The sequence below is a fragment of the Dendrobium catenatum genome, unplaced genomic scaffold (genome assembly GCF_001605985.2).
Source record: "Dendrobium catenatum unplaced genomic scaffold, ASM160598v2 fragScaff_scaffold_1595, whole genome shotgun sequence".
NCBI lineage: Eukaryota > Viridiplantae > Streptophyta > Magnoliopsida > Asparagales > Orchidaceae > Dendrobium > Dendrobium catenatum.
Window position 1 is genome coordinate 334817 of NW_021320057.1, and position 64721 is coordinate 399537.

The following is a 64721-nucleotide window of genomic DNA, read 5'->3' on the forward strand; positions in this document are numbered from 1 at the left end:
GCCTCCCTCTACTAATTTCACTCCACTTCAGAGGTAGTATTCCTTTATGGCCTTAATTTTGTCAATACTCTTCCTATAGCCGTAGGCGGTAGGCCTGTCTAGGGTTTGCTTTTCATCTTCTCCAATTGTTCGACTTTGCGTGCTTCATGGTTCAGTTTCGTGATAGATCTATCGTTTGATTAATATTCTTATTTATTTTCATTTTTTAAAGCGTTATTTGGAAGATGAATGTGTCATTAAGTTTATTTATTGAAATATTTTTTTAGTTTGCAATACTCACTGTAACTTAGCTTTTCAGAAAAAACCTATCATTATCTGTATGAGCGAAGTGCATGGTACTAACTTTCAGAACGAGCAAACATCAAGTTTGATTGTTGGGTTTTATACAAAGAAACCTGCAAGTTGCTATTCAGTAGTTATCTGATGAGAAATTTGACATAATATCTAAAATTGGAGAAATATGCAATCTTTTTTTATTTTTCTGGGAGAAATTTGCCTTCAACTTAGTTTCAAAGGAAATACGCCTTCTTTGTTAAAATCTTCTGGTTCCCTAACAGCTCTAGCAGTTTTGGACATCAGCTATGGTGTATGGAACACAAACCTGCAATAAATAATAAGAACAGGAAAATAGAAGAAGGACGGATACGAAGAAGAAGGAGAAGAGAAACAGGGATTTCAGGGGAAGTAGGTAATACCCAGTATTGCATATATCGTCTATTGCCCTTCTACAGCCAAAATATCAGTATTATACTAAGTGTTTGTCTAGGGAAAAGAACTAATACTTAAAATACAGTAATTTGTAAAAAGAGAAAATCAGAAGTAATGATAGCTAAATAACGGAAAAGGGAAAGTGGTGCCAGTAGTTCGTTATGGAGCAGGCGGTGTAGCGTTCACGGGTGCAGTATATCCCCTATCCTGTACCACATCAGGCTCCCCGGCTGTAGAAATTTCCTTGTCACAAGGAATGGATTGAACTTGATCTGAATCAGGTGGTGCGTAAGTGAAGATATCGGTCACGTTGAACGTGGACGGTGTTGCGAATTGTGGTGGGAGATCAACAACATAAGCATTGTCGTTGATTCGTCGAAGAATTGGTACAGGACCAATTTTGCGCGGGCTCAATTTTGAAAAAGTACCTGGCGGTAATCTTTCCTTGCGGATGCGGGCCATCACTAGATCTCCTGGATTGTATACTTTCAAGCGGCGTTTGGCGTCGGCAGTGTGTTTATAATCCTCATTAGCAGCTTCCAATTTTAGTCTAATGTCAGCCAATAGCTTCGTATATTCTTCAGACGTCTTGACAGCTGATTTACTGCGGCATTGATGTAGAACTGTGATGTCTACCACATGATTTGGTGTCTTTGTGTATACAATACTGAAGGGGCATTGGTCGGTAGAGCGATTGGCCATGGAGTTATATGCAAACTCAGCCTGCCTAAGATAGTCGTCCCACTGTTTTGGGTGTTCGTGAGCTAAACACCGAAGCATACTGCCGAGTGTCCGGTTGACCACTTCTGTTTGACCATCGGATTGGGGATGATAAGCTGAACTCAGTTTAATTTCAGTTTGTAGCCGTTTCCACAATTCTTTCCAAAAATGACTGATAAATTTGACGTCGCGGTAAGACGTTATGCTGCGAGGTATCCCGTGTAAACGCACGATCTCTTTGAAGAAGAGAATGGCGACGTTTAAAGCATCGAATGTCTTCTTGCAGGGAAGGAAGTGAGCCATTTTCGAGAATCGATCTATACCATCATGATCAAATCAGCTCCCCATTTTGTACGAGGTAATCCCAATACAAAATCCATACTCAGGTCTTCCCATATGGATTGTGGCACGGGTAAGGGAGTGTACAGTCCAGTTTTTTGTGCATTACCCTTGCAGCGTTGACAAACCGGACAACGTTCTACAAAACGAATGACGTCGCGGCGAAGGTGAGGCCAGTAAAACGATGCTGCACCTGCTCTAAAGTCTTCGTTTGCCCCACATGTGCTGCCAGACCGCCGCTGTGAAGTTCTTTAATCAGGTGTTTATATCAATATCATCGGTATTATGATATTATCATTACATACATGCATCAATGTATGATTTAACAAGGCAGGGCATCCAACTTTAATGTGATATTTTAATTTTTTTTTACCCCAACTAGGAATATCCCAACTAATTCCTAGTTGGCCATCAGTCATATATATTATCATTTATTCAATATATATATATATATATATATATCAATATCATCGGTATTATGATATTATCATTACATACATGCATCAATGTATGATTTAACAAGGCAGGGCATCCAACTTTAATGTGATATTTTAATTTTTTTTTACCCCAACTAGGAATATCCCAACTAATTCCTAGTTGGCCATCAGTCATATATATTATCATTTATTCAATTAATTACTTATCATTACAGGTGACTTCATTAAATCAATAAAGAGTCATCACTCTCTGCCCGTCGGTATAATCGATCATTCGTTACATGTTACAATCGGTATAACATCACATACCATCTTTAAAGAAAAGTTCATTGGCCCACTCACCTATGAAGGATATTTGTTTTAACAGCTAACTCATTTTGTAGTGTTAACATTAAGCTTTTATTGTTTATACAAATGTCACAATCAAAATACAGTGAAAAATAATCAATTATGTTTAATACAAGAAAATCTATATAATAATTAAAATCATTGAAAACTAAATGAAAAAACTCCCTTGAATAATCAATTGTTTCTATTTGGAATAATTTTTAGGTGCTTACAATAAATAGAAGAAATCTCTGAACAAAATTGATAAATGAAAAAGCCTCAAATAATCTTATCTCTTCCCTCTCTTCTCTTTAAGTCACGATGTTGAAATTCATATTTTTAATATAAAAAAATTTGTATTATTACAAGGGGGACAATTTTTGAGAGAGTGTGAAGGATTGTGAGAGATCAAGAGAAGGAGAAGCAACTGCATAAGGAAGAAAGAACAAGAAAGAGTTTGCAATGGTTGATTTGAGCTAGAAGAGAAGTGGAGCAGCTAGACAACAATGGGAGCTCATGCTTGATAGGCTCATTAAAAAAATACTAATTTTTTAATGTTGTTAACAAAGAGATTAGGGGCTATGACAATTAATTTGATTGTGCTACTAATTTTGAGAGAGTGTGAAGGACTGAGAGAGATCCAAAGAAAGAAAAACAACTACGTAAGGAAGAAAGATCAAGAAATAGATTGCAATGGTTGATTTGAGTTGGAAGAAAAGTGGAGCAACTAGACAACAATAGGAGCTCATGCTTGATAGGCTCGTTAAAAGAGACTAATTTTTGAATGTTGTTGATGACAAATAAATCAGGGGCTCTATGACGATTAATTTAAGTGTGCTACTAATCTTGAGAGAGTGTGAAGGATTGAGAGAGATAGAGAGAGAGAGAGAGAGAGAGAGAGAGAGAGAGATACGCAATTGTATAAGGAAGAAAGATCAAGAAAGAGGTTGCAATGATTGATTTGAGCTGGAAGAGAGGCGAATATGCTAGACAACAATGGAAGCTCATGCTCGATAGGCTTATTAAAATAGACTAATTTTTGAATGTTGTTGACGAAAAGATCAGGGGCTTTATGGTGGTTGAATTAAGAAAGGAAATAAAAGCTTCTTGTCCGCTTTCTCTTTTTTTTTTTTTTTTCTTGATTTATGTTGTTCAAAGAAAAGTATGTCATAAACTTTTATTTATTTCAATAAATTTGTTATGTTTTATGGATATGAAGTAAGATAGTTTAAGGTCGAGCTAAATTGAGATTGTAATTTTTGTTAATAGATGATACTTGAATTTAAACCTTAAGCCTAAACTTAATAAGTCCCATGATTCTTATGATCATATAATATCTTATTTATTAGGTATTAAATGGTTGAAATTTTGGACAAGCAATTGCATGTCAAGCTTAATCTAAGAATGATTAATAAATAATCATATAGTATTTATGTGCAATTCATACAACTAACATTACCATTATTAATCAAGGCATACATACTTGAAACCTAAAAAGAAACCAAAAGAATAAATTATAAAATGTAAATTAAAAGAAATTCATAGGAATCATTAATTATAAGAATATCTTTAAAAGGTTTTTTATTTAGCCATTGATGTAAAATGTTATTGAGTGCATATTTGAAGATAAATATTTTTTAACCTAGGGCGTCTGAAGCATTATACAATGGAGCAAAGTAATAAATAACACATTAACTTACATTTAGCCTACTTAAATGAATCTTACTTGAAGAGGGATAGATATAACCATTCTCATTAAGGATGGTTTCCTTGACTTTGTAAGATGCAATTATGAATTGTAGAATTCAACCCATGTGTAATTCATTATTTGATAATAATTGACACCTTTGACATTATTGTGAGTATATATCAATTGATCATATTCGTAATTGTGTAAGAATATTATTGTCATCATTAATGATACATTTCATATGATTTTAAGATCATTGTGAGGTTATTACTCTTATTAATTAAACACAATGGGATTATGATGATGGATTATACATTTAAACATTAATAATATACCTTTGTTTGCACCATACTCAGGACATCCCATGTATATGTAATTATGTTGTGTTGTTTGATGGTAAAGACTAGTAGTACCCCATTGAGTGAGACAATATAGGTTAACTTGGTTTACAAGCCTAATAAAAATAGAGTACAACTCTATTGTTAGGGATCGACATACTCAATCAAATTGGCAACGTCCTTATTGCACCAAATTTATTGTAAGAGACTGGCACGATGTTATATAATATCATTGATGCAACAAAATTCTTTATGGCACCTTAATATAAAACATTCATCTATATATTAGTATGACATGAACAATCATTATTATTTTAATATTAAACTTCATTAATCATCATTATACATATTTTCATGAGCCCCATATTGCTTTCACTTTTAATAAATGTCTAATTTAGAAGCTATTTTATATGTTTTAATTATAACACTATACAATAGTTTGATATGGTAAACCTAGTCAACTTTGACAAGTTATTTATCATGTTATATCTTATTTATTATCATTTATACCACAATCAATAGACTTTACACCTCCCAAGTTCATTTCATTTAAGCGCACACATATTAATTTTGTCATTTTTAAATTATTAGTTGTGCATCATGAAAAGAGAGTTTCTAGATATGTGCTTCATGCATTATGATGAGGTGTTTAAGATTATCAAGTTATTTATAAACTATATTTCTCTTATTAGATTAATTATTATAATAGTTAGATTTCAAATAAATTTTTAGTGGATAACTTATTAGAATGTCATGAATTTTAGAAATTTTGATCTCATTGTCGGTGGATAGTTATTATTTTGAACATATTTTATTTATTGGATTAATTTTAAAATAGTAAACTAACATTGTCTTGTTGAGTTATTGCTGATATCTTCCCTACCCAATGTGCAACAATGACATTCCACTTTTTTTGAAAATTAGAATACAATTTTTTTTTAATAAAAAATATTAATAAAGTCATACAGGCAATAATCTCTACCAATATGAAAAAAATGCAAGAAGTTAAATATTACAAGTCACATCTTTGAATTTCACAACCACGTTGAAGCACATGAAAGGAAATCTTAGTTGAAGCCATTTATATCATAAGGTTAACATTCTGTATGAAGGATGCTATACTTAATATTCTGAATTTATAGAGTAAGGAACATTATGCTTTAAGGAATTTTATCTCATTGAGCCCACTATCACTTGCGTTAACTCATCAAGCTTTATCCCAACTAGACCTATTTATCTTGTTTAGCCTTGATATGTCATGCAAAAATTATCTTGATCGGGCACGAATCTCGAGGCCAAAATCAAGTTGGAATCTTAAAAAATTAAATCCGGGAGCACCTGAACTCCGATTTCAGTAAACTTACAGTCAAACTGAGCGTCTCGGAAATACGAACCCAACGACACCAAATTTGACTAAATCAGAGCCCAAATGAGTCCAAATCAAGGACCCAAAGCGCTGTTGGAAGGTTCGAACCACAATTTGAGTTACCAAACGGTTTCCAAACATAACGAGCTTATAGTCGAATCGAGTGGCTTGACGAGACGAATACAACGAGCCCAAGATTGCCAAATTCTGACATCATTAAGGCCTTCAAATATCTGACGAACGGTCTATGATCAAGGGATTAAATATCGGTTGTCCATTCGAACCACTCCCGATTCGCCCATGATCTATCACCTATTTACGAGCTATATGTCACTCAAGAAAATCTATAAATAGACCCCTCATTTCTCATGAAAGGGGACCGGAGCAAAGAGAAGAGAAGAAACCTATTTGCTTTGCTTTCATGATCTATCACCTATTTGCTTTGCTTTCATGGTATCAATTATTATATCGATTTCTTAAATTTTCAAAACTAGGTTGCATAACTTTAAACAATATCAAGTTTTCGAAACTAGGTACATTTTCAAATAGAGTTTCACTGTTGTGTCCTTTCACATTTGCTGTTGCGTTTTTTTTGCACCTTCGATGTGATTTCATTGTATTTTTTTCTAAAAAAAAAAAAAAAAACTCATCTATAATGAATACAAAGAAAAGAGAATCCAATGAGAAGTGAAAGTGAAGTCAAAGCGAAGTTGCAAAATGCACAATAAACTGTGAATTAACAAATAACAAAGCGCAATCAAAGAACACAAATAATACAATAAAAGAACAGTTAAATACTTAAATCACATTTAAATATAGTCAAATCTCAATTAAAGCAAAGTTAAATTACAAAAGCACAACTAAAATTAGTTAAATCATATTTCCAACTAATTTATTTTCAATTCCTGAACGTTTTCATAGCTCATTCAACGGTGAGCATTCCATCTTCTTAAATTTTTTCTTTTTAAGCAGTGTGAAGTCTTAAATATTTATGTTTCGGAGGTTTTGCAATTTTTTTTTTTTCATAAAATGGAATGACAACCCTAAACCCCTAAATCAATTAAAAAATACAAGTTTCTCATTTCGCTCCGCACAAAAAGTTTCTCTCATTCTGCACCCGTGAGAACCCTTTCTCATCTGTCTTCTCTCTCTGAAGGAGCGAAGGTTCCTCCTCTATCTTCAGTATCAGTCAGCCATGGGGACTTCAGTCCAGCTGACGCCGCTCTGCGGCGTGTACAGCGAGAACCCTCTTTGCTATTTGCTTTCAATTGATGGGTTCAACTTTCTCATGGATTGTGGATGGAACGACCTTTGCGATACAAACCTCCTACAACCCCTCTCTAAGTTCGTCATATCATTTCGTTTTCTCACTTATTATGCCATTTTTACTGCATTGGCTTGTTTTTTTTGGCTTTTTGAGTTTGAGATTAACTAAAAGTGGGCAAATTGGTTCCCTCCTTCTGGGTTATGAAGTTTTTTGAGTTACTGATTAACTAAAAGAATGGGAAATTGGCTTGTCATCCCTGCTCTGGTTATAGTTTCATCAGTTTTGAAGGACGGTTTTTCTATGGAGAAATGTTGGTTCGGCTTTGTGATGTTTTTGTTAAATAGCATCAAACACACTGGCTCTGTATCATGCATGCTGGTTTTGTGTTTTTATGCTACATTGCAGAATTGTGAAGCGATCATGAATAAGGTGAACGACTCTAGGTGAACAAATAGGTCTTGTTTTTTAGGTTTACCCTACTGGATTTAAGTTGAAATGGAAACGACCGCACTTTTCATCATTCCCCACTCCGCAGTTTCTGAAAAAAGAAAAAGTTGTCGCCATAATGATTTATCCGAGCTAAACTCCGTGCATGTCAAAAAAATTATTGTCTTGAGGTTGTGGTGGGATGCCCCCTAGTAAGAGGATAGGTTAATCTATCCAAAATGCTGCAGTCCTAATTGCAATTTTTTTTTCCTGGAATTCAGCAAAATTAATTAACATAAGTCATAAGATATATCTGTTTAGAGTATAGCTGTATAACTAATGTCACATGGTCTGATTTCAAGGCTACTCGGCCATCTAGGGTTATCAACATATTGAATTCGACAAAGCCATCATGACAAGAATGCTTGACCAAAGGTCAATTCGGAGAAGACGTCATGAACTAAGGGTATTTGATTGAGCTCAGCTGAATTCTGACGCATTCACCCTCAAGTTTGACTCGACCAAGTCATTTGAGCCATTTAGTGTATCTTTTTTGCTTTTAGTTGGCCACATTTGCTAAATTTGGCAAATGATTGCATGGATCGGCTTTTTATTTGTAAATCCGCACGCCTTAAACCCTACCTATAAAAAGAGGACTAGGGGAAGCACCTATGACATTTTTAGTTATATATTAGCTCGAAGTCTCATACTTTTGGGTAATATAATGAAATCCCATAACTTTCTAGACCCTCTTCTACTCTCTTATTATTTAGCCTTTATTGTGAGTAGGGTTATGGTGTTGCCTATGAATGAACTTGGATCCAACAAAAACAGTGATTTTCTGTGATGGGAAATTTTTAAAGCTATCTAGTACATCCACAATATGACCTTTTTGAAGAGAGAAGACTTGGACTGACAATGGTGAGTAGTGATGAAAGTGTGATAAACATGTAATGCTCCTATTAACTCTAAGAGAACCATGCCTTTTGCAATAACAATGTTGCTTAATTGTTTTATAACTTCAATTATATGCTGCATATTGTTGATTGTATTTATCTAATCATTTTATAAAGTCTTCATTTTTTCCATCTGAGTTGGACACCTTAATTTGGATATAATGCCAATCTCTTATGAACGTTGTGCACAATGAATTATTAGTTTACCATGCATTAACACTAGTTTATAAGATAACTGGCTTTTCATTGGCAACAACACATGAATCTTTTGTGATGTTATGTAGTTACTTGAACAACTTATGATTTAAGAAAAAAAGAATGAACTATCAGTTAGCAGGCAGTGAATAAACTTTATTTCATCATTTGAGGTTGCATTGCTTGTGATTAATTTGTTGTTAAATTTTTTATTCAACATCAAAGATCCACAAATATATTTTAATGTGTGTGCGTGTGTTGACTTAATTGAATAGCTTGATGCATTGTATAATTGGTTGAATTTCTATGTTAGGCTACCACAGAAAAAAAATTTATGGCTCCCTCATAAGGGGTGTAAACAAGCCGAATAAAAATGAATAGCAGCCAAGTTCGACTCGATTAACTAAATATTGAGCCGAAACAAATGGGCCAAAAATTGTTAAAAATCTTTTTTTAAAATTGAATTTTTTATTATCAAACCGAACACAAACAATTAGGTAAGTTGATAACCAACATGACAATTTTTCAATTGGTGGCTTTGTTAATATGTAAAAGTTTATAATTTTGTTAAATTACAATGGCTTTTATGTATCATAGAATATAAAATATGTATTTTATAAGATTTTAATGGCATATTTGATGGTTTCCAATAAAAAGTACTAAAATACATGAGAAAAATATGAATTTATGCATATATATACATACACACACACACACTCATATACGCTCATATACACACACAAATACATATGTACGCATATACACACATAAATACACACACAAATACATATGTACGCATATACACACATAAAGACACACACAAATACATATGTACGCATATACACACATAAAGACACACACATACACACACACACACATTGAGAGGAGACGCGCGCGCACTCACACACACACACACACATATATATATACACACATCGTTGATTTAATATATCCAACAAACCCATGCTATCATCCATTCTTCAAGGAACTACATCATGGAATATTTTTTTTCTCTAACACACACGTGTAGCCAAATCCAACAATCCCATACAATTGTCCATCCTTTTAGCTACTGCAGCCTGGATTCATTTTCTCTAATCTACCAGACTCATTGTCTATCCAGTGGCAATGCAAGAACAAGCTTCAATGCAGGTGGACCAAGTGAATTTATAGCAAAGGTCAACCACCAATTTGATATCAATTTGAAATTCTTCAATTAGCATCCTCATCGTTGTGCTCCATTTTTCATTCTATAATTTCATTAGGAATTATCAATGGATATCATCTGAATTCTTGCAACTTCTTTGGAATATCTTTATGTTTTTCTCTTTTTAGATATGCCAAGTTGCAATGGCAACACTTAAATTATATGATATAAATTTTGCCTTTCCCTCTTTATTCCCTTTCATTTCCATGATTACTTTAACAATTTGTTCATCTATATATCCACTGAGATGTTAGTGTTGTAATCTTTTTTTTTTTTCAAATTTTAAATCATCATCATCAACATCCTTTGTGAGTTCCCTGTTTCCCTTTACTTAAACTCTTTAAGAAATGTTGCTTTCACCATCTTTTTAATATGATAGTTCCTCATTCTTTCATTTCTAATTTTTCTATACGAAACTACTAGTATAATTGCAAATTTATAAAAATTTTAAGTTTTCATAATATTTTCTTAGTGTATGATACTTCTGAAGCCCATTTCCGTTTTAATATCCCAATTTTAAGTTTAGAGTATATTTTCTTGTTCATAATTATACCCATTCTTCTATATAGATTCAATATTCTTATACATATCATTACCTTAGATTAAAAAAAAAAAAACATATTTAGGAATGCATTTTTTAGGTAAAAATTTAGTTTAGGGAACCTCTGCATCTTACAAACCAAAATCATTTTCTTGTAGAGGTTAATGTAAATTCTCCCATAGTTGTTAGCTTCCAACATAGCCATCATACCTTTCACTTTCAACACTTGTACTTTTGGGCCAAATTTGTAACATAATAAGAGATCTTGGGATAAGCAAGTAGCAACTTTTCGTGCATGTAAGTTTGGGATTTTGACACCTTTGCATCTTAGAACTTGCCTAGATAATGCTTTAGAGCTGTAGCCACACTTAACATGAGTTTGACTAATAAACCAAATTTGAGTTGACTCATGAGATTTATGTTTTCTTATGAAAATAGAAAATATACAAATCATAAGAGTTATGGAAATAAAATCATGAAATGAGTGGGGAAATGGAGGAGAAAGAAAGCAAAATCAGGTGAGAAAAAGTGCAAAAATACAATTTTTAGATTGTATTATCACCCTTTTGCCTGAATATTTTTCAGCATGTTCTGTGCTAATAATTTTTGAAAGAGTTGACTTATGAGCTCAATAGTTGAGTCGTAATTGGCTTGAACTTGACTGATTGTCTTATCAAGGTTAGCTCACGAGAAATTTTTTGATCCGGCTTATGAGTTTACTTGGCTGCTTAGAAGTTTCAAACTATCGAAACCAATAAGTCATATAATAAAGTTATTGGAGAGGGTGATGGAACATTGATTAGGAAAACTGTGCTAATATTGTAGAATCAATTTGGATTTATGCTAGGAATGTCTATCAACACGATAACTTTTTGTGCTTAGGCAATTAACGAAAAAGTATAAATAATAAATAAATTACATGTTAATGGTTTTTATTGATCTTGAGAAGATATATGAGTGAATACTTTGAGAATTAGTGGAGGGTTTTTCCAATGAATGCGAGCCTCTCCCTAAGTTATGTGATCAATGTAATTCAACTAGACAATAAAAAAATTTGATTAATCAAGTCACCTTACCTATAAAGTATGATCATTACTAAGCTTACCATGCCCTCGAGTTTGTAAGTCCCATTTATAGGCCATCTAATGGCCATAAGCCCCTTATTAATTTAGTCGATCAAAAATCTAATGAACATTCCAACTTATGCTTAATTATTTGTCGACAATTAATAGTCATGCCATACTTTTGAGCTTTTGTTGATGATGTCTAGTAACTTTAAACTGCAAGCGGCAATGCCATGTATCTCAAATTTATTCAGTGAAATGTGTACGATAATCCCTTTGCCAATATATGAGTCGAATCTAACCTTAAAAGAACATTCTTTACATGCATACATTTCCACCTTGTTCTATTCGAAATACCTAGGAGGAGGTGACCTGACCCATGATTACTAATTAGATTGGATTCACTGTTACACTTAGATGATGAAACTATAAGATCTTTTTCAGTTTTACCTCCATTCTCAAGCGCATTTCCTATTGACTTAATCCAAACATAAATTGTAAATCTAAGCCTAAAATTTCAGCTCAAGCAACCTCCTTAATTTAGGGAGCTTCCCATAAGTGGATGCGCTTGTAAGAAATCTCGACATCAGATCTAATTAAACGGTGCTATGGGATCTTTGCAAGTTTGGTTAAAACAAAACTTAGTTCATCTTAAGAAAGTTTTCTCCTGAGTTCTCTTTCTCATCTAGGAAGCTCGAGAGAGTGGTTGGCTTTTTCAGAGCGATCATAGATAGTTATTAAATTATGATTGTAATGGTTTTTTTTTTTTTAAGTTAAAAAGAATGAAAGTGCTTGCTTTAATTGTTGGTATTTGAAACTGCAATTTTTTTATCTGATTTGTGTGACTTTCATTTTTTTCATTGTTTAGTTGCAAGATTCCTGGACCCTAAATTGTTCAGCATTCTTCCCAAGCATTGTTCAACATCTCAATACATTTTGGAACTCTTTATTAGAAATGATAACACCATCAAAATATTCTTCTGATTAAATTAAAATGTTTGCTTTCACTTGTCCTACCTAGAATGGCTAGCCAATTGATTTTGTTTTTAGTTCTGCTTTATTGCAGCGGTTGCTTTCTTCATGTCTTGTTTGAAACCTCAACACATTGCATAGAGCAAAGCGAGCAACATTTACCAACCAAAGAATGCAGATCCTTTAGTTTCTCCAGTTTGTTAGACCCCAGTGTTCCTGTATTTTTTTTGGTTTTCGTTAAAACCGGGAGCTAGATTTAGTGCCATTAACCATTTCAGCAAGTTACATAGAACAGATCCACGAACAATGCCAATGAGAGTGTAACCTCCCCCCCTCTCTCTCTCTCTAAATCTCCCTCTCTCTCTCTCTCTCTCTCTCTCTCTCGTGAATATTAAAAAATTGTTGAATCCACTGTTTTTTTGGGTCTTCTATTGTGATTAATTATACATAGTTTAAAAAATAAGATTATGATATTGGGTGAATTGCATTCAAAAGGTAGAAATATAAAAAGTCGATTCATTGTTCCCAAAAGTAAATTTTAGAGCTTTAAGTGTCTAGTTTACTTATTCGAATGAAGTAAGAAAATGTTTTATGGAGCATCTTTCATTTTCTTTGAAGTGCTTGAATTAAAATATCTTTCCTTTTGTTTCTATGAATGGTTTGTTGATCTGTATTCCTGTGCCTTATTTATTAGCTCAAAACTACCTTGTTTTGCAGGGTATCCTCAACAGTTGATGCTGTATTATTATCTCATCCAGACATGCTCCATATTGGTGCTTTACCATATGCCATAAAACACCTCGGACTCTCTGCTCCAGTTTATGCCACTGAACCTGTTTATAGGCTTGGTCTTTTGACTATGTATGATTACTATCTCTCCCGAAGGGTAAGCATAGTTGATCCATGCTTTCTTACTGTTTGTTTAGGTTAACCTTTATTTCATTCTTCTAGTTATACTTTGGATCATTAGTCGCATTTATTACTTTTTTATTCTAGAAAAGGCATTCCGGTGTAGCACTCTGGTCCACTAGGAATGTTTTGACATAAATGGTTTGTAAAGTTTTATCAGAGCATTCAGGTCACAAAATAAACTTGCTTCTTTATACTGCGAATTGTGGTAATAGAGTTTCATAGACGACCCCACTATTATTGCTTGATAGAATAAAACATCATAGTGCAGCTATCAAACACCTATTGAAGCTCTCGAGGCACTGAATGCTAGTGTTGTCAAATTAAGTGTGGGTATGAGGCGTGCTAGTATAGTGGCAACACTTTATATGGATAAATACTGGTAATAGATTTAACTAATGGCAGACAAAGACTCAGCAGGGTATTGGTATCAATAGCTAGTTGTAAATTGTTACAGATAGTCTACCCACATATTTTTGAAGCAAAAGGTTTCTTAGAAACTAATCTCTTCTAATCTAATAAAAAATTATTAGCACAGCAATGTAATATTGATTAACATATGCTGATGAAATATCTTTGAACCGAAAGTAGTATATTGCTGCCAAATATGAAGCAGAGAGAAGCTTTCTCTTCTTCGCTTTCTCCACACAAAATAGGACCAACAGTACCTTGTTGATTCAAATCTCTAAAGTCTACTGTTGTTGAAAAGCCAAAATGTTTTGTGCTATTAACATCAATTTGTAATTTGAATATTTACAAATTTGAATTTTAAAATTTGAATTTTAGTTTGGCTGCAGTCTTTATTCACATGCTTATGATGTTGCCCTATTAAAGAGGGAATTTTAGTTGGTATATATTGGTTTTTTTTTTTTAACAGAAACAATCTAACAGCAATGTATGGCTAAGGTCAACAACTTCTAGTCATACACTGAAATGTGACACTGGACTGTGGGAAGTCCATTCCTAGTTTTACCTTTTTTATATCCTTGTTCTATTTCTTTCCAACAAATGTTTTGTTTCTATCCAACAAGACTTTCTTGGGACTGTAGCTTGTGATTGAGCTTCTGTTGGCAGTTTCTAAAGCAGCCGGACTGTAGTTATGCTTCTATTGGAGACTCCTAAAGGTGCATGACTATAGTGGTATATGATGACGCTTTTATTGGCATTTTTTTTGGCTTTCTTGCATTTATTTATGTTGGAGACTTATATGGCTTCTTTGCGAATCCTTCTGTTGGCAGTTCCTATGTGGCTTCCTTGAATGTTTTGTTTGAATCTTGATGCTTGATGGCTGCTTTCGAAGAGGTGTAATGTGGGTTTGTTTTGTGATTGTAAATTGGGGCATGCGAAATGTAAATAAGCCATTCTATGCCAAGTAAATTTGGATGCTTAAGTCCTTGCGGGATTCTACTCCTCTATCAATTGTAAAACTTAAAATTTCAAGAGAGGATATCTCCTTGTACAAACATGAAGGTTGCTTTTTGGTGACCTTTTTTCTCGTTAATTTTTTTTTTCCTTTTTTTCTACTTTTTTTTTATGAGTTGAAAATGTATGTGTTTAAGTTCGCTACAATATACTTTTTAAGTGGCATAAAATATTATACACTTGTGTTTAGTTTATGCTCCTTAATTTCCTAATCATAGTTTCGAGGAGAAAATCATGTCTTTTATTTTAATTGGATTCTCTTGTTTTTTTCCTCTTCAAAGAGGGCTTTATAGTTTGTTTTCTATGATTTTTTGCATGTTTGTTGCACATGTGTTATACATTTAATGTTAGATTTGTATTAGAAACTATAAAACTGATGGGGACATCAGCTCGTGGAAGGTTTATCAGAGGTGTGGCCGCCGATCTATGGCCACGATCGAGTCCTTATATTTCTGAGTATTTATGTTATCCATGTATTTTTCTATTTGCATGTGTCATGTATTTGTTTTTATTATTTTTCTAGTTGTACCCTTTTAGTGGGGAATGTCGTATGTAAGCCCAAAGGGCAAGATTGTCTTTTTCTTTTCTTGAGTCCGTGTACTTGTCAATTTATAGCCTCATGCCTTGTGTTTTGAAATTAATGAATGATTGATTTAAAAAAAAAAATTTCTTCTTGCATGAGTTCTTGTGAGAGCTTGAGTATTCTAATGGAGAGAGATCCCTAGGAGAGGGAGACTCACGCAATACCCACCAACCTAGATAAGTCGGGTTCGTGGTCCCAACCTTGTATCTCATTCTCCTTCCTTCTTCCCTCACCCTCACATAACCACCGGATCCCCATCATACCCGAGCCCACTTCCCCTCCCTCCTAACCCCACGGCCAAAACCCCCAACCCGAGCCCCCATGCCGCCGATCCCACCCCCATAGCCGCTGACCAAGTCCAACCCCACCCCTTTCCTCTTGTGTTTCCTAATTGGGCCTTGAGTTAATTGGGATTGGTTTTGAAATTAAAAAAAATTCTGAATTGATTTCAAAATCTTTCATAAATTAACTTTTCTATTTTAGGAAAGTATTTATTAAAGGTCTAATTTGAATTTTAAATTCAAGTGGATCTTAAAGAAATATTTCCTAATCTTAGAAATCAATTTTGGAAGCCTTAAATCCTTTCCATTAATTGCCTCCCTTGCCCTCATTGCCGCCAGCCCCCCTATTGGAGTCAATTAGGATTTGTTTCCTAATTCTCCAACCTCCACTTGGCCGAAATTTTTCAACTACCATAAGTCCTCAAATTATTCCCTAACCTAAGGAATTGATTTGGGAAATCAATCCATCACCCCTCATCAACCCGCCACCCCTCCCCCCTCTCTCTCTCTCACTTCACTTTCCTCTCTCTCTCTCAATTAACTCTCCACCTTGGCAAAATTTGAAACTTATTTCAGATTTTAGTTTGTGGTTCCTTTCCCTCCCACTAGCATTCTCTTTGTCCACACCCAAGGGCCCTAGCTAGGAGAAAGAAGATTAGTTGTCTGACACCCATGAATGGCGGATCCAACTACTGAATACGGCTTGACTTGGGACGAGGACGGTTTCACCGATATCCTACGATCAACTTTCTTCGACGTGAACCCAAGGATTGATCACACCGTCGAGGACTATTTGGAACGCGTTCTGGACACCTTAGTAGAAGCCATTGACGAGCACTTCGAGGGCATCGAGTGGAGGATCTCCACTTTCCGTTGACAAGAGGTTATCCTTCCTCCTCTTCATTTTATTTCTTAGTCTAACTAGATCTTGTGCTTGATTGTAGTCTCAAAGGATGACTCTCTCTGCTACTGCTAAGCTTAGTAAACATAGGATTTTGAGTGTGTTTTTATGCTTGCTAATTTTCATTGTTAGATTAGGGATTGTGTTGAAGCTACTACTACGGCATTAGATAATTTACTATTTGTCTTGAAAGCTTTTCCAACTCTTTGGTATGTAATTTAGCCTAAGTGGGTGTGATCCCTCACTCGTTTTATTTCGTCGACGTTTTGAACTACTACTACTTTTCTTTTATTTTATTCCAATCAAAGAGTTGTGCAAATTCCTAATGACTTGATCGCATTCATTTAGTAGTCATGCATCAAAAACCCATGAAATCCTTTATCAGGTTTAGTTTCGGTTAACATTATATCATATTATTAACTGGAAGTGGTGTTCAACATTAGTTTCATTTAAAAGATTAACAAATGGACGTTATCTTAGAATATTCTCAAATACAATTCATATGCTAATTTAGGCCCTTAGGTGAGGTGAGACAAGATTATAAAGCCTCGGCACACCTTTTAAACACGCACCATTACTATGATGTGTCATTGGCAAGTGCCTTTCATTATGGCACGATACATTGAAATGCTGAATGATTGTTTGCCATGATTGAAGAAATAGATTATGGCAATTCAAACATGATACTTGGTTAAATATTGATGATGATAATTTTGCTTGAGGCGATGCTGAAAGTGCATAACTAAGATGCAGACTAATAAATAAGTTTGATCAAATGTTTGTGCAAGAGCTTCAAGTTCCCGAGTGTTAAATATTGAAGATGATGTTGATGAGCTAAGGAAATTGAGATAAGTGATGAAGAGTTGTATAAATCTGGTGAAAGGGATGAGTGCATGGAAAATAATGAGGATCAAACAATCAATAGCGAAGATTAGGTGATTATCAATATTGTAAATAGCGAAGATTAGATGAGTATCGATATGAAAAATTTAAGACCTTAAGCTATTAATCATGTTTTTAATTTTGGGTACTTTGTTTACTATAATCTATTACAAGTTTTTAGAGCTTAGGGCAGAATGAGGCTTTAAAATTTATTAATTTACTAATGACATTTCAATGTGATGATGATTTAATTCTTTTAGAAAGTATTACTCCTAATTATAATAGACTTATGGAGTGCCATAGCTTTTTTAGTCTCTTTACTCAGGCGAGGGCATTGGGTGGCACCTAATGCCTTGGGAGTTGAGTACTAACATTGCCTTGTGAATGCTCAATATTTTATGATAACTTAGGTAGCCTGTGATGGATTGTGTTGGGTTTTTAATTGATTAAAGGGACGCCTAAAATTCATAACAATAGTAATATACTAAGGCTTTATGAGCTTTTTTTATGTTTAACAAACCAAAACTGTCTTCATTAGACCCAGAAGTTTATTGCTTGATTTTCGATGGGCAATTAAAATATCCAGTTGAAAATCTATCTAAACCTATCAAAGTTCATACGTCAGCAGGTTGTTCGTTTTGATCACCTGGCCATGTCATGAATAATGGAACAAAGCATGCCAGTAATGGATTCTTTTATAGAATTGTTAGAAAACTATATTCTCTTTCGTTTTATTTCCTTTAGACAACCTCTGTTTATTTTTGCCCTTGAAATTTTTATACTTGCTAATGAGACAATTGCTAGGTATTGATTTTATTTCTTCCTTAAACCTTATATGCATCCATACTATTTTCTTGCAGCAAGTCTCAGATTTTGACTTATACACTCTGGATGATATTGATTCTGCTTTCCAGAATGTTACCAGATTGACATACTCTCAGAACTATCATCTTTCTGGTTTGTTTATTCCTAATTATTCTTTTGATCACAAATTTTAAGCTGACTCCTAATAATTGGGATCACCTAATGATGATGATATTGATGATCCAGCCTAATAAATGTTTATGGTGTCATTAATATGCATTAGATAAAGGAGAGGGTATAGTAATAGCTCCTCATGTGGCTGGCCATCTTCTTGGGGGTACTGTCTGGAAGATAACAAAAGATGGCGAGGATGTTGTATATGCTGTTGACTTTAATCATCGCAAAGAACGGTTATATACTAGAGCACTTAATATTATTTTTTTTTTCTGAGAAGGATGATGCTAGGTCTGTGAAATGGTTTTGCAGGCACCTAAATGGAACTGTTCTAGAATCTTTTGTACGACCGGCTGTTCTCATTACAGATGCTTACAATGCACTGAATAATCAACTATACAAGCGTCAAAGGGATCAGGAATTCCTTGGTAGTTATCTGCAGCAACGTTTTTGCCATTAATTTTTGTTCCATTTTCAAAACCTTTCTCTGGAAGGAATCTGCATTGTAATTCTGGCTTAAAATTTTTCCAGTCAGCTAGCATATGCTAGTTTATTTTTTGTTCTTCCTTTGCATGATCTACTTCAACTCTTTTGATTTTCTTTTCCTTTTACTGTGAACTGTGGCAGTATTTTCGGCCCTAGAGCCTTTCAATGAAATATCTTCCTAAAATTCTCTCTTTTAATTGCAAATTTCTGGGCTTTTGGCAGTCAGTTTATACCGAAAAAACAATTTGGCTTCAACCTCTTCTGTTAACCTGGCTTTATGATATGGTTTGAGTGAATCTTGGGCTATCAGAAGAAGAAGATTTAACTCCTTAGAGTAAATGGTCTTTAAAAGTTTTATGTACACGTGATTTTAGTAATGATGTTGTTATTCACTAGTATCGGCGGCATATTATAACCCATGATTTTTTGGGTGCATAATAGATAGACTTTCCATTATTGATTGTTCCTTTTTCAATCTTTTATAATTTGTTTTGCTTTAATGTATTTGCAATATTTTCTTCTAGAGGCAATCCTAAAGGTTCTTCGGGCAAATGGAAATGTGTTGCTTCCTGTTGATACCGCTGGAAGAGCTCTAGAGCTCCTTCTGATACTTGAACAGGTTTACATTACTAACTTGTATCGTGCATCTCTTTACATGCCAAGTTTCGGAGTGTATGAGCTAACCATCATGTTGTATTGCAGTATTGGAGTCAGCAACATCTGACTTTCCCCATTTTCTTTCTAACAAATGTTGCTACGAGCACCATTGATTATGTCAAGAGTTTCCTCGAGTGGATGAGTGACTCTATTGCAAAATCTTTTGAGCATACACGAGACAATGCTTTTCTTCTGAAGTAAGTTCATCTGCCATTGTTGTTGTCCCACTTCCCTATCTTGGATTTTTCTTGAGCTTCCTTGTGAATAAAATAAAAGATAGCTAATTGACTGGTAACCTCATTTGTTGTGCACACAAAATTTTGTATCAATTGTAAAAAGATCTTGCATGTGAACTTGACAAATGGATTTCATAATTCTGATTACAGACATATAAACCTTATAATTAACAAGAGCGAGCTTGAAAATATAGCAGATGTTCCAAAGGTTAGTATTTCTTTTTCACTGCCTTGATTTCTTTAGAGAAGAAGGCTGATGTACGGTACATAGGTTGTTCTGGCATCCATGCCTAGTCTGGAGGTTGGTTTCTCTCATGATATTTTTGTTGATTGGGCTACAGAAGCGAGACATGCTATCCTTTTTACAGAAAGAGGCCAGGTAATAAAGGATTTTTTGAAAACTAATTAATTTTATTGTTTTTGTGTAAATATCAATTCTTTTTCTAGTGAATAACCAGTAAATATCTACCTTGAAATTTGTTGCAGTTTGAATCTAAATTCTTTGATATGTTACAAAAAGTTGCTAATTCATGTTTTTCATAATTTTCTACCTCATTTACTTTGCTCTTCCGTTTTTTTCCTCTTTCCACATTTATGATTTCATAGTTTGGAACTCTAGCTCGCATGCTTCAAGTTGATCCACCTCCAAAAGCAGTAAAAGTCACCATGAGTAAGAGGATTCCTTTGGCTGGAGACGAATTAAAAGCATACGAAGAAGAACAAGAAAGAATAAAAAAAGAAGCTGCTCTGAAAGCTAGTCTCAGCAAGGAGTTAAGGGCATCCCAGGGATCTGATGCTAATGCTGGGGATGCAATGGTTATTGATGCTTCTTCCTCTCACATTTCTGCTGATGGTAAGCTGATTGATTCTTGAGTATTATTTGTTTATGCCCAGGTCTGTTTCAGATGCCTAGGTAAATATAGTTCTACCCATATTATATCTTCTGAAATTTAATTTCCTAACCTTTTGCACGGGGAATTCCAATCTTCCTAGAAATCACTGTTTATCTAGGGTGCAACTTGAAATTAGTTTTCCTATTGGTGAAATTGCTGAATTTCTTATGATAATATAATGTCTTATTGGAGTGATTTATGTAAAGATGCTGGAAATGAAAAGAATTTCATGTATGATAGAGATTTGACTACCTGCTTGAGGTAAATGGTTGTTATAGTTAAAAAATATAAATTGTTATTTTAACAATCATACAATCTTTTGAGCCTGATTGTATAAACTCTTATACTGTAGTTTCTATTTGACAGTAGAGTGCCTGAATGTCTTTTCTAATATCATATTTGTCTATACTGTATATCTACTAGCAAGTATTGCTTGTATGCTTAATGAACTCATTATGGTGCACCAATGTAGATCGGCTGTTCCTTGAGCAAAGTCAAGTATAAGTAGTTATTGAAGAGAGAGAAAGAGAGAGAGGAGACTTCCAGAAGTCCCCTCACTCATAAGATAGATAATAGATACATAGAGATATATAGAGACAGTGAAGGACGGCTTGCCTGTAGGTGTAGGTATGTAGTTGGATGGATGATGGATGGATGGAGGGAGTTGCCTACAAATCCTTTTACTTAGAGATACATTGAGACAGGGAAGGACGGCTTACCTATAGGTGTAGGTATGTAGTTGGATGGACGATGGATGGATGGAGGGAGTTGCCTACAAATCCTATACACTCATAGTTTGCGATAGATAGATGGGGAGTAGGGGCCACACCCATGGAGAGAGATAGATTGGGTGAGGGAGGGAATCATCTGCAAATCCCATTACCCTCATGAAGTAAAAATATAGAAAGATAGATAAAATGGTAAATAGATAGATGGAACGAAGCCTCACCCAAATAGATGGATGGACACTGATGGAAGGAGGGAGGGAGGCACCACCCATTGAGATAGATGGAGGTAGGCAGCGAGTCATCTGCAAATACTCTCTCATAGAGATAGATGGATGGAGGGAGTGAGGGAAGCCTCTCTCAAAGATAGATGGAGATAGATGGATGGATGCAGATAATTGTAGCAATTTTATTACAAATACTTTACCTTGATACACCCATTATATATATGTTTATTTATGCATGATTTGGCTAGGAGGACTAACCGGTATTGTTGTTTCTATTATATATCTTTCAGTTGCTGCCTCACGCATTGGTGGATTTCGGGACATCTTCATGGATGGATTTGCTCCTCCAGCAACTAGTGTTGCTCCAATGTTCCCATTTTTTGAGAATTCCGCTGAATGGGATGATTATGGCGAGGTTATAAATCCTGATGATTACATAATCAAGGAAGAAGATATGAATGGAGCATCAGCTCAAGTAAGTTTTGCTGTTACTTTGAGAGGCTTGCTTGAGCTAGAGTTGTTATTCCAAGGAAATATTAATTTACATTCAATCAGCTATCTTGAAAGTATTGATCTTGTAATTTACATCCAATCAGCTCAAATAGTTACATTAGTTACATTCAATCGCATGAAGGAAATATTAATTTATATCCAATTAGCTGTCTTAAGATTGTTTTTAAAATTTTCACTTTTAACAAACGGTTATGAAGGGTGGATGTATTTTGTTTTAAATTTTTTGGGGATGAATTTTACTTGTGAATATTGTTATATTTTGTAATATTTTTGAGATATCATATTTTATTTTAATAGGATTTGGGCCCTATAATGGTTAGTTTTTAAGTTTAAGGGCAATTTGATAGATATAATTTCTTTCGGTTGATATTTTTAGTCAACAACACTATCATCAGCGTATTTGAATAAACGGATTGTCCTACCAGCTCATGGAATGTTTACAAGCTTCTTTTCTTGTAGTTAATGTCTGTTTCATTTATTGCATTCGTGCACCTATGATGTGCAATATGGTTGACCACTTCTTATTGTTTAGAAACCATTTACGTAATTGCAAATATATGAGATGAGTAAGGTTCTGTCATAACTGTTATTCACATAAATGTATTGATTATAGAACATGCTTATGATTTTGCTTTTTGAGTGCATACTGCTGACATTCTGTTACTTGTGCATATGTTGTGGGTCTGGTTGTGACTTGTGAGTGTTATGAGTTGATTCTTTTACATGTGTGTGACTTGCATTTTTTCTTGGGTGGGCCCCACAGGACACTGTTCTTTTTATCCATAAGTTAGAGCTTACTCAAGTTCATTTTCTTTCTAAGTTTAGTTTGTCTACTATTTTCATTAAATGTTTCAAGCGTTCAAGAGCATTTTTAGTAGTGATAGGGAGGTGTGTACTTATAATTTTGTTACGACGTTTCTGGCTGAACCGGCCCAGCCGGTTATGGTGCCGGTTCTACAGGAGGTGGAAGTAGCCCGCCTCCTTCCTCCCTTTTCCGCCAATTAGGTGGGCCCCATCCAGCAAAAAGTTTTCAAAAGGGAAAAGGGTGGGGCAGCTTAATCTTTGGGAGGGAAAATTAATTAGGAAACATTTCGTATTAAAGTGCATGAGTGAATTAGGGAGTTTTCATGTTTGGATTGATTGGAATTAGGGTTTCTTGGCATTTGGGCTCTAGACTCTCTTGTCTAGAGATTTGGGAGAGAAGATCCTCCTCTCGAATTGAGGATCAATTGTATCTTGCTTCGTATTTTGTTTAACTTTGTTTCTCTTGCAATCTACGTTTTGGGGCTGTTTTCGCCCAGATTTTGCATTACTCTCGCTGTTTTCACCAATTAGAGATAAATTTGCTTGCGAACTCAAGTATTTCCCTTAGGGTTACTTGCGAACTCAAGTATTTCCTAATAGACATTTCTTTCATTTATAGATACATTGACCTAGTCTTGGAAAGGGTGATCCAATGCTTTCACCTGTTGTGGTGGGGGGCTAAGGATATTGGAATAATTTTATTTGAGGTAGTGATTGAAAGGAAGGAGTCAGATTGAATGATTAAGTCATGGTCACCTTGAAGGTTCCAATTGGGGATTATCTAGAATTTCTTATGGTGGAGGATTCAAGACATGAAGCCACTTGAAAGTGTTAGGGTAATGTCTTTAGATGTGATCTAGAGGATTTGATGAAATTCCAAATGGTTTAGAGGCCAAAAGATGGGAAAAACTAAAACTAGTTCAAAATGACCTAGTTTGGATATATTTAAATAATCTTGAAATACTGAGTTAGCGGACAAGCTTAAGGGTGTAGTGAGGGGTTGGAAAGGTTATAGAATGTTAGGGGAATGTGTGGAGGCAAATCTAGAGAAGATGGTGGAGATTTAAGGTGTTAGAGGTGTAGAGGAGGGATGAGAAAAACAGGTCAGGAGAACTGTAATTGTTGCCGCCGGCGGCTTCAAGAGAGGTTTACAAAATTTTTTATGTTTGTAGGTTGTGGATAAATGCTTTGGAATGATGCTAGGAAGATTGGAGAATTTGCTATGAGGGATTAGGAGAGAAATTAATAAATGGAAGAAGGATACCTAAGTCCACCAAGCTCTTAACCCTAGAAATTTCACTTTTCAATTTTTGTCAGAACGTCTAAATTTTTTTCTTATTTATTTTGATATTATTTAATCTATTACATTGGGTTCTTCATTTCAAAATAAAAGTAATAGTAGGGAAAAATCAAATATAGGGAAGCAGATAAGAAAGTAGAATTACTTTAATTACACTCCAAGATTCTCTCCCCAAATGGGGTGGCCGGTCCAAATACATCTTAATCAAGCCTAAACCTAATTAAATTAATTCCTAATGTTCAATATGAAACTTATAAATTAAAGATTGAAAATTTAAAATATTGGACTAAAATTTTAATTTCCAAGCTTTATTTTTTGTTATAATTAGTTTGAATTTCATGTCAAGGCTCTTTATTATTGCTTGCTTGATGATGATATTTTAGCCATTGATCTCATGTTGAGCACTTCATCTTGATTTTGCAGTGTGGCCATCAAGTTGAACTGAAATAACACATAAAGGACACATAACAAGATAAAAAGTAATAGGTACATCATGAAAGTCTACCACACACACTTTAATAAACTTTTAATTGTGAACATGGAATATGACTTAAACTTGGGTCTAGGTATAGGCGAGGTTGAACTGAGCCCCTCTTTGTTTCTCCCAAATTAAAATATGCATAAATAGATTCACCACAAAATAGTCATAGGATATTATATACTACGCAAAACATTACCAAACTTGAGGGTGCCACCATTTGTGATTGAACAAGGGGTGTGTGGAATCTCTTAGTTGCTATGGAGACTCCAACAAGTTGGTCAAATTAACAAATTGCCTTTGACCTTAAAATAATTTCAACATTTTCATCAAGCAAGATAGCAACTCTTGTGTACAGGGCTGGGTGAGGGTTTTTAAATCCCACATGTGTATTGGGTTGATTCTTTCTGTTATATAAGAAATCCAAGGTGGTGTTTCATGGGGGATTTCTTATATGTAGGTTGTACAATTTACGGTATATTGGGTTGATTCTTTCTGTTATATAAGAAATCGAAGGTTGCGTTTCATGGGGTATTTCTTATATGCAGGTGGCCTTTGGCATGTATAAAGGATATTCTATTATAGTGTTTTGAATAAAGTTCTAATTGTATTTATTATTCCTACTTTAGGGAGTTAAATCTCCGGTCAAGTGAGAGACTTCAAGGTTTTTGCGTGAGATTATCTTCCTATATGAGCAGCACAAGGGTTGTTTTTTTGTTTATTTTGATGACTCTCATTTCTTTATTTTTTTCTCTAAATATTGTTATTGGGTTGAATATATGGTTAATGTTATCAGAGTTTGAAATAATCTAGAAAATCTAGGTTACTGCAAGTGCATGATTTTCATTGTGCTAAATTTCTAGGCACTTTATTGATAGAAATCTATTAAAATAGTTGACTTAATTTTCTATGTATTTTCATTTTTCATCAAAGGAAATGAATAATTGTCAAAACCAAGAGTTTGTAACCTCAAGTTTTGTGTGCATGTTGGCATGTTGCATGATTTTGTGCATCGTATTGTTGATCCGCATTAAAAAGTCTGGAGCTTAAGATGTCCTACATCACATTGCTCTTTGCATAAAACTTTCTAGCTTGGTGTCTGAAAAGTGTCAAATGTGCACAAACATATCGTTATCATGGAAAAGAATGAGGTCTTTAACCTTTACCTCTTAAATTCAGCAGGTAAGCCTATATGGTTAAAATCAATTATCCTCTAGTTACATTCTTACAGCGCATGCAGACAGTATAATTAAAAGTATGGAACCACTAAATTTTTTCTTAAAAATCATATCCGTCATCATGTGACTTGCACTCCATAACCTTGTGGTCGTGTGCTTAGAATTTAACAACATTTGTAGGAAATATGCATTAATACAAATGCTATTACTGTGTATATTTTGAACAGTGCTGATGTTTGGATTTTGGTTATTTTTATTTTTAACCACTTTGCTGTGGTTGGATCTTTTGCTTTCTTATTAGCACCTAAAGGTGAAGTTCCTTTTCTCATTAGGATCTATGATGGTTAGTATTTGATCTTCATTGATTTTATACGTTCCTTTATTTCTTTCAGGGCTTTGGGGGCGATCTAGATGGTAAACTTGATGAAGGCTCGGCTCACCTGCTACTTGATACTACTCCTTCGAAAGTTGTTTCAAATGAATTGACTGTAAGTTATTACTAACTCCATTGCTTCAAGTTGCAACGCATGCATAGTTTAAGAAACAGAAACTATTAAATAGTTAAAAAAAAAAAAATCGTTCTTATCATTGTTATGCCTTTTAGAAACCTGTTTAATATTCCTTTTTAATGAGGATGCAGAGCTAATGAATTAATGATAATACTTATTGAGGTGTCACATGATATCTTATTCTTTTTCTAAATCATTCATTTGAAAGTTAATATTTTTTCAAGTGCCTATCCTCAAGCATCAGGCACTTGAAGTGAAAATTTTATTATTATTTATACAATAGGCCTATATTTTTTCTATTTCATTTTTTATCAACCAGTTTAGCATATTTCACTCTCCGGGCATATATTATTCCTTCTAAAGGCGAGAAAAACCTTCTCCTTAAAAAAAAATCACCATCACATTTGTTTTATCCCAATTAATTGGATCCCATTGTTTATTTGTTCTTATTGAGTGCTGCTTGAGGTTTTTATGCTCTTCTCTATGAATTCTTTTGAGCAAATTTTATCCATATTAGGTTAGCTCTATCCATTCTCTTGCTTCTCCTTTGATACCACTTTTATCTAATTATCTAATATGAGTATTTTTTGCTCTTCGGTATACATATCTAAATCATTTAAGTTTATTTTTGATTAACTAATCTTTGATAGATACTACCTAGTACTAACCATCACTATACTATAATAATTCCATAATTTATATTCCCTAATATTCCACAATCCATTTCAATATTCTAATTTTCATTCATGACCTGGCCAGGAAGCTTGGAATACTGGGGTGAAAACAGAAAGTCGGATGGAGTTTTTTTAAGTTTTATTCAACTAATAACAAATAACTTCTAACAAATCAAAAGAGTTACTAAAACTCCAAAATTCATTTTAAGCTAAAAAAAAAACTATTAAAATTAAATGGTTCTCTCTTGTAGTGTCACATCTACGATATACATTTTCTATTTTTCAATGCATTTAATTTCTTAAGATTTTACCTATATACATGTATCACAACTTAGCCAATATATCATGTTTCCAAATTACAGTAATATAATGAAATATTGAAATAGTACGCATGCTAGCCTTAAAGCATGAAACAATCCAAAATCATTTGATTGTTATTTTTTATTTAAAGATGAAATTATAAGAAACTTTGAAACTTTTAGTCGTATAACAATAGTATAAGTAGAAATCATATCATATCTTATTCTATTTATTCTGTACATAATATTACTATTACAGGTGCCACCGTCTATATAATACCAATCGAGGTACTTCCTTTTCATTCTCTTTTATTAAACTTTTTCAACATAAGCACATTGTTATATTGCATTCTCAGCCAATGCTGTAAAACGTTAAACTCCATTAGTAAAATATGCACATGCAAGAATTTTTATATGAGATGTTTCATTTATATATTTCATATAATCTCATATCTTTTTAACAATTGTAATTAACAAGTGATAAACTACTAAATAATTGTAGAAATTGTAATTCATTTCAACCTGGTCATTCTTTTCATAATAGAGATAAATCATAACTAAATTTGTGTTAACATTTGATAAACAAATATCAATACTGATTAATGCATTTGATTTAGAAGAAGCATTATCATAAATTAGGAACTTGAGTACAACAACAATGACATGAAGCCTTTATTCCACTGTGGTATCGGCTACATGAATCTTTTTCTCCATTGTATCTCGTAAAGAGTCAAATTCTTATTTAAATTTAATTAAAAAAAGCAATTTCTAATAATTTTCTAAAAAAAAGTATTTTTAGGTCTACCTTTACCTTTCATAGCATAAGTCAAATCTAATACATCTACTCTCTTAACCGAGTCATCGGAAGGTCGAAGTTTTATGTGACCAAATCATCTAAGCCCACTCCTCTAATCTTATCTACCACTGGAGCTACTCCAACCTTTTCACGATCATGAATACTCACCTTAATTCTAAAAAATTTAGGGGCTGTTTGGTTTGCAGGATTAGTAGGGTAAAGGATATAATTTACGCGCGTTTCTCAATTTTGGTCGTTTGGTTGGCTTTCAGTGGAACGAAAGGAATACCTCCGAAGCAATAGCGGGGTATTAGGGGAGGCAATTCGCGCGACTTCGAAACCTGCTCAAATTGAGCGGGTTAGAAATTCTTTGGCGGATGTTGCGTGATGATTTTGCCAAAGCTGACCTATATTCTCCCTTCTTCTCCCTTCTTCTCCATTCTTCCTTGCTCTCTTCTCCATTCCTGCGCTCTTCTCCCTTTTTCTCTGACGTTCCTGCGTCGTGGCTGCATGGTCTGCTTCGCCTGGTTCCGCAAAACTGTTGTGGAGCTCTTCCTTCACTTCGGCGTCGACTGACGTGGGATACCCCGACGGACAACCTTCTCCAGTCCGCGAGCTCTACGACCTCCCTCTCCTAAGGCATAAGAAGGAGCTAGTCTCTTCTAGCCCCGTTTTCTTCTTCAGGTCTTCACCTCTCTCGCTATTTCCTTTCAAATCTCTCTCGTTTCCTTTTATTTTTCCTCCCACTTATTTGTCTGCTTCTAATTTTTCCTCTTTTTTTTTTCTTGATGTTCTTCTTTCTTTGCAGTATATGAAGAAACCTCTATTTTTCCAGTATATAAACAATGCAAATGGAATATTGTAAACATTCGCTTTCAGAACACTTGGATTCCTTCAACTCCAAGCGAGTGTGGCCCTGGTTGCATAATGCCCTTAAATTTTAGATTAAATGGTCTTAGGGAGTGAAGCGCAGAGGATTAATTTATGCATCTCTTCGTTGCAATTATTGTAATTTCCTTAGAGATTGATTCTTTGCTTTCATTTCGCAAACCTTTTAAATGAGAAGGATTGCTGATTTTGATGCAGAGCATACGTTTATTTATCTATAGTGAACATATTTGTTTGGAACTTCAACAATTTGATCGATGAGTGTTTGATAAAATGCTTAGTTTCTGATTGTTTAGTAGCTTATTTAATGATTCATTTCATAATTTTCCCGTCCTGCCTGCTTAGATAGATACGTCCAATGTACTTCATGCAAGATGGATGCTTATCTCAGGAAATCATGCTATCGTTTGATTTGATTCTAATCCTATCTTAATTTTCAGGTAGTTTGAGAATTCCAATTTTAAAAGATATGCTAAGTGAATTACTTCAAGTTTTATGAACAAATAAGAAAATGTTTATGCTCATTGGTGATTTTATTTACCTAAATTATTCTTATCTCACGTACATCTAGTTAGTCTAGATTTTATCTTGATCTTAATTAACAATTAAGTGAGCAACTACATAAAACTAGACAATATTTAGTTAGAACAGTGGCCAGGTTCAAGCTTTGCTTAAGCTGGACAAGTAAATATATGAGCTTGAAGTAGGTAATAATCATATTGTCTTATCTTAGCTAATTTATAGCCTGTGCTCAAGTTTTCATTTTGGGCTAATGTCAATTTCTTAACTTGAAGCTTCCACAAAGGGCATTGACGCAAGTTATTCTATTTGCGAGGGGATTTTTTCTATCCGCTTGAGCAACGTGAAATTGAGATGAAATGCACAACATCTTGTATATTGTTATTCTATTTGAGAGGGATTTTCTCTACATTGAAAAAAAAAAAATTCTTGTTTACTAATTGATTTAGATTGGCTATTTGTGTTACCTTCTCTGCTCATCTTAAACTTTGTTCTAATAAGATCATTAGCTGCTATCAAGTATTCAATACTATGGTATTTTCTGTGTGACTTTAGCTGAATTCTTAGCTAGAATTGTAAATTAAAACATGAATCCTATAGCAGTTATTTATTTATGTTGCAAGGTCTGAAGAATGTCGAAGCTTTATTAATGGGAGATTAACTCTAGGTCAACTAAGATAACTCAAATAATTAAAGCAACATGAGCTCAATGGATCCAATGGGTTATGAAAGGGATCTAATGGCAATAAGGATCACACAATGCTAAGCAAAAAAAAAAAACTATACACTTAGTCAGACCTAAGAAACTTAATGATATGTTTACAATTGTTCTACTCTAAAAAAATGAGATTGACATATATCCATAAGATGTTGTAAAATAAAAAGGGAACTAGAATCACATAATATGTTCGGTAATACATCAATTGAACCTCTATTTTAAAATAGAATAAATAGCGTCAGATAGAGCTGCATGAGCAATTCATCTACATTAGAATTTATAGTTTCAAAAATAGAGATACGAAGAACTATATTATTATTATTATTTTTTAATTTATAATTAAGAGTTACTCTTGCTAAAGTCATATTTCAATCCTATTATTAGAAAGCAATAGTTAATCTCCCATTAATAACTGTTTCGTGTTACTTTGTCGTAATTATAACTAAGAACAATGGATTTTGTTTTATATTTTGTTTTCTAATTTTAAAATTTCATTAATGTTGTTTACAACTTATGAATGAAAATCATGTGATTTATTGTTTACTAAATGAAAACCATTGTTTTTATTGCTAAATTAAAGAAAAAAATCAGTGTGAAAATTTAATTTGCTGAAATTTTGTTTGTAAAAAATTACTTGAAAAATTAAAAATTTATACTTTCACAAAATTAAAATTAAAATTTCTCTCAATTACAAATAAATTTATGTCTATTGCAGCACACTGCTAAATTAATACACAACAGAATATTATATCTTATAATTTAAAAAAAATATATAATTATTTTTATAATTACACTAGTTATAATGACAAAAAAATATTACAAATGCACTGTTTTTACTTTACTCTGGATATATTTAACCAAACATGGGAACCATTTCTCATGCGTTTACATTGCAGACAACCAAACAGCCTCAAAAGTATTTGGAATGCACTACATTTACCCGATACGGATACGGGACACGGCAATTCTTAAAAATATAGGATACAGATACGGCGCGGATACGACATTATAATATATAAATCATACATAAAAAATAATAAATTAATCAAAGCAGAATATTTGAAATAACAAAAAAAATTAAAAGCAACATCATTTGTAGCATTGTATCTTATAATATCAAAATAAAAGTAAGCATTAAATATTTAAATGTCTAGTACAACAACAAAAACAAATACATAAATTGTTCAACATATGAAGTTTCAACTATTCAATAGAAGAAATGATAGGATTAGCTTCTTCAGTGGTTTGCCTTTGAATTTCTATATCATCTTCAATGAATATCATAGCTTCCAATTCAGGCTCATCAAGTGAAAGATTAGCAATTTCTAATATTCCCATATCCTCAAGAGATTCAAATCCATCTTCAGTAACATCTCACATCATGTTGTCTCCTTCCATATAAGTTGGAGTTTTCCTTGAGAGAAGTTGAAGGTTTGTATGCACATAAACTAAATCTTCAACCTGTTGTGGAGTAATTTTATTTCTCTTCATTGATTGGATGGACGAGTATGTGAAATTTCTTTCACAACAAGATGAGGATGAAATTTGGCCAAGCAATTTTATGGCGATTGTTTGAAGTAGAGGTGCTGAAGCTCCATGTATAATCCACCACATTTTTGGATCAATTCTCCACCTATCACACAATGACTCTTGGTCACCAAAGTCTTCTAAATAACAAAAAATTTAGCAAGCTCAATATTGACACTTCTTCTCTCCTCCTCATTTGGAAAATAACACTTCAAACATGTTTTCCTCATATTTGAAAATTTTTTATCTTTCTGTGGAGAAACTCTTTGAGGATCCTCTTGAAGCCATTCTTTAGTTGAATATCTTCAAAGAATATTAAAAGAAAGTAATAAAAAAAATGTTGAAATTACTAAACAACAAATTGTAAATTAATAATGAAAAAAAATTGAAATTTACCTGGGATTTAATGAGTGAGCCAAGCAATGTAAATGTGTATTACTTTTGCTCGACTTATCTTCTATAATAAGCATAAATAAGTCTTCATGAAGTGCTTTCCTCTCATGTCTATATATAATTTCTTTTACTTTGGCTAGCATTAAATGAGATCTAAATAAGACTTATCCGTATTATCTACTCTCAACATCTCATAAATTGGATCTGTGAAGTTTAAGATGTATTCAATCTTATCCCATCATAAATCATCTAAAAAGCTTCTCCTTTACATACCCAGCCTTTCCAACATCATCTTCTCTATAACAGGACCATTTGTCACTGATCACCATAGCTTGAAGAACATTCTTAATTTTTTTGAATCTTCTCAACATCACTATAACTGAGGCAAACCGAGTTTCAGCAACTGCAAGGATCTTCAAATTAGAAAACATAGAGAGTCTCAAGGAGTGATTCATAATAAAATTTCTAATTACAACTGCATATCCAGCAATCACTGTGATCCAATGACATTCATTATAGGTGATTTCGTTTGCCTCGGTATTCTTAGCTACACAAATGTTCTTCAAGGCAAGATTAAGCGTGTGCACAACACATGTTGTTTAAAAAATATGAGGATAGGCTTGCTCTACAAGTAGACTTGCAGCTTTACAAATAGGTGCGTTATCAGTAATGACCTGGATGATGTTTGAAGGCCCCACTATCATGATAACTTCTTTGATTAAATTAGAAATGAAGAACTTATCCTTGTATCGTCTTTCACAGTTTACAGCTTTGATAAACATAGGATAACTCTCTGTTACAGCCATGAAGTTGATAAGTGGTCTTCTTTGTGGATCTGTCCACCCATCACAAACCAAAGTAACACTTTTTTCCTTACAAACTCCTCTAGTAGGCTCGAACAACTTCTTAATTTTATCCATCTCTCTTTGCAATAACTTTGTTCTAATGATATTATATCCTGGTGGCACGTATCCTGCAAGATTATTATTGCATGCATAGGTAAAGACATTCTTTTAATGTGGATTCCTTGTTAGGTTAAAAGGAAGTCTAGCTGAGTAAAACATTTTAGCTATTTTCCCATCTAGTTGTTCTCTCATTTGTAAATTAAATGATTTCTCCAAAGCACTATCTACAACATGTTTTCTTTTTTTTGGTTCAAATCCCTCCATTCGAAAAAGACCCTTTATTTACAATATTGTCATCACTTCTAATTGAAGAAGATGATGTAGGATATGAAGCATGAGTGCTTGGAAGTGGAATATGTTTTGGAAGCTATTTTTTACTCCTTTGCTCAGCTTCACTGATTTTTCTTTGTAATTTAGTCATTTGTGATGAGCTTATATTCGGGCATACTTTAATTTCATGATCACAAATCTTCAACAAATGAGCTTTCACTCTATAATATGATCCTTTGTATGTGGCATTACAAAAATTGCATTTGAATGCAATATTGCCACCCCTTCTGACGTTTTACCTATTTTTGTCACATAACCCCACATAGGTTTGTTATCTTCAATATTGGTATCTGATGGATCATTAATATACTTAATTCCTACACTACCAGAGCTCATTATCTTACGAAGGTTCGACACAAATTAATCCACATGAATTTGAAACATGAATTTTTTAATTAAAAGTATAGATATTTTGCTCCTATGTTGGGGGTCCAAGGGGGCGCTGCCCCCTGGCGGGGTTCGACAAATTTTTATTGTAAGAGTTGCTTTGAAGTTTTCTCTACCTTCTTGGTACTGCTTGGTACCATTCTCTATCATTCGGTACCCCTCTATACCGAGCAGTACTGAGCGGTACCGTGTTCTGGTACCGAGTGGTACCGAGTTCCGGTACCGAGCGGTACTGAGTTCTAGTATCGCTTGGTACCGAGGGGTACCGAGCAATACCGAGCAGTACCGAGCGGTACCGAATACCGAGCAGTACTGAGCGATACCGAGTACCGAGAAGTATCGAGTACTGAGCAGTACCGAGTACTGAGCCTACGATTAAGAAAACAAAGAACGAATTAAACAAACCTTCAATGCTCACGTCGCCTTCATTGTTCTTGTTGTCGAGCCGCTTCGTCGACGAAGGTTTCTGTCGGCTTTAATGCTCGTGTCGTCGAGCCTCTTTGTCGACGAAGGATGATCCTGACCGCTTCTATGCTCGCACCGTCGAGCTGCTCCTTCGGTTATAACGAAGAAGACAAACACCTGAGCGAAAACGAAAAACCTAGCTCACCGAAATGTTTAAGCCGCATAAATGAATAGGGATATTGAACGGATAGTCGAAATGAATAGGGCAAATTGCGGCTCAGTTTTTTTTAATAGGATACGCGTGCCCGATCTAATTTAAATAATATTTTAATATGACACGACAAAGCCATATCCGACACGTATCCGTGCCGTATCGGAGGCGTATCCATATCCGACATGTGTCCGACACAGCATGCCTCATAAATAGGCGTATCCGTGCAACATAGGTTATCATTTATTTTTAAATTTTCTATTTATGTATTTAATTTATATTTATAAATCTAATTTTTTCTTAACGAAATAGTGAATTACTTTACTAATTAAAACCTCACATAATTATTAAATTTATATAGTGAATACATATATATATATATGCCTTTCTTGCATTTACAAATATTAATAATTGATATAATATTATATTCTAACTATTATTATTTCTATTTAAAGAAAATTCTTTCGTGATATTTTAGATTTATGAATACAATTAAAAATTTAATAACTTCTAAATTAATTAATTGATTAATTTAAATTTTAAATTTTAATATATATTTGTGTAACATAAACAACACAATGCAGCATTGACAAACAAATGCTTGATCAACCTAAAACTAAGTACGGCTTCATGTTGTTATCACTGTAGGACTGGTAAAGAAGGCTGTAATAGTTGATGACTTGAAGGTTTGTTGCTAGTGACCATTGCTGCCAATCTTGCTTATGATGTGCTTTAGTAATGGCTTGATTTTCTTTGACCTTTCCTGCTTTGCTATGTTTGGTTTCTCATCCTTTTTTTCATTTAGGAATGACCAAGTGAATAAAAAATCGGTAATTTTTTGGAAAGTGGTGCAAATAAGAGGTTATAGGAATTCCTTACCCGGGACTATAGCAATCTGATTCTTGACTACGGGACTGTAATACTGTAGCTCTGCAAGGTTTCCAGTTTTGTCACCTTTACTTCCCGCTATCTTATTTTCTGCTAGAGCTACTGCCTCTACTTGTTGCCCTGTGCTTCTATTGTGCTCTTCTCACCTCCTAGTCTTGTTACTGTTCTTCATATCCGAAAATTGCTACAATCATGCTTTGTTTTTGGGCCCTGTTTTGATGTTGTTTACTTACCTATTCTTGTTAGTTCCTTGAGAAAAATGGGAATTGGACTCTGCAAATCAGAAATTGACTCTTCTTAGAAGATTTTTTTTTTTGCTGGAAGTCATTAAGAATGTATTAAAATTTGTTGTATTTGAATATATCCTGACAGTTTGTGAAAAGTTTCTTAATTTGGGTCCACTTGTGAGCTATAAATAGAACCCTCGATGCTTTGAAAAATTCATTGGATATTGATATTGATATAAAATCTTTGTTTTACTTTATGCTGTGTGCTTGTTAGATGTGTATTCTTTGATTGCTTCACACTAGTGAACAACTGCTTTCATTATTAGAGTCTCCTGGTATCGAGTAGAATTTTATCAACTGTGATATGTTCCGGATTTTCTTTTTGAAAATGTAAATTGATTGTTGCTGAAGTTTTATGCATAATCATTACTTTTCTTGTAGAAATTTAGATTTAAGATGACTATTAAATTATCATTTGGAATGTAATAAGTATATTTTTCGTATTTACATTAAAAGCAATTGATTTTTGCTAAATCCAATAAGTTGCTAACTTGCGGATTGTATTTTTTGTATGTTTTTATGTACATTTCACCATAGCCTGTATCAGTAACCGTAAACCCTTAACTGTCCTTCATCATTAAGCATTTAATTTTTGATGGTGGTAGATAAAGGAATTTGAGAACTACATAGTTTATATATTCCGTTGACTGCTCGAGAAAGTCATCTTAATTGGGCTCTTATTAATATTCAACTGATGCCGTGCTTCCTTTTGAAATTCATGGTAACTGCATTTCTGTTTCTAGCATACTCTTTTTCGTTTTGTTCTGAACTTCAAATGTGAACATCCGAAGCTGGTTTCAGCTTGCTTATTGTTTGCACGGCATTTCTCTACTTCCGTTGTGATGTATTAAAACAGTTACAACTGTTAATACCTTTAGTATATTACTTGTTTGGAGGAATAATTTTTGTATTTTCAATCTATTAGATGGACTTTCTTAATTCTTTCAGGTACAAGTGAAATGTTCGTTAATTTACATGGATTTCGAAGGTCGGTCAGAGGGGCGTTCCATTAAATCTATCCTTGCACATGTGGCTCCATTGAAGCTTGTAAGTAAAACATTTGGGGAATTTTGTATTTTTGTTTATCAGTTTTGCTAGAGGAAGATGAAAACTTGAAAAGAATGGCTGAAGATAGAAAGCCTCTTGCGTGTAAATTGAATTCACTTTCTTGTATAATCAAAGGTTATGCGTGATCTCTTATTTATAGCAAATTACAAGACAAAAAAGCAGGAAACACATGAATATTACAGCTATAATATTTACAAGTTTTCTAATTTGTAGGATTAATTTAATTCTCTAATAAAACTACAGAATCAGGTCAATAATGCTGCCATAATTCTTTCCATCGAGGACCAAATTATCTGCTCTCATCATTAAAAGAAATCATACTACAGTGAACATATAAGGAATGTCTATGAGCTGAGTTCTGGTTTTTGTTTGATAGAAGTATGGCAACACCCATGCAAGCGTTCATAATATATGGCTAACCATTACTTATATAGTAATGTCATTGTAGTTCATTTGCCATAAAAGCTGTTATACATTAACTGGTAGACCTCGGAAGTAACAGGTCGCCTCTGTTAGTATCCTACAGGACTTGCACCGTTAATTTGACTGTTTTATTTTTTCTTATTAAGGTTCTTGTTCATGGCTCGGCAGAAGCTACAGAACACTTGAAGGAACATTGCTCAAAGCATGTTTGTCCCCATGTATATGCTCCACAAATTGAAGAAACAATTGACGTAACTTCTGATTTGTGTGCTTACAAGGTATTAATTGATATTATCGTCATTATTTTATTAATGATGGTCTTGGGTAGATGTTTATCTCACAACAAAAATATGCTTCCCTTATCGTTTGATCACCACCTAAGTTTGCATTGGATTATTTTCTTGTAAAACTGCAGGTGCAACTCTCTGAAAGGCTAATGAGTAATGTTCTTTTTAAAAAGGTACAACAGTAGAACTTGATATCGCAATTAATTTTTCATGATGTTGTTAAGTGACCATAATTAATGTTGTTGTTTATAGTGGCCAGCTTGGCAATCCGTGAGATTGAAAGTTTGCTTTCCATTATGTATATAATGAGAATCAGCGGGCCTAAATAAGTGGAGGAAATCTCTCATAATTTTCTTGGGAAATAAATTTGTTTAAGTTGAATAATATCTTTCTTATTTTTCATATAATCAGTGGTTGCTATTGCTATATATAGAACTTGTCAAGAGTAGTTTAGAATGCTGCTGTATAAATAGAGGCCAAGATCTTTAATGAAATGCACATATAAATTCAAATAATTTCTAGGCTCTTCATGACATCAAAGCTTTAGGAGTTAAGGGAATTTGAGCTTTTTTTTTTTTCTTGAAAATTACTCTTCCAACAGCCCAAACGATTCGTTTCTGCGCCCTTGCTATCCACCTCCCACCTGCTATCTCCACCACCTACTATTCGCCTCCCACAACTGCTGTCTACCTCCACACCCTTTCCACCGCCTCCATCTGCCATTACAAAGACACCTGCTCCTATAAAGAAAATGTCTTCTATATCTGTCGTTGAAAACTACATGTTGATATAGCTGTTGACCAATCAAATGGTTCTAATCTAATCTTAGTAGGTGAGAACTAAAACCTTTAATTTTCATTCAAATTGAATGACAATTTTTTCTTTTTGGTCCTAGATTGTGAAAACTTTTTTCAAAAGAAAGAGAATATTGGGCCACCTTATTGGCACGAAATCGATTTCAAAAGTCAATGAAACCTACATGTTTTTAACTACAACAAAGCATATTTGGGATGCTGGGAAGCAATGTATTACAAGTTGTATGATTCCAACTGTCAATGAGAATGTGGAGATAAGCATTTTTCTTTGCTTTGGCAATTATTCTTTTCAATCCCTATCCTTGAATTCACAATGAGTTGGAAGAAAATTAGTAATATAGTTCATAATTTTGATAATTTTGCTGATTGAGAGCAAGTTTTTGGAAAACTTTGTAATCAAGAGGACTGAGTTAAAAATCAGAGAGCTAGTGAAATTTATTGTCCCAATGCCATTTACTTGCAATGCTGATTTGTTTGCTATTCTGATTGTATAGTCCGTTAAACATGGATGAAGGGTTTGAAATAAAGAGGCACGTCCTGTCACATGATCAGAGGCCCCAAAGTCCACAATCCAAGATTGTGGATTTCTATTTTGAACATTTTAGGCATTCAAATCAATTCATCTTGAGTGATCGCACCGATAATGGTTTCTGATGCAGGACTTTGGTTTGAATTGGATAATCAACAACTTCGAGAAGGCTTCATGGATATTAGTGTTTCCATGGGATTTTGATTCATGCAGATCCAGAGGAGGATCTTCTTTCCGATACCATTTTGTGTTTAACTATTGTCACAGTTCAGTTAAGAAGATTCCTAGGAGGAAGATAGAGAATTCTGAGAGGATGTAGAAAATAGAGAAGTATCTTAGATAGAGAATAGAGAAGGATGAAAAAGAGAAGTATATCTTTTTGATACCATTTTAAAAAGTATGATAGAAATACAACATTTTTCATATTCACCAAGTATAAAAGGTGCATAATTTATGGGAGAGACAAGTCATTTAGAAAAGAAAGAGTGGCCATAATTGGCCCTCACATGGAGAAAGGAAAGTTAGGTAAGGAACAACACGTAATCAATTATCATAAAGTATGCGATAAATGCATTATTTCAAATTGATTTCAGAGTAGGAAACCCTCGGCCAAGTACAGTTGGAATAATGGTGAGATCATTGTATGTAGCTGAAGGCTTTGAATGCAGCAGGATCGTAGGCAAGTGGCTGGGCTTTTCTGGATGGAATCCAAGGTTAATCTGGGCGGGAGATCCGCAGGGTTGCACTGGAGAATTCCTGCAAATTCTTGATTGCTTGAATACAGTGGGAGCCTTCCTTGATTGCAGGATAAACTCTAGGACAGCAGCTGGTAACTTTCCTAAGATGTACTGATTGTTAGGTGGCGCAGGACAACTGGTGTTAAGCTGGGAAGGCAGCAGGGATGATGCTTGATTTCTGGAATTTGTATTTTGCGGTGTATTAAATATAGTGGCTGAATTTGAGGAGTTACTAATCAGATTTCCACACAAATGCGCAGACTTCATTAATCAAGACAGTGAGTGCAGAGCCAAACGTAGCAGCAACCTCAATGTTCCAATAACAAAGCAAAGGGTTTTCCAGTTTGTATTTTCACCAAACAGAAAAGGTGTTATAGCGGAAGTGCAGCAGAAGATAGGCTAAATCCATTAACAACTTGGGTAAAGGACTTTTCACGGGTAGGCTATAAACAAGCAGGAAGCTAGCGGATCTTGCAGCAAGGAATCAAGAAGAATTTCAACGAGCTAAACTTCAGATTATTGGTGCAATGGACAACAAGGGGGTTTTGGGGTCTATCTTACGACTGTGTGGGTTAGGGTTGTCCATGATGTGGCTTAGGCGTTTGGTTGAGGCAACAAGGTATGTACGATAGAGTGATGGAGGCTCCGCAAGAAAACAAAACAGAAAAATTCAGCATAGAAAAATTTCACTTGGAAACCAGAATTTGCTCTTGTACCATCATTGATGGAGATGGACACAGGAGAGAAGAGGATAGAAGGACAGGATAAATGAGACAAACCCGTCTCTACCAGGGAGGGGATAAGAGTATGTGGTCATAAAGTAGGGAGTTCTCATATCATTTATTGCAAAATGCTATTCATTCCCCTTCCTAGGAGGCCTTTGTATACGAGAGATCATTTAGAGCATTCGTGATAAGGCTAATCAGAGTAGAATATAAGCCTAAGACATTCAAATACTAGTACAGTATCTCATAACTTTTTAAACAAGGCAATCTAAGGCTAACCAGAGCAGAACATATGTCACGGTCCGGCCCGGTTAGCTCGTATATACAAGGTGGGAACGAAATCGGACGTTCAGATCAAACACTATTCATCTTTCATGTAAACAAAATTTTTCTAAAAAGACTTCAAGAACAAAAAGCGCCTCTAAATAATTTTATTTCCATTCCATAGAGTGTTCACAATATACAAGATGACAAACTTCTAACTATTCATGCTATGCACGCCATCCAAAAGTAAAGTAAGGAACCACATCTAATAAAAGCAATAAAAGAACATGTCACCCGTTGCGCGACGACTATAAGTAAACCTCGGGTGATCCGCCATCACTTATGAGAGGGTTCTCCTGAAAATTTCTCAAAACTAGGGAGTGAGCTACGCTTAGTAATTGACAACTACAGCTAAAATTCATGTGCATATAAAAGAAAGATAACTTGGAGGTTAATAACAAGTGCTAATGTTTGTCTTAATGTATGTCTTGAAGCATGTATTAAGTTGACTATGTGCTTAACATGAGATATGCTTGCTTAACATGAGATATGCTTGCTTAACATGAGTTATGCTTTAATATGCTTATCTTTCTATTCATATTATATACATCCGTCCCGGAGTACCGAATTGTACTGATCAAGTATACATCATTAATGGTCATATCATTTTCATTTCGTTCCATATTGCCTCAAGGGCCGTCTTTGCTCAAAGAGCCACATATTGGTACTCCGCCATCAACAATCACAAGCTATGAATTTCATATATGGTACACATTTCATAGGTATGATAGATTTAAGCATGAAAATACGAAAATGCTCATGATTTCATATGAAATGCTAAGGAGTTTTCTAACATTTAATTTAAAACCATTAAGTAACAATTGCGCGTGAACATGACATATAGACTTTGAACATAAAATTTCTATCTTCTTTGCAAATAATAACATAAAGCAATATATATATATAACGAAATGAACACGTTCCCTAGCATGTAGAGTCACTTACCCTCAAGCTTTTCTTTGCAAAATTCCCGCACAAATCCTCACCACCTTTCCTTATTCCAACCTAAGGGAAAGAGATTTTCAATTACTTTTACAAGCATTTAAATCTCCAACATTTTTAATTTTATTCAAAAATTAAATGTTATTTTCGGATTTGTCAAAAATCCCAAAATTTAGACTTTCAATATTTGATATTTTTATCACTAAAGCATGCCAAAATATTCCCTTCATCTAATTAGTAAATAATATTAATAATTTTCGGATTAATTTTAGATAAAAATTAGGAAAAATATTTTTCTTTCAAATTCTTCAATTAGAGGCTTCCCTAAGCCCTTAGGAACATCCTTAATGAACATGCAACCTACAAAAACTAAGTTTGGAGCAACCCTAAACATTCCCAAATTTTTACACTCAAAATTGTTTAAGGAAAACTTACATTTTTTATATCAAAAGCCTTCCCTCATGTTCTTCTAGCAATTCCCATAAAAATTTCATAAAAAAGAGAAACCCTAATTTTTGGATTTAATGTTTTTCTTCAAAAAATTTAACATGTTGGATAGGAAATCATAGACCTAAACAAACCCTAAAGATTTCCTAAAGAAATTTCTAAAAAAATCAAACCCTAAAATTTTTTTCTATGAAAAAATCTCAAGAAAACTTTCATATCCTTTAAGAAGAACTTACCTCAAGTCTCCCCCTACGCTTTTCCTAAAGAGTCTCGTCGGAAACTCGCCGGAATCTCGCCGGAGAGACCAAGCCGACGCCGTTTCCCCCTTCTCCCGTCGCCTCTCTTCGTTCGGCCGAGAAAACAAAACAAATTGGCTGATGAGGGCTTAAGGAAAATGGGCAAAGGAAAATTATGCATGTGCCCTTATCCAATTAATATTTCTATTATCATATGAAAGGGTAAAATGGGTAAAACAAGCCAAATGTTACTTAAAGCACTTCGGCGAATTTTAATTCCCAAACCGTGCGAAATTAACTACAAGTTCTATATTCCGTTTCGATCGAAATTTTGTGACGAATTTAATAAAATTTATTTCGTTGAATTCCGACGACATTAAAATTTCACTTAAGTTTGTTGCGGCACATCGAAATGCGTGCGACGCACTCAAATGACGAATTGTGGGTTTTACAACATAAGCCTAAGACATTCAAATACAAACAGTATCTCATAACTTCTTAAACAAGACAATCTAAAAAGGACCAACTACAAACAAATAGCCCTAATTATCTAGTCATCTCAACCAAGTTGGCGAAGAAGCTTACAATAGGCTCGGGGACGGGTTTAAATGCTTTTAGATGGCACATTGTATGTGGGAGCTAATGGGAAACATCATGGTTGCATCTAACTTGTCCCAATTGCTTCCTTAGTTACTAGAAGATGACTCATGATGGTGGAGGCTGTAGAGCTGATGTTAGAATGTATTAATCTACTAATAGAATGTGTCAAATATCGTCCCAGCCATCCCAGTTGTTTCTTCCCTCTTGAACCCATGGCCAGCATGGGGATCGATGGGAGGCTCACCCAAATCATGCCAATCTCCTTTCATATTTGGGTGGCTAATTTATGAAAGATTATATTAATACAATTATGCATTATTTTGTAATTATTTGTTTCCTTATTAGGATATCTTTTATAGATCTATAAATGGGGAGAGCTTTATGCAATAAAATCAAGCTTTTTCCCTCTCCAATTCTCTGAATATAACAATATGTAGCCAATGAGTATGCAACTGTTGTTCATGGGATCAAATGTTATGAGAGCTATACCAGACCCAGCTATTGTAACTCACATTACACCTGACCTAATTTCAACTGAACCTTTAATCAATTCCTTGCAACTTGATTGTTTCTTAAATGTTTTAATAATTTTAGTTAAGCTTTGGGTGGGTGGCTACATTTTCCTGGGCTTGGGCTCGGTTGAGACGAGTTGGCTTTAATAGTAAACTTTCATCTGTCTTGTGAGGGTCCAAAGATGCCTTGGAGAAAAATTGCAATATGCTTAAAAGACAAGATTACAAGAGAAAGACATTTAAAGGAAGAGTAAGGTTATGAGGAGAGGGATGCTGAGGGATAACCAAGTGGTTTGTTAGGTAATGAATTTTTTTTCGTATACCTTTAATTTCTATTCTAGATTTGATGTTAGTCCTTTCAGAGTGATGGTGAAATAGTTGGGGATATTATCAGCAGAATTCAAGTTGGATGGTTGAAGTGGAGGAATGCATCGGGCTTGTTGTGTGATAAAAAAGTACCCCTCAAACTTAAGGGAAAATTCTATAAGATGGTAGTGAGGCCTGCAATGCTTTATGGTGCTGAATGTTGGCCATTAAAAGAGAAGCATAATATTAAGTTAAGTGTGGCAGAGATGAGGATGCTCAGGTGGATGAGTGGCTTTACCCTTAGAGATAGGATACGAAATGAGCATATATGTGAAAAGGTTGGAGTAGATCCAGTAGAAGATAAGATTAGAGAGAGTCGCCTTAGATGATTTGGTCACATAAAACGGCGGCCTTCCAATGACCCGGTTAGGAGAGTAGAGGTATTAGATTTGACCTATGTTAAGAAAGGTAGAGGCAGACCTAAAAAGACCTGGTTAGAAAATATTAGGAATGACCTTTCTTTATTAGATTTAAACGAGAATTTGACCTTTAATAGGACACAATGGAGAAAAAGGATTCATGTAGCCGACCCCACGTAGTGGGATAAAGGCTTGATGTTGTTGTTGTATTTGATGTTAGTCCTTTCCTTTTCTATTGGTTTTGAGTATTGCCTAGAATGCAAGAGCAATTTCCCTTGATCCTTAATAGTGGCATGATCATTCTGTCAAAAGAACAAAAGTATTCACTCAAGGGATGTTGGGGTTATGTTTAATTTAATTTTTGTTTTTAATTTATTTTACTTTTTTGTTTATATTATTATTTGAAGTGCAAGCATATTTGCTTTCTATCGTGCACTTACGGGTTGTTTGATTGGGAGTATTATGAGTGTATTGCATTTGAAATGTAGGAGTTTTAAATTAGGTGTTTTGTTAAGAGTAAACAAATTCAAATTAGTTTTCTTTAATGAATTTGAAATTCCCCAAATAGTTTGTTTTTGATGTATTTCGAATTTGCCCAAATCGTGCAAATTCAGAATTCACCATCTTGTGTGCTACATCTCATGATCTTGTTGTTGGTGCTGTTGAGCCTGTCGATATTCGTCCTCAAAGCCACCTTCGCTCGTCCCCAAATTAGCTAATTCCCATCTTGCAATCTCATTCGCATTTAATCTCCATGTTCGCCTCAACGTCATTGTGATATCCTTTACACATCCCCGTGTCATTATCAACATTGTTAACAATCTCACACCACCAACATCTAGTCATGCTTGCTATCATCGCCATCCCCTTGACTCATTCGCCTGACATAGTTGTTCCGCCCTTGAAAAAAAAATTAGTACAAGAAGTCAATGATATAAAAAGATGTGTATTTAAATAATATGTTAAATAAAAAATCTTTCACTTTAGCCTACCAAACACTAAAAAATGATCTCTTGAATTTTTTTTTAACAACCAACAAACTTTAAGTATTTCAGTTATTTACACCGCATTCAAATACGCATGTATTTGTAATACCTGCAATCAAGTATATCCTAATATTTTTAAAACCTAAAAATGAAAAACAACACAACCATGATGAAACAAACATAGTTCAACACGAATGATTTAGAAGGTTTTAGTTTCGGCTATTTATTTATTATTAAAAAAAACTATATTTAAAATATAATTTTAGGTATAACTTTTCAGACATTTAAATAAAATAAAGATATCAGAATTGGTTAAAGGTTCATTAATACATTTAAATGATAAAGAAGGAATATTTATTTTGGTTGCGCATATATTTTATGATATAATTGTGTATGGATAAATCTTGTAATATTCTACCCTTTTTTAATATTTTATTATAATGATTTGTCATATATGTGAATAGCTTAATACTTTAAGTTTTTTAATTAAATCTATAAATAATGTTTGAATCCTAAAATTGTATTCATTATTGTTGTTTTGATTTAATTTATAATATAAATTTATTTCGTTCAAATATTATAACCCGTTATTTGGCCTAGTTGATACATGTTTTATGTGTTTCTTAAATGGATCAAGTTCCAATCCAGCACCTGGGAGGTGCTGAAATATAAAAGCTGTTTTGGAAACTTACAAAATATAAAAAATGTAAACAAATGATTTTTTTAGTAAATAAAAAAACTTAACAAACTTAACAAATGTTGTCTCTTTATGATGTTTCTAAAAGAATGTAAAAGCAAAAGTAAAGAACAAGTACAAAAACAATCTTAAAAAGGCCGCAGGCAAATTTCTTATTGTCATTCAAACTGGATGATCTTGATTTTGCATTTATAGATATGAGATGATGATGTTTGGTAATATTCTCCCCCTCTCTTCTCCATTCTTTCCCTTCCCTCTCTACCTCACTTCATTCTGGGAATGCAATTACAAATGTTCTCTGCATGTGTGTATATATTAATAGACACTCTTAGACTTTCATTGTTTTACATTCTGTAGACAGAAAATTTAAGATGAGTTCATTTAAATTTTATCGAACTGATTACAGCTCGGTGACTATGAGATATCCTGGATTGATGCGGAAGTAGGGAAAACCAACGACATGCTTACCTTGTTTCCTGTATCATCGACCCCTCCTACCCACAAATCTGTTCTCGTGGGAGATCTCAAATTGGCAGATTTCAAGCAGTTCCTCGCTAGCAAAGGCATCCAGGTATTCTCCTTTATTTGTCATTATTTTTTTGATTTCTTTAGGATTCCTGTTTCATTTTCTTATCACTGTTGGCAAAAAGATGATAGTTCATTTTTTTGGATGTTTGGATCGTTTTAATTCACTACAACAACGACAACAACACAACATCAAGCCTGTCCCACTATGTGGGGTTGGCTACATGAATTCTTTTCTCCATTGTGTCATGTTAAAAATCAATTTCCCATTTAAATCTAATAAAAAAGATTATTTTTAATATTTTCTAACCAAGTCTTTTTAGGTCTACCTCTATCTTTCTTAACATAAGTCAAATTTAATACCCCTACTTTCCTAATTGGGTCATCAAAAGGTCGCCGTTTTATGTGACCAAACCATCTAAGGCGACTCTCTCTAATCTTATCTTACACTGGAGCTACTCCAACCTTTCCACTGGATAGTTTTAATTCACTGGAGAACTTTAGCATATAGAGAGCGAGTATAATGATCCAATGTGAAAGTTCGTTAGGGAGGGATGTTAAACCCTTATGAACTAATCTCGAGGCTAACCAAGAGGGCGGGAGGTGAATTAGATATTTAAAACTTCTTTAAATAAAAGAAATATCTTTTTATATCTTGAAGTGAAAACAAAATAAATCAACAATAAAAAGATTAATTAGAGATTTTACCCAAGCAGTTAATCATAATAAAAATAAAGTGCATAAATGAAAAAACATATTAGATATATAGTAGTTCGGTCCAACTTGACCTACGTCCACTCCTAGGAGGCACCATCCGAGTATTGCACTAAACCTTTAGTGACTCTCGTTTAGCCCCCACAGCTAGGCGGAGAAGTCCTTACAAAATCACTTCCACCTTCTCCGGAGCGGCGGAGTAGCCGAGTCCTTTGACACCAAAGAGATTTTCTTCTTCCCAAAAATTTCCTCAAGACGAACCTTGAATCCGATGGTACTAAGGTGCAAGTTTGCCGGAGCAACCGTATGAAACCCCTCCACACTCCCTTGAAACCCCCTCCAAGGATCTTCTCCCTCTCTCAAACTCCACCATTTCCTTTCTCCCTTTCAAGTTCTTTCTTCAAGTTTTCTCCAAAAGAACGAAGCTTCAATGGCTGTCAAAGACACTTACCAAGTGCCTTGACAAAGCTTAAATAGAGGGCTTTGAAAAACCCTAAAAGTTAATCTTGGTGGCAAAAATCCTCCAGGACGATTGCAGGATGGTCCCGTACGATGTGCTTAAAAAGAGGGATTAAAAAACCCTAAAAAACTCAATTTTGACGCCAAATATCGTTCTGGACGATCGCAGGATCATCCAATACGAAGTGCAGAATTTGACCTGATAGCCCCGGACGATATCAGGATAGTCCTAGACGATCAGCTCAAATTTTTACAGATCGTCCAGGACGATTAGAAGAAAAATTATGGCATTTCGCCTTGGACGATTCAGAAAAATCAAGTATGTCGGCAATCATCGTCCGGTACGATATACAAATCGTCCAGGATGATCTAATTGAAAAATTTAACCATAATTAATTCCCTAATCACATGATCAATTTAGGCATGATTTGTATTGATCGTCCGGGATGATTAGAACAAAATTTTAATCTTAAATTCTTGCCTAAATTATCATTGGCGGCTATTTTCCAAGATCATAACGAATCATTCTGGACGATCTAAATCGTCCAGTACGATTAGTTCAAAACTTAAACTTCTGGTTTTGACTCGCTCTCACTCTCCCTGAGTGTGTGTGGATGACCAGCAAGCAAACATGCACCCTTACAGGACTTGACTCAAGAAATCAAAAATATATTAATGAATATTACAAAAATTGTTACAACATAACCTATTATACCCAATCTTGAATCTTGAATCTTTTTTGGATGGTGCATGATATCCCTGAAAAGTTAGTATACACAAACAAAAATATATTGCAAATACAAGTATACAGCAGGATGTGAGCCACAATATTTGTTATTATCAAAAACATAAACTCATAAGCTCAAGTTGCAACACAAGGTACATCCAAATAAACATACATCACTCTCCAAATCAAGAGAGCTTTTTTAACTTAATATTTTTCAATGCTGGCACTCGCCCAAGTTGGAAGCATATATCAACTAGATTCATCTTATTACATAGGTTTGAGTAACGGAGTGGGCCTAAGAGTTTTTGAAAGATATAAGGTCAATTGCTCTTCATTAGTTGATGATTTTCTTTGGCAGACTAACATTCTCTATGAAATGATAATTAGTGTCAACATATTTAGTCTTTTCATTGAAGTCTGGATATATATTAAAAATTGATTATGGCCATTTAAAATAATAGGACTGGTAACAAGAAAAATCAGATTCCTCAAAAAGAGTTTTACCTATCATTTGATAGGCAAAGTGAGCCCTGACCTTTATTTAACTTCAGCATTAGACTTGGCCATAAATGTTTGCTTCTTCATCCTCCATATCACAAGATTTTCACTATCCAAATTACAATATCTAAAAGTTGGTTTCTTATCTTTAATAGACCCAACATAGTTAATATATGAATAAGTTTGAACCCTTAGGTTTTTTATTTATTGATAGGCTAGTCCTTTTCTGAGAAATTTTTAAATATATTTCAAAATCCTCAGAGCAAATTTTTGATATTTTCTCTTTGGACTTTGCGGGTGTTGACTAATCACACAAACAACAAAAGATGTATGAAGCCTAGTGGCAGTCATACAAGTTCATCAACTAGATTTTGATAGGGAGAAGCAATGTCCAAATTTTCCTTGGTCATAGAAATTTACAGAGTATTCCTGGGTTAGTCAATATGGCTTGCATCCAAGAAGACTTATTTTATTTTATTTTTTGTATCTTTTCATTGAGAGAGTAGCACCCACTTTACTATATTCAAGCTCAATTCTAAAATATTATTTTTAACTTCTTAGATCTTTGTATATAAAGATCTTTTAAAGATAATGCTTTTTTTAAGCAATACACAAAGTTTCATTCTGGTGAGAAAAATTTCATTGCAATATACCATGCTAGAAGAAGTGTGTTGAATAAAGATCAAATGATTGGAAATATTATTATTTTTAGTCCAACATCAACTACAAATTAACTATCTTTATCAAACCATGCACGCTGACATTGTTTCAACCCATATATAGTTTTTTGAAGCTTTGCATATTTTGGTCTAAAAAAGTATTCTATATCCTGCTCAAGACCTTTCAGCTTGTTTGCTCTTAGGAATTTAAGGGGGTCTCTTGATGGTGAAGCGTCATAATGCAACAAATATTAGTTCTATAGTGAAATTCATCAGTTTGCTCTCCAATACATCTCGAAAACTCAGATTATTTTCCCACTTAATGGAGCAATCTCCTACAATCCCATCAAATCAGTCCAAAGCTACTCTGTAAATTCACCTTGAGGAAAACAAATTTTCTTAAAATCTAAATAAGGTTCTTTTTCCTTTAAAAAATTTCTAGAATAAGTTGTTTCATTTTTCAACTCACCTGAAATTCTCATTCCATTCAGACACCCAAAGGAGTCTACTATAGTAGGATGTTGAATATGAAAAAATTGTAGCATTACAACCCAAAGCTATGCAAAAGGGATTTTTCTATTATTAAAATCAAATGACGTATAAGAAGTATATAATATATCACTAGATCTTACTTAATCTAAAAATTTGATATTATTCAATTGATTAATACTAGATATCCACATAATTTCTACGTATTCATTGTGTTATAAAAAATGGGGCTTAGAAGAGAAGTGAATCGATGTGCTAACTTTGCACATTGCTTGCCTATGAAGCACAAGCTCACAAAAATACATGCATGTTGCACTTCACCGCATCACATTATAGTGCTACATGCTTTGATTTCACTCAAAACAAAATCTTAGTTCATATTTCATAACTCGATTTAGCATCTGCCTAAATAATTGGGTATCGATGTTCGCTTCTCACTATTTCTGTAGTTATCAAGTCGTTGCTCATTGGTTCTATGTTCTCTACCACTGGAGCTAGTTAATTTTTTGTGTTTCTTCTCTTTATGCTCTCTCGCCTAATAGCATTTGTATAATCCTATGTACTTCCATCGGTTTCTTTTTTGGCACTAGTAGTTTCTTTCTCGCAAGCAATTTTTTTAGAATGCTTGTCAATGCTCATCTTCACTCTTTCTCGCTTTTTGCTACCTCAGCCTTTCGATCTCTAGTTGATCACTCAATATTATGAATATTCTTAATTTTTAAGTTTTCATTATGTCGAATTTAGAGATTTGAGAGGAAAAACCGTAGCTTTATTGCACAAATTCATCCATATTTATAGATTTATACAAGATATCAAATAAAGAAACAAAATAAATTACATAATCAAACATTATTGTCCTTATACAATCCTTCCTAAATTAGCCACCTAACAATGGAATGGAATTGGCGTGATTCATGCGAGTCTCCCACGGATCCTCGTGGAAATCATCGGCTTGGAGCCTTGGATTAGCAGTGGAAACTATCGGCTGAAATTTAACACTCCCCCTCAAGCTGAGAAATATAAATATGTCATTCCCAGCTTGGTAATCAGTCTGAGAAAGGCGGAGTTCTCCACTCCCTTAGTAGGGATGTCTGCAAGCTAATCTTTTGATGAGATGTGACAGATACATATGAGATTACTGTCTAATTTTCTTTAATAAAATGTCTGTCTACTTCTATGTGCTTGGGCCTTTCATGTTGAACTGGATTGCGAGTTATGCTGATTGTTGATTTGTTGCACAATGTAACTTTATGGGTTCTTCACACTTGATTCTTAGGTCTTCTAGAATTATCTTCACCCATAGTAGCTCACAAATTCCCAATGCTATAGCTCTATATTCTTCTTTTGCTAGATCTTTCCATCCCTAGCCAAATGCCTAATGTAGAGAACAAATTTCTACTGTGAACAATTGTATTAAACATATCATAACTCTGTAATTATTGATCCAAAATTTATAAAAAACACTACTATTAATTCCTAACATATCAAACATTTTATTTGGAGTTTCTCTCCAATTTTCCCAAAGTAAAACTTGCCCATTGATAGCGTAAAAATTTCATTAATAAATCAGTCCAAGCTCTCAATACTCGTTTTACCACTCAAATAACCTTTCCATTATCACCCTAAGGGGACATTAATAAAGTTGTTGTCTTCATCATAATGATCTTATATACCCTACTTCAAATGAGATTTGGACTATGATCATTCTAAAACACCTTAGATTTTGAGAAATTTGCATCTTTATATTTGAACTTCCTATATCTCTTGCATCCTGTTCAATTGATCAACTCATTATTTGTTTGCATCATTAAGTTGATCTTAGGAAAACAAATATTTTCACGTACAAAATGTGGCTTATTTTTACAATTTTTTGATGGTCATAATTTAACCTTAAAAACTTAGTAAAATTACTACTGCTTTTCTTAGACTCCTACTCGTGAGCCATATATGGCGTTGAGCTACACTCAAAGAGATATTTGATACCATGATCACCATTTATCATCATTTTTTTGCAATGATGAATTTGGTTCTTATTGCTTCCCCTAATTGTTTTGAATAATTTAACCATCATAATTTAAATCCATTAGCTCTGTTAGTGTTGTGGCATCGTGAGCTTCGAGATTATATTTTCCACTTGGCAATCAAAAACTTTTCTTCGGTGTTTGTCGTAGGGATGCCTAGGTCGACCCAAGGTTAAGGTGGCCTAGTTACTTTCTAGTTCAAAAGTGACGTAGATTTGGGCTATCTGATATGGGCTTTGATTTGGTAGATTTCATTGAAAAAGGGAAAAATGCCTCTCTTGAAATTTATACATAGAGCCTATTTCTACACATTATAGATAAGATTTTTAGTAGAGAGAATTCTTGTACTATAGAGAAGTCTAGGGCTCTGAATGTTGTCTAGAGTACCAGCCGATTATTTTTAGTTTTTTGAAACTTATCTTACTGTTGGCCCTTTCTCTTCTTCTTTCAGGAGAACGATCCTAGAAGCTCGCTTGCACCTGATTTTTGGCACCTGTTACCAACTAATGCCTTTTGGTCGTGTTCTGATGTTCTACGCCCATCATTACCCAATGCCAATCATCATTTGATGCACACCATCTCCTAATATTCGCTGCCAACTTTGACCTCAAATTTCTTCTACCACCAACACGAGCTACCTTTCTCATGATTAGAATCTCTTCCATCATATCCGTGCCTACAAGTGGCTTTCTCTCCACTTTGCCTTTTTTATTTGGAAACATTTTTTGAACATAATTAAGATGCTGGATCTGCTCTCTTCCAGGACTTTTTAACTTGATGCATTTCCCCTTCTCTTTTGATGGACTCCTGAATAGCAAGAAGACATTCTTCAGGTGCTCTTTCTACTTTTTGGTTATTCCCTTTGCATCAAGTATATATTTTTTTTCATTCCTATCAATTACAGAGACCATGTCCCCACTCTACATGAGTGCCTTTCCTCAGTGCAGTAGATCTCCTCCACTCCACCAACACCTCTATCGAGGCCTTTCTCACTGTATTTGACCTCCCTTTCTTCATCTGGTATATTTAACATATCTCCAACATTCACTTCAATACTTCCCCTCAAATGCCTCTCTTTGTTTCCATTTTCAACTGCGCTGTATATACCATTTGGAGGGAGAGGAATGTTATGACTGTTAAAGAGGCCTATACCGCATGGGAGCTTATCAAAGAGGCTAGTGGTTTGTCTAATGATGTATCAATGGCTGGAGTTGGAGTACTGTTGATGGATCTTTTCTCCAGCACTGATGGGTTGAGTCACTTGACGATGCTATTATCATTGATGGTCAACTTCTATAAATACCTTACTAGTTTTCATTTTCAGTCACCTTGCATTTTAAATTTGGAGGGAGAGGTGGGAAAAGGTCTTTGGTTAAGATGAAGATTTTCTGAGTGAGCATATCAAAGAGGTCTTTCGGTTTGTATAATGATTGTTTAGGACTGACCTCGGAGATGAGGATCGATCCTTACCCTGGCTTTCTGGGTTGAGCTATCCTGGCTCTCATTTTCCCTTTTGGGGATAGTTGTTTGATGCTTATTTTGAGTTTGATAGTTCGATAGCAATTTGATTGTTGCTATGACCCTGAATTTTGACCAATTAGTGACTGCTTTTGCCTTTCTATGGAAGGCTTTGTTGGTTATCTTCTAAATTCCTGCTGTCACGTGTATCCCTGCAAGCCTTTCATTGTCTGTCTGCTCTTCAACATTATGCTTTTCTTAGTATATTATAATATTGGGCCTGACCTCAAATTCACTAAAAGAAAATCCTTTAAGATATCATGAAAAAAGCTTACTTTGTAATTTCTGCTATACGACATTATTTTTGTTTGGTAATCTATGGTGAGATATGATGTGGGAAAACTAATTGCACCTTTTATTCAGGTTGAGTTTGCAGGAGGTGCTTTGCGTTGCGGTGAGTATGTAACACTACGGAAGATAAGTGATTTCACTCAGAAGGTAATTCTTTTGAAATTCCTCGCATATTTGTATTATATTAGTATGAAAAGTGTTCATTTCTGTTATTTTGCATCGTGGTTCATGACATTTGTAGGGCGGCACTGTAGCCCAACATGTGATCATCGAGGGCCCTTTAACCGAAGAGTACTATCAGATAAGGGAACTTCTTTATTCTCAGTTTTACTTGTTTTAGCTTGGAAGCATTTGAAAACTTTTATTTTGACCCTATGAGTCTATGATTCTTAATCGAAAGCTCCAGTTAAAGGAGGTTTGCAGTTCACTTTCTGTTGCATATTAAACTTATCTTACTGCTTGCGGATCTCTTGGCAAGACAATTTTGCTCAAATTTCAAATCAGTTAACTAATTTAAGCCCAGATATTACACATCAAAGACAATTTTATTGAACTTGGTGGGATTTGAAGATTCAAGTAGATAAGAATTCTTATGTTGTGAAAGAAGCCTCATTGTAACTAGGGAAGTTGTACTGAATATGTGAATCTAATAGAGCTTATGAAATGATCTGTAGCAGTCCCTAAGGTTTTAAAAACTTGTATAAAACATTTCCTAATACGAGTTTAGATGTTGTAGATTAACGAGCATGATGGTTTTGTAATAAATTTGAGTGGTTTAGGAAAAAAATTAGACCCTGGAAGCTGTTTTATTTAATGACCAGAGTAAATTTTGTGTTTGGTAAACCTTTATTATCAATGATTAGCTTCTAGTGGTAATGATTACTAAATTTGATTTTATTTGAGACAAATTTTTAATTATTATAAAATTATATTTTAGTAAAAAATATTTTACTTTAAAAAATTTGTGTTAAAAGTTGTTTTTGAAAGTATTAGGAAAGTTGTTCCAAACAAAGCCTTAGTATTGGGCTTCATTTGACATAATATTTTCCTATATAATTTTTAAGAAGTAATTTTTTATTTATAGAAAAATGTTTAAATTTGTTATTTTTGCTTGCATTTTTTAATTATTTTATGACTGAAAATTGACTTATGAAATAGTTTTCAATTATATGAAAGCGGATTTTACATGATGTAACAGAATAAAAACATAACATTGGTACTGTTAAATTGGCAATTTAAGAAGTTTAGAAATTTTGGATAATCTCCTCTAAACAGAGCACTATGGATCTCTTAACAATGTAAAATACAGTGTTTTGCTGAAATTTACCCACAAACAAAAAAGTTTTTTTCATAACAGTATAAAAAGTGTTGTGGTGGGATTTGAAAGATCTTTTAGCCCTTAAGAACTTTAATGAAATAGTACATATAAATCTACAATAAAAAAATTTAATCCAGAAAAACATAATATTGTTGAAATTCAGATTATAGGATCCATTACAAACTGAATTTAAATAATAAAAAAAAAAGTTTTAAAGTACAAATCAGGTTCACAAATTTCCCTCTTTTAAATAGTTACAGAATTTAAAAAATAGCATTCTTGGGAATTGCTGAAATCCCCAGTAAGATACACAATAAAAAAAAAAAAAAAAAAAACTAAACTGTTGTGATGAAATTTTTAATGAGGGTGAGTTTCAAAATAACTGGGTTTATGTTGAATAAGTACATTATAAAATTTAATTATTTTTTTTATATATCACATTCACCATAAAATAAATTCAATAATTTTGAGATTTACCCTCAGTAAAAAAATAAATTTTTTTTTTTGGAATTTCTAAAAAAAGTTCTACTAATAAAAATGCAGCTTCCATTGTACCATTAGAAACAATTATGACCTTAAATTCTTAGCCAAATAACAAGACTTTAATGAAATAAACAACTCCTATGTTATTATATCAATGTTATTATGAAATTTAAATGGTATGACTATATATACATAATACTGAGTTCATATTTATTTTCCTTATAACAGTTCATATTCATATAAATTAGTAGTTAAGTATGATTCTTCAGGAGTCCAAAACCTATCTGAACATAATGATTCTTGAAATTTTTTGGAATTTCATCCACTCTAAATATATCAAAAGAAGTTTGTATTTTCTTATGAATGTGACACTAACAAAGTTGCACAGTATGGAATACCTGTTTGTAATCGATGTAGATTTAAGGCATATTTGACAGAAAATAGTTACAGAGGTTTTGACATTTCTTTAGGTTTTTTATTTCAGCCCGGGAGCTTAGCACCGCAACGCCCCCAAACCCAATGTCAAAGCACTCCCAAGGAAAAATTTCGGACTTCATATTTCATGCATAGAGACCTTCGGGATTTGCTTCAGAATAGAGTTCAAGCATCACAAACATATCATTCTCAATGTCATACATTATGAAAATATAAAAGTTCCATTACACAAAATTTATCAGGCATGGTCATAATAGGTGTTGATATATCACTAGAAAATTATCTTAATCGAGCATGAATCTCAAAATACATTCAAGTAAGGAACTTCTAAAATTAAATATGGAGTTGTCTGAACTTTGATTTCATCAAACTTATAGTCGAATTGAACGCAAATTCAACCCGATCTGGGCCCAAATGGGTCCAAATCGAAGACCTGAAGTGCATTTGAAAGGTTCAAATCATAAATTGGATGACCAAATGATTTCCAAATGTAACATGCTTAAAGTTGAATCGAGCGGCTCGACGAGAAAAATCCAACATTGCTTGATTCTGACATCATTTTGACACTCAAATGCTTAATAAACACTATACAATCAAAGGGATTAATATGAGCCGTTCATTGAAACACTCCAAACATGCCATCGATTTTTTCTATATATATCGAACATGTTACACCTAGAAAATTATAAATAGACCCCATTATTCTCATGGAAGTGGTGGAACTAGAGGAAGAAAAGAAGAGCTGTGAGGCTGAAGCTTCACCTCGGCACCACTGCTGGTAAGTGGTAACCTTTCATCGACTGCAGCTAGATTTTTACCCAGTTGCAGACCGACGCCAGATTTCTGCCCGACCTCCATCACTCGTCTACTATGGTCCGTCCAACCATCATCGCGTGCCGATTGCGGTCCTTCCGACCACCATCACCTGCCGACTATGGTCATTCTGATCACCATCAACTGACGACTAAAATCCTTTCGAACATCATCGCCCGCCGACTATTGTCCGACCGACCACCATCACCTATTGACTACGGTCCATTTGACCACCTTCGTCTGCCAACTACGAACTTACTGATTAAACAAACATATCAACATTCTTTTAAGAATAACAGTTATACCATTCTTCGACTATATAATGTGATATATACAATGCTACATTGAGCTAGCGTCCTCCTCCTCCGATGGACATAATTTATAATCAACCATCAATACTAGTAGACTCATTTCAAGTGGGTCAGGCCCTGTGTTTTCTTCCATTTTCAAGTGTTTCCATGTAAAATTCTGGTGTCTCTTGTGATTAATGCACCCATCTTTTCTACCTTTTTGTGCGTTGGATTTCGTATAAAGCTAGGACGCAAAACATTATATCTCTCTACTGCTGTGAATATTCCAGACGCAACAGGTGTAATACTATTGTAGTGGATGTTAAAATCCTCTCTCGTTAGAAAAATATCATCCTTATTATTTTAACACTAAGTCAAGCTTCTATTTCATTTCAAATTCTTTCTCCCATGTAGCTTTTATTTCAATTTTGTACATCCACTATTAATTTCCTGACTTCATATGAGTAATCTCTTTTTGAATCTTCCCTACAACTCAAATTTTGATATACCTTAATCTCATCTTCAGACACTTCTAGGAACAATTATTATGTCCTTCGACCGGACGTAGAGGAACGTTCGGTCGGAGGCCAAATCACCCAAAAAAACGAGAAATACCGAGCAAATACCGAGCAATACCAAACAATAACGATGAATACCATCACGTGAAGACCCAATACCGAGTTATACCGAGCTATACCGAGCAATACCGAGTTATATAAAAGTTGTACCGAGTTTTTCCTAGAAAAAACTCGGTACAACTCGGTATTGCTATGTATAGCTCGGTATATCTCGGTATTGGTCTTCATAGAGCCGTATTCCTCATTATTATCAAATAATACCTAGCAATACCGAGCAAATACCGAGTTTTTTGGCGGGATTTTGCCTCCGATCAAACTTTCCTCTACGTCCTTACACCGGACCTAATAAATATGTTTGGTATTGCTCAATTAATATGTTCCTCCTAATTCACTTAATTAAATATTTTTTTATTCTAACATTAGCTTTATTTCATTTTCCAAAATTACATGCATTAGTTTTTAACAACCCAATAATTTGCATTGTTCAATGAATAAACATCGTTCAATTTAATTTAAAATTGGGGAAATTATATTTGAACATACTCTAGTCAATTCATTTCCAAATTTTCTTAAACCAAATTTAGAATACTTTAATTTATGCACTATTTTTGAAAACAAGGCTTAAATTGTTATATTTTTATTTGGCTAGTTTTAATTATATACTAAATCTTTGAATTAAAAATAATTCCTAACATGCTCAATGTACAATAACAATGAACCTTCTGCTCTTATATATTTTGGGTAATTGTTCACTCTTCCAAATCTTATAAGATATTTATACCAGACAATTGATTAAAGAGATTGTGAGTAGATGCTCTCATAAACTAGATTGTTAATCAAATTTATGGATTAACACATATGGGAAGGCGAGGTCAAAGGAAATTTGGTGTTAATGTGCCATAATCAATTCAATGTGCTTTATAACAAACAAAGTGACTTCAATGTGTTGTTAATCAAATTCATAGAGCTTAATGAAACATGTGAGACATAACTAATTAAATTATACCAAAGAGCTTGCTATCCATTATTTAATAATTAATACTTTAATATTATGTAAACATTACTCATTAATACCTAGAAAACTTGACCCCCAGTCTGATTAAATAGTTTGGGACAAATGACTCGAGTGTTGTCCCTCCTCTTGAACTCAACAAAGTTTACTCATTAAACTCAATAGACTCATTTCTCTCACAAAAAAAAAAAAAAACTTTTTTTGAAATTAAAAGAAAATAATTTTAATCATTTTGAGGTTCTCGTGTCATAAATTCCTTTTGTGGCTTTGATTATTCAAGGAACTTTTTTTTTGTATGTTATGAAGATGCAATATCATGAGGGACTTTGGCCTCCTTATATAAAATATTTATTCTGACATAACCATTCAGAGGTACTAATTTTACATAAATCCTTATAACATACATACACGCACACACACATATAGAGTGTCAAGTCTTCTATTTTCTCTTGATTATCTTCTAACTCAGCATATGAAAATGTTGGAGTGAGAAGTGATTGCTCCTGTTGAATGGGATTATGATGTCTTGGCTCAAATAATTATTCAATAGTCTCTAAAGGAAAGGATTAAAAAATCTTTGAAGTTAGATATAGAGTATTTGAAGCTGATTGATTAGATCAAGTCTCATAAGAAATATGAATTGTGATTATCTGATTTTGTAGTCATCTTTAGCAAGCACAAGTTGTGGGTTCCTAGTTTTATAGATTTAAGGTGGGAGATTTTACATGAAGCACATTATTTAGGTCATATGATATATTCGAGGAGCAGCAACATATTTAGTGATCTCAAGGAAATGTTCTTGTGGCTTGGATTGAAGGAAAATGATGCAGATTTTATTTTAAAATATGAAGTCTATTAGTTAGTAAAATCAGAGCATTAATGAATCAAAGGTCTTCTACAACTGCTATATATATTCTAGAGTGAAAATAAAAAGTGACTATGAATTTTACTATGCGATTTTTTAGATCGAGGCAGAGACATAATATCTGGGTTATAGTAGATTGTTTGATGAAATTTGCACATTTTATTTTGATCTAACATGTTGATTCAGTTGATATAATAACACAAGTGTATGTAAGATTGTTTGAAAACTTTGTTTAAAAGTGCAAAACAAATTGTGATTATATTTTCCTTGGAAAAATGTAATTTTTAGAAATTTGGTTTTGAAGAGAACATGTCATTATGAATGATAAATCATCTCAGCAGGAGAAAATATAGTTGTGATAATGTGTTTAGATTACAAAATTGTAAATTTTATCTTGACTATCGTAGTTAAATTTAAGACAACTACATAAGACATTGAATGATCAAAATGATGTTCAATTGAGCATTTAGCTACGATAATCTAGATAAATTATCATTAGTTTCATAATCAAAATTATAATAACAAATGATATATCTTCCCGAGGGAAGAAAATATCACTTATTATCAATCATTTGAATATGACGAGAATGATTGTATTTGATTTACATTTTTTCAAAGAGAATGATTTCTTTTTCCTGTTCTAATTAGGAGCTAAATAGAACGAAGTTCAATTATTTATGGGGTCTCAAATCTCCTACAAAGGCAAGTCTTCATAGTTGAGTTTCCTACGAATACTTTCGATTAAAATAATGATATAAATTTTATTTTGAATTTTCAAGGAGTAATATAAAAAGAATAAGATGAGAATTTCAAATAGGGTTGGATCAATTTTGAGCACTTATTTTTGGAGGTCAAAGGATGAGAAGTAGGACATGTTTTGAGATTCTAAAATAATTCGATCAGAAACACCTAAGTCTATCCGATATTTTGGGTGTTACATTTTGATTTAGAAAATATTTTAATTTAAGTTGTTGTTTTATTAGAATGTTGGGATTAAAATTCTGATGTCGGGGACTTATGATTTTAGGTATGCACTGGATCCTAAATCTAAATTGTGCACTAAATGATAGTGACTCGAACCTAACTAGTAACAAGCAAATTTGGGCTTACCTTGGCTTGGATTGGAGTTTCAGCTAAACCATCTAGGCTTTTCAAAACCATGTATCCAATTTTTTATGAAAGATGAACAGATCGTAATTTAAGTTTTCGAGAAATTGGGACTAACGTCTAGAGAATGTCATAATTGACCCCTTTACTTATGTAGGGTGAGATTATGCTCAAATCAATTAAAAATTCATTTCTTTAGTTAGTTTTTAAAGCGAGGCATGCTGATTGATCTTATATGTATAAATGATGTGAAATAATTTAAAAATTTGTCTTAAAAATATTTTTTCCTATAAATCGCACATCTCCTAGACAGAGCTGTATATATCCTAACAGGTTAGGTGATCTTCTATGACCCACAGGTGGGGAGGTGTCTAGCAAGGATGAGAAGTCATAATATGAATGCATGAGACCCTCGACATGCCAGAGCTTTGTTTTTAAGACCATTTCTTTCTATGTTTGCATATTTTTTTTTAATTTTATTTACAAGTAAAAAATTTTTGTCTATAGAGAGCCTAACCACATCCTAGCTATGGGGGCTGGAGGGCCACTGGGCTGTTAATTATGACTAATTACCGTTAACCAAAAAAAAAGCATATGATAATCTTTCATTAAGAAAAAAAATCTATTATTTTCTTCTGCCGTGCTTCTTCTGCCCACCTCTGCTTCTGCTCAAAACTGGCTTCTTTCAGTGAGGTCTCTCTCTCTCTACAAAAGAAGAAGATCTGAATTCGTATACTGCTGTTTCTCTCTTTTTCTTTTTTGGGAGAGTTAGGGGATTCGAGCCCGGATGAGATGTAAGAAATTTTTTCCGTCGACTACTCGGCCACAGACCCGATCTAAATTAGAAGTCATATTTTTTTATTTCATACAATATATGAATCGTTAAATCAAAAAGATTTAGATAGTTTTCATATGAGATCTAATCTTTATATACATAAGATAAAAAAAGTAAAACTTAAGATTTTTTTTAAAGGTTTACTAATATTAAAAGATATTATATAATTATTCTTTATTTAATTTGTAATTAACCGTGCATATTAATATAATTTTTTCACTATTTTAAAATTTAGATTAAATAATTTTTACTTTTTGTCAATATTTGAAAATTATATTGTCATATTATCACACTGTCTTTGTTTCAATAATTTATAATTGTATAAATTTCTGATAATATTTGACAGTTTTGAGACAAGTTAAAATCAGTAGCAGATCAGTTAGGATTTTTTATAGAAGTTAAGACTTTATGTTATTTTTGACATTTTATTATGTCGTTCAATATTAAAAAATTGCTCATTACATTTTCATTCAACTTAAATGAAATAGATAATATATTAATATGTATGAAGAATATCACAATTTAAGGTTCTCAATTGTAAGTTTTATCTTTTATCATATATTCTATCTTTTTATGTTGAGTTTGATGATTTAAAAAATAAAATAAAATAAAATCGCCTATATTGGTCCTAAGCCCGAATGAATAGATTAAGGATCTTTTTAAATTCAATAATTTGTGTCCTCGTATGAAAAAAAGTCCGACTCCTCTGGTCTATATCGATGAGTAGAAAGAAGATAGAAGAAACTGCTTGATTCTTTGAAAACAATGAGAGAGAGAAGAAACAAAGGGATGAATAGAAAGAGAGAGAAGAAACTGGGGTATTTTTTTGTAAATAATGAGAGATATAACAAACCGAGTCTTTGTTAACAATGAGATTTGTTGGGCTAACAAGTAACAAGCTGAGTTACTACTTATAAGGTGATAGTATGCAAATATGAATTTAGTTGATGGACCTGTAAACGTGTATTTATAGCTGAGTTAATAATATGCTAAGTGAAGAAGCGGTGTTGTATTTATAGCTGAGTTAATAATAAGGTGATAGTATGCAAATATGAATTTAGCTGAGTTACTTTGAAGGGAAGCAATTTCCTAACTGGGTGGTGTTCAATGTTAGGCACCTGGCTTCTGGAATGCTTCTTCACTTCTTTTATCTACATCTGTTAGCCCAATAAATCTCATTGTTAACAAAGACTCCCTTAGTTTCTTATCTCTTATTGTTTACAAAAAACCCCCTCAGTTTCTTAAATCCATATCTACCCATCCGTTTGTTTCCTATATCTCTCATTGTTTAATTTTCAAAGAATCAAACAGTTTCTTCTATCTTTTTTCTACTCATAGATAATTCGATATTGATTATTATTACGTCATGAAAAATTCTCAGCGGTAGATAAATATGGATTTTAGCTTCATAGTTTTGTACGAAAACTCAGCATACAAATATATAAAGACAAGAGATGTGGGAGTCATAAGAGACTAAGATTTTTCTGTAGAAAGCCATAAAAATTTAAAAACCCACGGGGTCTGGCCCAATTTAAATCATTTTACTAGTGTTTGTAGTCGATTACAAATGATGCCTTTCATCAGGGGAAATGCCTTGACCTATTGTATCATATAAAGCACATTACATAGTTGGGGTTGGAAGAATCCAATGATAAAGGAGTCATTCACGAGAAAAAATTTGTTTGGCAGGATGACGGAGGTCAGAGGACCATGGTTGGCGGGCGATGGAGGTCAGAGGGACCGTACCTGGCAGCCTTGCGTAGGGCTAACAATGGTTGGCCACAAGAAAAGGTCAACGACAGTCGGTGGCTGGTTGGAAATCTAATTAACGACGGTCGATTATATTGTCGGGTGGAAGTTTGGCGGTGATCGATGCTCGGGCGGTGATCGACGATGGTCAGGTGGAAGTTCGATGATGGTCAGACAGAAGCTCGACGGAAGTCGATGACTAGGCGAAAGTTTGGCGGTTGCTGGCACTCAAGCGGTGGTTCAATGATGGTTGGGTGAAAGTCCGGTAATAGGTTGCGGCTGAAGGAAAGCCTGGCCACCGTCTGCAACTAGGTTGAAGTCCAATGGCAGTCGAACAGAAGTCCTGTGGTTGTTGATGACCGGGTAGTGGTTGAGCAGCAGTCGATGGCCAGGTGGTAAGATGATAATGGTCGAGCGAAAGTCTGGTTGTTGTTGGCGGTCGGATGGAAGTTCGGCGGTGGTCAGAAGCCGGGCGATGGGTCCGGCGACGGTCGATTTAGGTTCGTCGGTGATGGTGCTAGAGCTCTTGAAACTTTGGAACTCTCTCCAATTTGTAGTCAAAGGTCTAAGCTCCAAGCCCCCTTTCATGTGGGAAGAGGTGGTTTAGTTATAAACTTTTGGGAGTAGCATGCCTCATAAATATGAAGAAGATTTGTGGTAGATTTGGATTGCTTCATGGGATAGCTCAGATTGGAGAAATTATTCTGTGCAGATTCTGGACTGTCCGGAGGCCAATCAGAATGTGCCACTTCACCCAGTACCTAGCGATATTGAGCATCGGTACCGAAAAAAAAAGTGATGTGATGCATTTTGAATGATCTCCGGACGCCGTTTGACGTCTGCAAAGAATAATTAATCCCCATATTGATACCCCCGATCATATAATATTTGTTAAGTATTTAAGCACTTTAATGATGATGGTTTCAAAGATATTGGCCTTGTTGGGTTCGCCTCTCATAGTCCCTCAACTCGACTATAAGCTTGCTATATTTGAATTTAATTTTGTCATCCAATTAATGATTTGAATCTTTCAAATACGCTTAAGATTCTTAATCAAGTCCATTTGGGCTTGGATTTGACTGATTTTGGGGTTGTTGGGTTCGACTCTTCTAGACAATCAGTTTGATTATAAGTTTGTTGAAATTGGAGTTCATATAGACCCAAAATTTAATTTTGGAAATTTCCAATTTGATAGGCCTTGAGATTCATGCATAACCAAGATGATTTTTTGTGACATATCAGTTGTCATCCTATTTTGGATGTCGAATGTTATAGAGTCTTTTATATATATATATATATACTGGAAAGTTTAAATTTTAAAATAATGTGTGTGTTTTTGAGAAAAGAAAAACAACGTTTTAATAAGAATCAACGTTTACCTATTTAAATGATTAGAAATGAATAATTTTCCCTCACCGACTTCCTCATTGAGGAAAGCAGCAACTGTAGCCGCCTTCCTTAGGAACTTTTATTACGTCCGGTGTAAGAACTTAGAGGAAGGTCCGGTCGGAGGTAAAATCCTCGATTTTTGCTCGGTATT

At 34.0% G+C, this 64721-nt stretch overlaps 1 protein-coding gene and 1 long non-coding RNA gene across 2 annotated transcripts; both read left to right on the forward strand.

The window, feature by feature from the left end:
* The first annotated feature begins 6977 nt into the window (after nt 1–6977).
* LOC110099984 (cleavage and polyadenylation specificity factor subunit 2) lies at nt 6978–54516 on the forward strand. Its single transcript, XM_020827331.2, has 18 exons — nt 6978–7269; nt 13271–13439; nt 18392–18488; nt 18619–18745; nt 18822–18937; nt 19520–19614; nt 19698–19849; nt 20039–20096; nt 20160–20267; nt 20495–20741; nt 22024–22208; nt 26399–26494; nt 36691–36789; nt 37380–37511; nt 37649–37693; nt 46202–46366; nt 53769–53843; nt 53938–54516. Exons 1-18 carry the CDS (start codon nt 7121–7123, stop codon nt 54034–54036), a joined length of 2214 nt encoding a protein of 737 aa, XP_020682990.1. The 5' UTR covers nt 6978–7120; the 3' UTR covers nt 54037–54516.
* LOC114581201 lies at nt 28713–29427 on the forward strand. Its single transcript, XR_003703075.1, has 3 exons — nt 28713–28968; nt 29093–29292; nt 29371–29427. It is a non-coding gene; the product is annotated as an uncharacterized LOC114581201 (long non-coding RNA).
* Nucleotides 54517–64721: the final 10205 nt, after the last annotated feature.

What these genes read in the sequence shown, in the direction of transcription:
- LOC110099984 (XM_020827331.2), top strand. Translation starts at nt 7,121, where the DNA reads ATGGGGACTTCAGTCCAGCTGACGCCGCTCTGCGGCGTGTACAGCGAG. An exon ending in ATATAGCAGATGTTCCAAAG is followed by an intron (nt 20,097 to 20,159) that starts GTTAGTATTTCT and finishes TACGGTACATAG; the next exon opens with GTTGTTCTGGCATCCATGCC. An exon ending in TTGTTTCAAATGAATTGACT is followed by an intron (nt 26,495 to 36,690) that starts GTAAGTTATTAC and finishes TAATTCTTTCAG; the next exon opens with GTACAAGTGAAATGTTCGTT.